The sequence below is a fragment of the Muntiacus reevesi genome, chromosome 22 (assembly GCF_963930625.1).
Source record: "Muntiacus reevesi chromosome 22, mMunRee1.1, whole genome shotgun sequence".
In the NCBI taxonomy this organism is placed as follows: Eukaryota; Metazoa; Chordata; class Mammalia; order Artiodactyla; family Cervidae; genus Muntiacus; species Muntiacus reevesi.
In genome coordinates this window covers 30,422,847-30,483,794 of record NC_089270.1, presented here as the reverse complement: position 1 = coordinate 30,483,794, position 60,948 = coordinate 30,422,847, and the positions used below count along the sequence as shown (strand labels likewise).

The 60,948-nt window shown below is 36.7% G+C and overlaps 1 protein-coding gene across 5 annotated transcripts; it reads right to left on the bottom strand.

The window, feature by feature from the left end:
• Positions 1 to 4,417: 4,417 nt before the first annotated feature.
• On the bottom strand, positions 4,418 to 56,675 carry LOC136152686 (UDP-glucuronosyltransferase 2A1). Of its 5 annotated transcripts, XM_065914036.1 has the most exons (7): positions 55,960 to 56,675; positions 43,039 to 43,670; positions 16,133 to 16,281; positions 13,238 to 13,369; positions 7,447 to 7,534; positions 6,826 to 7,045; positions 4,418 to 4,820 (listed from the first exon to the last, which is right to left on the bottom strand). In XM_065914036.1, the coding sequence occupies exons 1-7, from the start codon at positions 56,673 to 56,675 to the stop codon at positions 4,541 to 4,543; spliced, it is 2,217 nt and encodes a 738-aa protein (XP_065770108.1). In that variant the 3' UTR covers positions 4,418 to 4,540. The 5 variants fall into 5 exon arrangements, with proteins under 5 accessions (XP_065770108.1, XP_065770111.1, XP_065770109.1 ...); XM_065914039.1 differs by lacking the exon at positions 43,039 to 43,670 and having other exon boundaries at positions 55,958 to 56,675; XM_065914037.1 differs by lacking the exon at positions 13,238 to 13,369.
• Positions 56,676 to 60,948: the final 4,273 nt, after the last annotated feature.

Sequence of the window (60,948 nt, the reverse complement as noted above, 5' to 3'; positions counted from 1 at the left end):
GAAGAGTTGACTCATTGGAAAAGACCCTGATGCTAGGAGGGATTGGGGGCAGGAGGAGAAGGGGACGACAGAGGATGAGATGGCTGGATGGCATCACCGACTCAATGGACATGGGTTTGAGTAAACTCCAGGAGTTGGTGATGGACAGGGAGGCCTGGTGTGCTGTGATTCATGGGGTCGCAAAGAGTCGGACACGACTGAGCGACTGAACTGACTGACTGGCTGACTATGAGAGCCTCTCCCATTAGGAAGCTTGCTCAAGCCTCTTATCTTCATCCATCGGAGGACAGAGAGAATGGAAACCACAGAAATCTAATCAAAATGATCACGAAGGTCACAGCCATTGAAATTATAAGCCATGTTGAGTAGGGTCACCCAAGACAGATGGGTCATGGTGGACAGTTCTGGCAAAACGTCATCCGCTGGGGAAGGGAATAGCAAACTACTTCAGCATTCTTGCCTTGAAAATCCTATGAAATGGCAGTAAGATATGAAACTGAAAGATGAACTCCCAGTATTGGTAGGTGTCCAATATGTCACTGGAGAAGAGTGGAGAAATAGTCCCAGAAAGGATAAAAAGGCTGAGCCATAGCAGAAATAAAGCCCTGTTGTGGATATATTTGGTGGTGAAAGTATAATCCTATGCTGTACAAATAATAAACTTCTTGAATTATTTTCATATCCATGCTTTCTCAAAGATATGAGTCTTTCCTTTGTTCTTTGCCTGGAAAATTGCCATATCTTTCTGCATTTGTCTACTATGAACATGATTGTCCTTATTTATTTATCAGTAATGAAGATTATAGTATGTGACCATTAGAAGTCCTTATCAGACAGCAATTTTTCATAAAGAAAAATACAGTGTTTATCTTGTTAACTATTACATCCCCTAAAAGAGCACACTGAGTCTCCAAAATGTTTCCATATTTTCTCTAAAAATATTTGCTGAATAAATGAGTGAATGAAATAAACATCGAATTTCAAACTTATTTCTAGTAGTTGCTCATTAACATATATGTGCTGTGTTTAGTTGCTCAGTCATGTTCAACTCTTTGCAACCCCTGGTGGACTGTAGCCCACCACGCTCCTCTCTCCATGGGGATTTTCCAGGCAAGAAACTGGAGTGGGTTGCCACATCCTACTCCAGGGGATCTTCCCGACCCAGGAATTGAACCAGGGTTTCCTGCATAGCAGGTGGATTCTTTAACCAGCTGAGCTACAGAGAAGCTCTGTATTAGCATACATAATTTTGAATAAATATCAAGCAAACATGTAACTAAATATGTATAGTTTCCTGTTTTAAATTAATATATTTCCACAAAATTATATTAAATACATATGACCTTCTTACTCATTCTAATAAAGTGAACATGTCTGTATGAGAGGGTTGTAAGTAATAGAGAAATGTCCATAAATCACCAAACAAAACAGCTGAAGAAAACATATTCAATGAATTTTAGTACTCATAGAATTTTTCAGAGCTGTTCATTTTATTGAGCTGTTATTACTTCTGATGATTATTCAATTAATAATTTTTTAATTTTAAGTAAATGATTGTATCTGTAAAATTGAATGCATTGTTCTCTTTCTTGATAATTCATGTTTACTTTGAAATTAATGTATTTTAACAAGTTCCTGGGTTTTATACCATGTATCAATTAGAATGTTTATTTCATAATTGTTTATCCCTTCATTCTTGAAGCATCATCCTCTCCTGGTTTTCTAAGAAGGAACTCCCAGCTTTGTTCCTAATAACGAGTCATTCTTCCTTATTCTCACTTCAAAGCTTCCTCTGAATCTGCTCATAATGGTGATCCTGGACTGCTTTATTTTTCATTTATCTCCCCAGACCTAATATCCTCAATTTTATTTTCAAATTTTGTATCTCAGGATGCTCACATCTGTGTACTGTATTAATTGAATTCCTTTGCTATGTAGCTTCTAGCTGGATTTAGGCAATGGGGGAAGATAGTAATTATATTGCACCACCATTCTCTTCCTGGTTTGAGACCATGTCTTCAGCAATTGAGTTGTGCTTCCATTTTCTACATCTTTGACCATCTGTTTCTTCCTGCATAGTTTCAATTCTCACTAAAGATAGCAGTAACGTTCTAAGAGATTAGTGAGATTCTCAGGCAAAGGAAGAAACCTGTAGATAACTAAGGTCAGAAAGGGAGCTATCAGGCGAGCAGAATCTTTGGAGCTGAAGTTAGTCCGGTATGTAATGGGTGTCCAATCTCAGAAACAAAATGGGTACTTGCACTTAGATAGTGTTCACGGCCAGCTGGCCAGGAATGGCCAGCCCAGCTCTCATGAGATCTAAACTATTTGCTACATTCTAATTAGCAAAAATAAATTGAGCGTAGAGCAAACAAATACCTGTTCTCAAAACACGACTGTTAAAGTCAAAACATATCAGGATGACTCGCCTTTTTAGAAAGATAACAAATACATATTCAGCCTTCACAGAAAATCTGTAGAATTTATTTGCATTTTCAGTATTGTACATTTTCGAGTCTGTGTGCACGTGTGCTCACTCATATCCAACTCTTCACGACCTCATGGACTGTAACCCACCAGGCTCCTCTGTCCACGGGGTTTCCTACGCAAGAATGTTGGAGCAGGTTGCCATTTCCTACTCCAGGGGATCTTCTCGACCCAAGGATGGAACCGCGTCTCTTGTATCTCCTGCACCAGGCAGGCAGATTTTTACCACTATACCACCTGGGAGGCCCCATATTCAAGAGGAAATACTTACAATGTTCAGTGATATAATTATTTTTAAATTGGAAGTAATTTTCTATATATCATATTAAAATAAATAAGAGTTTTTAAAAGTTCAATAAGCCTGTGGAGGCCATTTATTTTTTTTTTTCAGTTATATGTCAAATATTGAAATTAAAACTTCAATTAAGCAAGTCATTAAGTTTATAATGGATAAGGTAAAATCTTTAATGCATTTGTTAAATTAATGCAAAGCTGAATCCAATATAACTATTCCTCTTTAGTGCTTTACATTGATACATATTACTACAGCATATGCTTGGGTGAGGGGCTTCCCTGGTGGCTCAGTGGTAAAGAATCTGCCTACAAGGCAGGAGACTTGGGTTCAATACTTGGGTCGGGAAGATGCCCTGGAGAAAGAAATTCCAACCCACTCCAGTATTCTTGCCTGGGAAATCCCATGGACAGAGGAACCTGGAAGGCCATGGTCCATCGGGTTGCAAAAGAGTTGGACATGACTTAGCAACAAATAACAACAACAATCCTTGGTTGAATAGGTTTGTTAACATCTCACATCCTTGGACAATTAATTGATGAATTTAAATTTATTGAAAATAGAGACTGAAAACTAGTATAATCATTGTTATCAGTTGAGTAAATATTTATTTTTTTACATAAAATGACACTTTTGATTATACTGGCTATAGATCATGACCATTAACAATTTTTAAATATAATGATTTGGACCTTAACTTTAAGATTATCCATTGTACTATAAATTACAATTTTCATAAAATTATTAAAATGTTTTCTATATTTCTTGCTATTTTTTCTAAAAATTATCTCTTCTTCCTTAACATACTGCTGACATTCTCTGCCCCTGAGAAAAAAATAACCAATGATTCAATAGATCTCTTGCTTGAAGGCAGTGCTCAGTCTTTTGCACAAAATGGTACACAAGAATATTTTCTGACTAAAGTCAGGAATGTAGGTATGATTATCTGTGTTTAGTGAAAATCTACAGGTTTTCACTGTCCTGGTGTGATATGCCATCACAGTTATTATCAATTCATGCTCTGACCTCAGTAACACTTACCAAGCAGAAGTCTTCTATGACAAATAAAATCATTACTCTTCTTGTAATAGACTAGTCTCCTATGATGGTTTTCTAATTTGTGTGTCCTAGCAAATATTGTGAATTTTATTCTCTGTGTTCTCTGCATCTATCAGCTTTGACTTACATTTTGTGTGTTCCTCAGGATTCAGTATATTGTCAGCATATAACTTAAAGTTAAAAATAAAAAATTGATATTATGAATGAAAGTGAAAGTGTTAGTCACTCAGTCATGTCCAGCTCTTTGCAACTCCATGGACTGTATCTGGCCCACCAGGCTCCTCTGTCTAAGGAATTCTCCAGGCAAGAATACTGGAGTGGGTTGCCATTCCCTTCTCCAGGGGATCTTCCCAGTCCAGGGATCTTCCCAGTCTAGGGATCAAACCCAGGTCTCCCGAACTGCAGGCAGATTCTTTACCTTCTGAGCCACCAGGGAAGCCTGATATTATGAATAGATAAACATAAAATTATTTGTGTACCTTTCTTAGGAATGTTTGAGGAAGAGAGTAAAGCCAGCTGGGAAAAGACAAAGAAAGAATGGAACATGCCCATGGTTAATGCTATTGTTGAATTCTAGAATTGATATCCATGTTAAGGTAGAGGGGAATGGAATTTTGGAAATAGGATGAAGATATGTTTAAGGTCATTGTAGCTAGAATGAACAGAATGACCCATGAAAGCCTTTAGCAAACTTAGAAAGATCTATTCTCTTTTTCTCTTCTTTCCTGTTTTACCAAATTTTCGACAAGAAAACAGACAACATTTTGTGACCAAGAATAGAGCAGTTGCCACACAGGCCAGCAGGAACCCGATCACGTCCAGAGAGTGGTATTGGTACCAGGTGAGGTCGTGGGCGGCTGGCCGCAGGTGTTTGGCTCCCTTGTGGCGCATGACGAACTCGATCCAGAAGACCGCTCGGTCTAGGGGCTTTACAGGCTGATCATGGTGAATCCTTTTTAACCTCATAGCGTTCTCTTTATAACTGGTAGGCAAAAACATAGAAATTATAGAGTTTTGTTTTCATTTAAGGTAAGTAGAGTAATATTTCATAGCTTTTCTCCTAAAGCTTTATTTCTACAGTCATGACTCTAATTTATACATCACCGTCTGTTAGGAGGACTCCTCCCTTCAGAGCTAAAAGAACTTTACACATACAATTTTCAATATTTAAAAAAATTAAATGTATCCTATACTTAACAGTATACATGTATACATAAGGTAGAAAGAATAATTAATTAAAAGTCTTACCCTGAAGATTCCTTTCCAAATACATTTCTCTCTCTTTTCCATGGAGGTAAAGACTGAATTCATGTTTATTATTGCCACATAGTAGTTTTACCCTGTCTGCATTTAGTTTGCATGCTTTTGAACTTTAAATAAGAAATATCATCTTATATGTATTTTTAAGAAGTTGCTTTTCTTGCTCAGTATCATATGTGAAATTTGTCAGTATTGATGGTTTATTTATGGTTTATTTTTTACTACTGTGTAGTATTGCATTAGATATATACACCATGATTTACTCAGCTCCCCTGTTGATAAACAGTGAGTTATTTCAGTTTCTTTTTCTATTATAGACCATGTTGCTATGTACATTTGTGGCATGTTTAAGCTCACATAGCAAAGTCAAGAGTTTCTTTAGAAGTGGAATTTCACATTGTTCATGACTTGGATGTCACTGTGTGTGACAGTAGCTCAGTCATGTCTGACTCTGCGACCCCATGGACTGTAGCCCACCAGGCTCCTCTGTCCATGGGATTCTCCAGGCCAAGAATACTGGAGTGAGTTGCCATTTCCTTCTCCAAGGCATCTTCCTGACCCAGGGATTGAACCCAGGTCCCCTGCATTGCAGGCAGATGCTTTACTGTCTAAGCTACTATTAGCTCATGCCAAATCATCTTCCAAGATTGTTACATCAATTTATACTTTTAAGAAAAGTTTCTGAGGATTTCAGTTGTTCCACATTCTGGTCAAAAGTTTTGCCAGATTTATTAATTTCTTTATTTTTTCCAATCTGATAAATATAAAATACTATCTCCTGGTTTTAATTTGACTATCTATTTATGCCTAAAGTTTTAATGAACAAATGATTATTACCAATTCATATTTCCTTTTCTGTAAAATTCTTGTTCAAACTTTTCCTTACTTTTATATTATATTTTTATTGTTTTCTGATTAGTTTTTAGGAGTAATTTTTAATAATCTATATAGTAATCTTCTGTTCATTATCTGAGTATTAAAAATCTTCCAGTTAAGGAAAAAGGTAAGTATAGGATGCATGTCACATGCTATATGAACAAAAGCCACAGGTATGTTAAAAAAAATGTTAATTCTTGCTGTGACATGAACTTTGCTGGTCAAATAGCATGTTAAGAGTTATGAGGAAGGGAGTGGAAGAAATACACTCTTTACAGAATGTGGTAAAACACAAACATATAAAAAAGATGAAATAAGTCAGTCATAAATGTATTGCTTCATTTTTCCAAGAAGGGATATTGGCCTTGTGTGAATTATAGTTTCCAAGTTACTCCAGATCAAGATTGTAAATAACTCTATACTGAGAGAAAATACCCACTAGGAAGTCCATAAGCAGATTGTCCAGTAAAAGATCTAAGAATTTATGTAATCACCAACATTACTTATTTTGAAAAAGCACTACAAGAATATTTGAAATCTTGGTTTGTTTTACAATTTCAGCCAATAGCTTCAGCAGTTTGGGAGAGGAAATAATAAAATGGTTCTCATATGATAATGTTGCAGTTGTTATTTACATTTGAAAATACACCAGTTTAAAATGCATGAAACATTGGACATTTTTGAGTATCACAGGTAAAATAATTTAAGATAAACCTTTAAAAGTGGTAGTACTGTGGGGCAACTAAGCCTGCAGACCACTGAGTCTGTGAGAGGCAGTGAAGACCCAGAACAGCCAAACACACACACACACACACACACACACAAAATAAAATAAAAGCAGTAGTACTCACGAAGGCTCATTAATGACTGTTCTCAAGGCATTGAGCAAATCTGCACTTGTCATTGTGTTTATATTCACTTCCACGGCCGCTCCTTTGGCCTTCATGTGAGCAATGTTGTCAGGCTGATCAGCAAACATTGGGACTCCCACCATAGGCACCCCATGATAGATAGCTTCATAGATCCCGTTGGTTCCACCATGAGTGATAAACGCTTTTGCTTTGGGATGACCTAGATTGGAGATTAGATGAGATGTGGGTAAGGATTTCATGATACATGAAACAGTAACAGAATTTCAGAAAGACATGGGGTAAAAACTCTTGGATAACTCAATGAAGAAGGCAATATTTTCTATGAAAGCTGAGAATATGGGTAGTTTCTACCTCAAAAATTGGCAAAATGAATCCCCTTTGCATTGTCTGGAAAGACTTATTGAAGAGGTAATAGCTGAACTAAAAATTGAAATTTGAAGAATGATGAGAGTCTTAAATGAAGATCCCCTTTTGAGAATCAGAGGAAGTATCAATCTATAAACTTAATGACCAAATCTTTAATTATATGTGCTTCAAAAGTGCAAGCAAAATGTGAAAATTTAAGTAGCTAACTTGTTTATTGAATTTCCTTGTTCTTACCAAGAAGATCATTCTGTGGTATCCAGTCATAGAGCCTAGTATTGGCTCCTAATGTGGCAGGCTTCTTTCCTTTGTATCTCCATAAAACCTGTGGAAGACAGTGCTTTAATTGTGAAGTAAAACAAACAAATCAGAAATATTAAGGCATTTTAAGGCTATAGAGTTATTTAGAAATCATATAGTCCATACCAATTTTTTGATTGTTTCTTTGTTTTGCTATTTGAAAGCCTGTGCTGAGGTGTTATATGAAATAAACAGAAATTTATAAAAGGTTCAAACAATGGACACGTTCATGTATATCTTTTATAGCAGTTAACTCTAACTTAAAAATCATAAACAAAAAATATTGTGAAGAAAGTTTTTGAAGAAAAAGTCTGTCCCAAAATCTGAAAACAGCAAATACCACTTGATGTTCTGAAAGGATAAATTAAAATTACAATTTGTAAGTTTTCTTTTTTTTAATTTAAGAAAACCAGATCATGTTTTAAGTAAATTTTTCTGATATTCAAGATATATCATATTTTAAATCTATAACCATTATTTTGTTTTCAAATATTTTATTGCTGACATGAATGCAAATTACTTTCTTGTGTGTAAAAATATAATTGAATAGAAAGGGTCACGGGCATAATGCTCCTCCATATTTCCTTGTATTTTAACGGGAATTGCTAAAGGAGAGAAAAGCACAGCTTGATTTCCTCCCCGATGAGCTCCAGGGCATGACAGTAATATTCCACAGCTTCAGATATTCCCTGCTTTCTTGGAATCAACTCTGTACCTCAGTTCTCAAATTGGGACAAGTGCAAACATTCTTCACTTTCATCATCTGCTTTAGTTATTTATGATTATGATAAAGGTTGCATGATAGTTGATCAAGAAGGATTTTATTCTAAGCAAAGTTGTAGCTGTCTGTGCCTGAGAGAGAGGCTGAAGATCCAGTGGAGTATCTGATGATGGAAACCAGCAGCTCTTTTCTAAAGACAGGATGCATGCATGAGCACTAAGTCACTTCTTTCTTGTCAAACTTTATGTGATCCTGTGGACCATAGCCTGTCAGGCTCCTCTGTCCATGGGATTCACCAGACAAGAATACTGGAGTGGGTTGCCACGACATCCTTCAGGGGATCTTCTCGACCCAGGAAGCAAACTTGCATCTCTTATGACTCCTGCCTTGGCAGGGGGGTTCTTTATCACTAGCACCACCTGAGATGCCCCCAGAGACAGGACATAGGTGATTTTTTTCAAGTAGCCTAAAAGGCTGACTCTTGTTCCCCAGGCTAAGGTTCCAAGGACATCCCAGGCAGGAAAGTGGACATAGATTGGCATCTCAGTGCTAATTAGCATCAGCACTGAGACATTGACTTATTGAGTGACCTAACATCCAGGCTGAAGGGGTGAAGGGTGCTCAAGTCCTTCTCCAAATTCTGAGTTCTGGGCATCTTGCTCTTCCCTCAGTGGGCGGCAGGTGGCACGAAAACCTGCCCGTTCTTCTGTGCATAGCTGTAAGCTAAGTTGCTTCAGTCGTGTCTGACTCTGTGTGACCCTATGGACTGTAGCCTGCCAGGCTCCTCTGTCCACGGGATTCCCCAGGCAAGAATATTGGAGTGTGTTGCTGTGTCCTCCTCCAGGAGACCTTCCGGACCCAAGGATCGAACCCGTGTCCGTCTCCTGCATTGGCACGTGGGTTCTTTACCACTAGCACCACCTGGTAAGAAGCATTTATGGGCAACTTCCCCACATACTTGGACTGCCCTGGTGGCTCAGAGGGTAAAGCGTCTGCCTGCAATGTGGGAGACCCGGGCTCGGGAAGATCCCCTAGAGAAAGGAATGGCAACCCTCTCCAGTATTCTTGCCTGGAGAATCCCATGGATGGAGGAGCCTGGTAGGTTACAGTCCACCGGGTTGCAAAGAGTAGGACACGACTGAGTGACTTCACTTTCCCCACATACTTTGTAGTCCACCTACTTTCTATGCTGGTTGAGAGGAGTGTATCAATACAAAAGAGGTAGTCTGATAACACTGAGATAAAGTAAAACTAATTGCCAGTTAGGATGGCCTCATGACAAGTAAATTTACGTAGCAATCATGTTTGTTTTAATGCATTTTAACCCTCATGTTCTTCCTAAACTAGTCTTGTTTATTTTCTATTTCTTCACCTGCAATCTCACTTCCAAAACCTCCTAATAAACTATTAGTGCAAGCCCTTTTAAAAAAGGTAAAGGCAAATTGTTAAAGGGAATTAGTCTTACTTTATCTCAATGTTTGCAAACTATCTCTTTTGTATTGATATGTTCCTTTCAACTATCACAGGAAGTCTACTTTTTGGATGATGATTTGTTGTCTACCTTCCCTCCCTTCCATCCTTCTTTCCTCTCCTTCTTTCTTTTTCTTCCCTTTTTTCTCTTTATTTCCCTCTCTGTCTTTCTTCCTCTCTCTCTCTCTCTTTCCTTTTCTCACTTTCTCTCTTTTTTGTTTCTGAGGGGAGATGAGATAGAAGATTTGTTTATACCCCAATATTTAATGAAGTATCTTGCTAGGATGCTAACCACTTGTTACATAATTATTTTTCTTTTGGGAACTCTGTATGAAAAAGTTCAGATTAAATGTTAATTGGTGGCAACCTCTTTAACAGAACAGTCTAAACTAAAAAATATAGAGTTTTAACAGGGCTAATTAGTACAATTACAGAGATTTATGTACTTTAACATAAAAATATAAAGAGATGATGCTTCATGAATGAGAGTATATAAAGAATAGAAATCTAGAAAAAACAAAATTAAGTTGGTTAAATGTCATAAGGCAGAAAATATATGCTGACAACAACATTAGGATTTTTAACTGTAGATAGGATTAACTGTAGATTTTTAACTGTAGATTAAGATTTTTAACATGTAGGATTTTCACTGTAGAAAATTCAATTTAGAAAGATTAGGCTTCTATTTCTAAACCAGTTACAGCTTGAGTTCTACTAAAGTCCAGAAATGTGAAGAATATTCTAGAATGTGATTCCTGCTACTCTCTGTGTAACCTCTCTTTTCCTGAACCTTGAAGGTGACATATCTGAAAACTTTAGGGAAGAGACAGTGCAAGTGGTAAGACTTCAAAAAGTATAATTTTACTAGAGGAAGTTGGAAAAGAGAATGAGGAGTTAGTGTTCAATGGAGATGGAGTTTCAGTTTAAGAAGGTGAAACATTCAGGAGATGGATGATGGCAACAGTTGCTTAACAATTGTTAGTGCCACTGAACTGTAGCTAAATGTGGTTAAAATAGTATGTTTTCTATTATGTGAACTTTACCACAATGAAAAAAGACATTTAAAACAGCAGATGTAAAGCATTTAGCATGGTGCAAGGCATATAGGTTATAAGAAGAGGTGGTAAGAATACACAGAAGAACTGTACAAAAAAGATCTTCACGACCCAGATAATCACGATGGTGTGATCACTCACCTAGAGCCAGACACCTGGAAATGTGAAGTTAAGCAGGCCTTATGAAGCATCATTACAAACAAAGCTAGAGGAGGTGATGGAATTCCAGTTGAGCTATTTCAAATCCTAAAAGATGATGCTGTGAAAGTGCTGCACTCAATATGCCAGCAAATTTGGAAAACTCAGCAGTGGCCACAGAAATGGAAAAGGTCAGTTTTCATTCTAATCCCCAAATAATGCAATGCCAAAGAATGCTCAAACTACTGCACAATTGCACTCATCTCACACACTAGTAAAGTAATGCTCAAAATTCTCTAAGCCAGGCTTCAGCACTACATGAACTGTGAACTTCCGTATGTTCAAGCTGGCTTTAGAAAAGGCAGATGAACTAGAGATCAAATATCCAACATCTGTTGGATTATCAAAACAGCAAGAGTGTTCCAGAAAAACATCTACTTCTGCTTTATTGACTCTACCAAAGTCTTTGACTGTGTGGATCACAACAAACTGAAAAATTCAGAAAGAGATGGGAATACCAGACCACTTGACCTGCCTCTTGAGAAATCTGTATGCAGATCAGGAAGCAGCAGTTAGAACGGGACATGGAACAACAGACTGGTTCCAAATAGGGAAAGGAGTATGTCAAGGTTGTATATTGTCACCCTACTTATTTAGCTTATATACAGAGTACATCTTGAGAAATGCTGGGCTGGATGAAGCACAGGCTAGAATCAAGATTGCCGGAGAAATATCAATAACCTCAGATATGCAGATGATACCACCCTTATGACAAAAGGCGAAGAAGAACTAAAGAGCCTCTTGATGAAAGTGAAAGAGGAGACTGAAGAAGTTGGCTTAAAACTCAACATTCAGAAAACTAAGATCATAGCATGGCGTCTGGTCCCATCTGTTCATGGCAAATAGATGGAATGGAATCAGTGACAGACTTTTATTTCTTTGGGCTCCAAAATCACTGCAGGTGGTGACTGTAGCCATGAAATTAGAAGACACTTGCTCCTTGGAAGAAAAGCTATGACCAATCTAGACACCATATTAAAAAACAGAGACATTACTTTGCCAACAAAGGTCTGTCTAGTCAAAGTTATGGTTTTCCCAGTAGTCGTGTATGGATGTGAGAGTTGGACCATAAAGAAAGCTAAGTGCTGAAGAATTGATGCTTTTGAACTGTGGTGATGGAAAAGACTCTTGAAAATCCCTTGGACTTGAAGGAGATCCAACCAGTCTATCTTAAAGGAAATCAGTCCTGAATATTCATTTGGAAGGACTGAAGCTAAAGCTGAAACTCCAATACTTGGACTCCTGATGCGAAGAGCTGACTCACTAGAAAAGACCCTGATGCTGGGAAAGATTGAAGGCAGGAGGAGAAGGGGATGACAGAGGATGAGTTGGTTCGATGGCACCACCCACTCAATGGACATTACTTTGAGTAAACTCTGGGAGTTGGCGATGGACAGGGAGGTCTGGCGTGCTGCAGACCATGGGGTCACAAGGAGTTGGACATGACTGAGCAACTGAACTGAACTAAAGGCAATAGGGTACATGTGCCAACTGACTGAGGTATAGTTGTCTAAATAAATGAGTGCATATCTAGAGAGTTTCATCTGTCTGGGCCACTCTCCCATTAGTATGTATGTTGATCTAGCCTTTTTATTTGGCTGTATGCTCCTTGAAGATGGGACTGCACTTTCTGGGTTTTTTCCCCATTACTAAGGTGACTTGGTTCTCAGATCTTTCAAGGAATCTTTCCTGTCCTTTTTGAAAGATCATGGTTGGGATGGTGTATTCATTTTTTTGGAGTAGACAGTATGGCCAGCAGAATAACAGAGAGGTTAAGGCTATGTTCCCTGGAGTTCAACAGACATAATACTACCATATACTAATTGTGTGGTCCTCAGCAGATTATTTCACCCCTATAAGCCTCAGTTTCCTGGGATATGTACATGACCAGTGGAAACCACTACCTCATAATGGGCAATCTAAGAATTAAATAAGATTATGTGTATAAAAGATGTGGCAGAGTATCTGGCATTTAATAAATGCTGGTAAATGCTAACTGATATGGAAAAATTACTAGAATCTTATCATTTCATCTCTATGTCATTGAAAATAAATGACTTCATAAAAAGATATATTTTTATAGTAATGTGAAGGTTCAGTAAGAAAGTGGTAAAGTGTATCCCAAATGCATTTGAATCTTTCAAGACATTTTTACTTAAAGGTGGTGCCAAATTTGTTCAATGAAGGATGAGTTACAATTTTTATCTGGAAAGAATACTAATAGCCACCCACTCTCTACAATTGCCAAGTGACTCTGCTCACCAGGATTGGAGTTTATACTAACCTTTTGTGGAATCTGGGCAAGAGCTGAGGCAATGCGATTGGCTTTTTCTTCTGTGAGATTTTTGACCATTGACCCCAGAGAAAATACCACAATACCATCTTCACCTGAACTTTGGACAAATTCTTCCATTTCCTGCAGGGATAAGATTATATTTTATTGCATTATTAATTCAATGGGCATGAGTTTGTGCAAACTCTGGGAGACAGTGAAGGACAGAGAAGCTGCAATCCATGGGATTGCAGAGTTAGATGTGACCGAACAACTAAACACATCAACAAAATTATATTTATTACATAAGTGCCAATCACTGGGGGGGAAAATGCTCTCTTACACTTCTAAATTAGAAGACTCAAGAGATGTGTGAGGGACATTGTTAGACTGATTCTGTCTTCTGCCATATAGAACCATCTAGTCTTGTTAGGAGGAAATGTATTTCTGAAATGATGGGCTAAATATACAGTGGGTAATTACACAATAAAAACATGAAACCAAACCATTATACAAAATGAATAGGTGATAAAAGGCAGATGTTTTCATGGTGTATGGAACTATTACTCCCAAAGTCTAATTTTATGAGCCAATAGACCTGTCTGCGAACTTGTAAAAATATTTTTTGGAAGAAAGCCCAAAGAAGGATTCTGAATTAGGCTTTTAAAAATTTTAGCATCCCAGTTTACAGTCAATACCTTTTGAATAACTTTATATAGCTTCCTGTTAGGTATTTAGGATATTTTGCTCTTGTTTATTATTTCCCTGTTTAATAGGACTAAAAGGATTTTAAACAATTGCTATACATAGTAATATATTTGAAAAACAGATAATGTAGTAAAAACCTGTTACAATCATCATAACACTTATGAGAAGTGTTTCTGTCTCACAAGAGTGTGACACTAACTACGTGCCCAAAATGTGAGTCTTAGAACAGAAGTAAATTATACATTTCTTTGCAAATAAACTTCTCTTGATGATCACTTGCATGTTAAGTTGCTCCAGTCATGTCCAACTCTTTGCAACCTCATGGACTGGAGCCCACCATGGTGCCATTTCATCCTCCAGGGAAACTTCCTGATCTGGGGATCAAACTCACATCTCTTACCCAGTCTCCTGCATTGGCAGGTGGGTACTTTACCTCTAGCGCTACCTGGGAAGTTATGCAAATTGGGGACAGCAAAGTCTGGGATTGAGGTCTTCCTCATTATCTATGTGAATGTCACCTTTTAGAGACGTGTCATCTCTTTGTAACTATTCGTTGTTATCCTGCAACCACTGGAGTTTCGCAGTTAAAGTCTAGTAAAATTATCAGGGAAAGGACAATGCCATAAATAAAAGCAGATCACTCTTTTTTAGCTCAATTAAAGTTAAGAGAATAGCTGATGTCCTAGGAATTGGTGTTTTATCTTTATGATTCATCTCCCTACATAGACAGTGATTAAATAAAAAAAAAATCACACACACACACACACATAGACATAGACACACATACCTGTGTATAAGAATTATACACTTATTTGTTTGATTTGGTTTCTTAGTTTAATTTCACTGCTTTTCTACTCTGTGTGTTAAGTGATTGGCATAATTCTTTCAGGAGAAAGATAAACCATGATTGGTGTTCATATTGCTGAAATATCTATATTAATAACTGAGTTTTGGAATGGAATACATTTCCCCTCTTATGAAACATGTCTGAGCTATTTTTCTGAAATCGTCTGCGTGTGAAAAGTGGGAGTGGAATGATAAACATAGTGATGTGGCAAGTGAGCCATGGAATATGTCATGCATCCTTCTGTACCTTTATTTATTTTAGATATTGGTTTCTTATCTCCAATAATAACACTCAGTGGAGCTTGTCTTTAGCTATAACCTATTGGCATGAAACGCATATTCACAATCCGGAAGTGAAATTTTAAACTTCAATATCCATCTTCCCCTAAAGCGAAATCAAGAACTTTTACGGGAACATCATTTAACCTGCCCTCTTGTACAAAGAGTATGCTCATTTACCTACAACACAAACAAATAAATATCTTTCTCTTCACTGCCTGTTGATGAATATAGTTAAGTAAAATATTCTTACTTTGTTTACCTACTATTCTTTTTATGCTTCTAAATATTGCTTTCTTCTGATATTTCTGGCAGTTCTTATTTATTCTTGATGACATTGGAATATGGGTGCATGATTTTCTTTTTTACTCCAAAAAATTCCTGATATCACAGTCATAAAGAGCCAATTCAGCATTTCAGTTTCTCAGTTATGATTTCTAATTTACATTAATGACTCCCAAATTTATTTCCAGCGCTCTCAGCTGAGACTGAAATCTTGTACTAACCAGATGATTTTTAGAAATCTTCACCTGAAAATTCCTTTGCCTTCTTAAAGTGAATTTGAAATTGAACATATCATTGTCATCTCAAAAAAGTTTTTTCAAGCAATTCTTTCCTGGCTCAGTAAAGTCTACTGCTCTCCAAGAAGCCCTGTCTGGTTCCGTGTCTCCCATCAACACTTAGCTTTTATGAAAGCATCTTTATCACTCAAATGACCATAGCAAATGTCCCTATTTATAACTGCATCATGCTTCTCAGGAAGACAGCTGCAGTCTCCTTAATGATAGCCAAGGTTCAAGCTTCCTGTTTTTCAATCCAATGTCTACACTATGGACACACTGATATTTTTAACATGCCACTTGGAAGATTTCATCCTTCTGATTAAATATTCAAGTCAGAAAAGATAACATTATTCATAAGAGACTTCTCCTATGATTTTTGGAAATAGATTTGAAGTAGAAAACTGAAACAATTCAGCAGCAAGCATATCTCTGTCATTGATACTGCAAGCTTTAAAAGAAAATCAGGATATTATATAAAGTATGAAAGAGCTTTCCACTGTATTAGACCTACCTTAGGTAATGGTTTGGCTGGTTTACAATGCAATCCTCCTACAAACTCAAAATTTGGTAAGTATGGACGAGGAAATTCAAAATCCCAGTATGTCCTGATGAGCCAAATCTCTGCTTTCCCCATGGTCTCACATAGTGTAGTGGGTCTTCCTGAAGAAAATGAAGGAAATAGACTTGAACTTATTAGCATACATATTTGCTGGGAAAAAATTGCACCGCTGATTTTCTGATGTTCTATGAAGGAACTCTTGATTACTTATCACATTTAGATGTTAAAAGGAAGTGAAATTTAAAGTATTAATGAAAGATGGAGAAAGAGAAGGAAGGAAGAAAGGAAAGAAGATAGAAAGGTAGAGAGGAAGGATGGGAAGTGGGAGGGAGGGAGAAAAAATGTTTAGGTAGGAAAAGAACAGTAGTATGTAAAATATAGTAAACTCAATAAAATCAAATAAAAATACAATTCTTTGGCAATAATAAGTTCTTTCAGGAAATAAATTCAATCAAATAATTTAACCACAACTCCAAGTACTGGATTTCATACTCATGATTTCTCTCCAATTAAATGGCCCTTGGCAGATTGCTACTGCTGCTGCTGCTAAGTCACTTCAGTCGTGTCTGACTCTATGAGACTCCTTTGATGGCAGCCCACCAGGCTCCCCAGTCCCTGGGATTTTCCAGGCAAGAGTACTGGAGTGGGGTGCCATTGCCTTCTCCGCATGGCAGATTAGCTGCATCGTATTAACACAAAGGACCTCCCTGATGACTTAACAGTAAAGAATCCACTGGCAATAGTAGAGATGTGGGGTTTGATCCCTGAGTCTGGAAGATCCCCTGGAGAAGGAAATGGCAACCCATTGCAAAATTCTTGCCTGGGAAATCCCATGGACAGAGAAGTCTGGGAGGCTACAGTCCATGGGGTCACAAGAGTCAGACATGACTTAGCAACTAAACCACCACAAACACCAAATCAGCTCTCAGGGGTTTTCTAATTTCCAATCAGAACTATCTTTCTACCTTTCAGCTTGTTACAGTTTCGGGTTCACTCACCTTGTTGAAGAATGCCACCAGTATCAATTTACCTTGTCTTGCTGAATCAAATCTCATCCCTTCATTGATTTGCTATTATTTTCTCCATAGGAAATCCCTGAGTAACTTAAACCTAATACAACCCCCTTTGGAATGCAGATTACACATGCATGGATTACTAGTATCACACATTTGAGTGTCACCTTGAAATGATGTTTTATGAAAAGGTTAGATTCTATATATTCATTTTAGGAGATTTGTAAAGAACAAGTATTTGCAAATTACTCAGTCAATCATTTGTATACACAAAAAATATGTGTTGCATCTAAGTAAAGAAAAATTCAGATGAGAATGTTCCTTTCTTAAAGATTCTATTCAGAAATGGTGCTTTTATGTACTCCAGGTTGAACATCCTTTTTGAAGAATTGTTACTATTTTGTAGTGTTTGGATATACGTCAGGAGTTTTATGTGCGTGTGTGTGCTCACCTGCTCAATTGAAGTTATATAGGCAATGATTTAACTTGATAATAAAAAAGCCATTTCCAAGGACACTTAGCTTGAAATTGCCAAAGACTGGATGAGAACAAAACACCACAGTTTTCCCACAAACATGCTTATGTTTTTTAGATGTGTTGCTCCATGTGTGTGACATCATGTCTTGATTACTAAGTCTTTAAGAGAAATCATAGTGCAAAATATTTTTGAAAGACATAGCTTAAAGTATTTTAGTACACCAATGTATACTTAGTACTTAAGTAAAGTACTTAGTACTTAGTAAAGTACTTAGTACTTTAGCATACTTAGTATACTAAAATTCTTTATTTGAAGCAGTTATGCACTGTATGAAATACATATCAACACAAGAACAAAATTGTGCTAAAGTATGAAAAAGTTGTAAATTTCTTAAGACATTCTAAATGTTAGGCTGAGAACCTGTAAAACAAAAATATGGAATTAAACTTTACCATCAGTCTTTTTTTCTGTTATTATTTTGTTACACAAAATGAGTTATAACCACAATAGAAAATTTACAAATAATTGATCAATGACCACTAAATTTGAATTACCATGGAAATATTGTTGCTGTTTGAATCTATTATTTTAATTCTTCATGATGAGTCTACTGAGACACCTTTTAATTTCAGAGAATTCTTAGAGGGAGCCTAAGTGTATGACAAAATGCTACATTGTAGATGAGACAGATTGAGGTAGTCAGCAGAGGACAGGTACCAATCTCTCAGTGGTAATTCATGCAAGCTGTAGATATTAATCCAGAGACAACCTTACTAGACTTTCTAGACTATTTATTTCTTTTAAAGACATGCTAGAAAACTAACATATATGATTTCTGTATCACAGTCTATGAATTAATATTTTATTTTTTTAGAGCAATTTTGGATGATAGAAAAATTGAGGGAAAAGTGGATATATTTCCCACATATACTTGTCTTCACACTTGCATAGACTATCCCATTATCAACATCTCCAACAGAATGGTACATTTGTTACAGTTGATGAACTCACACTGAAACATTATAATCACCCAAAGTTCACGGTTTACCTAATAATTAACACCGAGTATAAATTGAGTGATCTTAGACAAATAATAAAGACGTGTATCAATCATTATGGTATCACACAGAGTATTTTCACTGTTCCCAAATTCTTTTGTGCTCTGCGTTTTAATCCCCCACTTTCATCCCACACTCTGACAACCATTGGTCTTTTTGTTGTCTCCATAGTTTTGCCTTTACAGAATGTCAGAGTTTGAATCATTCCATACATAGACTTCTCAGCCCGGAATTTTTCCTTAATAATATGCACTAACGGTGCTCCCATGGTTTGATGTTTTTCTGGGACTTGATAACTCATTTTTTAGAGCTGAATAATATTCCTTCTTTAGATCTGCCACTGTTTATTCATTTACTACTTGGTTTATTCCAAGTTTGGGCAGTTATGAATGAAATTTCTATAAATATCTATAAACATGCACATTTTGTGTAAACATAAGTTCTCAATTCCTTTGAGTAAATACGAAGAAGTGTGATAGTATGTAAGAATTGGTTTACTTTTATAAGAAACCACTAAGTGTTTCCAAAGTGACTGCACCATTTTATTTCCCACTAGCTATAGCTTCTGTTTTACAACTTCTGAGCTTTTGGAGTTGTCAGTGATCTGCATTTTAGTCATTTTAATAGATGTGCAATAGTTATTTCATTATTATCATTATAATCTGCATCTCTTTCCAAAAAAATTACATGGAGCATTTTTTATATACTTATTTGTCAAATATCTATCTTCTTGTGCAGTTCATTATTATCTTTGTCCCACTATTTAATCAGGTGTCATTATTTCTTCTTGGGGTGTTGTAAGTGTTTTTAAAAACATTTTGGTTCCTTATCAGACATGTCTGATGCAAGCATTGTCTCCTATTCAGTGCCTTTGCATTTCTTTCTCTTGACATTGTCTTTCACAGAGCAGAAATTTCTCTTTTTTTTTTTTTTTTTTTTTTGAATGTGATAGAAATTATCCCCTCAGCTTCTGTCCTCTAGAAATGACTATAAAGTATGTCAGTATAATTTTATCTTTGAATTCATTTCTGCTACAATGTTTTCACCTCTTCTTGTTTGCTTTTTCTCAGGACTTGCATCTCTCTGTTTATTCAGAACATCTGTTCTTGCATACTGTCTACTTTATCCATTAGATCCCTTAGCATATTAATCAATGTTGATTTCAAACCTTGTTTTGATAATTACAGCATTCTTGCCATCTCTGGTTCTGACGATTGCTCTGTCTACTCAAAGTGTGTTTTTGCCTTTTGATGTGCCTTGTAATTTTCACTTGATAGCAAGACATGATATAACTGGGTGAAAGAGACTATTCTAAACAGGCATTTGAAAGGCAGTGGTGAGTTGGGGAGAGAAGCATTCTATGGTCCTAAGATTAGTCTCAGTATTTTACTGGCTCTAAGCCTCTGTATTCTTCAAAACTATCTCTCAGGTTTTTCTCCCACCTTATATAGGGCAGGATGGTCTGGAGTTGGGTATATCCCTTTTCTATTCAGTAGTTTAGAGGGGCTTAGAGTCAGGTATTCTTCTTGCCTCCGGTCAGTTAGGCTCTGATAATCCCTAGCACACTGTGCACCAGTTAACTAGTTTACCCTGAGGACAGACTTGTTAGGATGAACAGAGGGCTCTGATTTCTTTCAAAATGATTCTTTTCCTCTTCCCCTAACTGGAAGCAAGGGCTATTTCTTTGATTTTTATTATGAAAAACTGGTTGAGCTCCTGGAAAGAAATCTCACAATATTGTGGGGACTCCCCTCTGATCAGGTCGTTAATATCTTTTTTGTATAGTTCTTCTGTGATCCAGATAACCATGATGGTGTGATCACTCACCTATAGCCAAACATCCTGGAGTGTGATGACAAGGGGGCCACAGGAAGCATCACTGTGAACAGAGCTAGTAGAGGTATTGGAATTCCATTTGAGCTATTTAAAATCCTAAAAGGTGAAGCTGTGAGAGTGCCGCACTCAATAGGCCAGCAAATATGGAAAACTCAGCAGTGGCCGCAGGACTGGAAAAGGTCAGTTTTCATTCCAATTCCAAAGAAAGACAATGTCAAGAAACGTTCAAACTACTGCACAACTGCACTCATCACACACACTAGCAAATTCTCCAACTTAGGCTTCAACAGTATATGAACCTAGAACTTCCAGATGTTCAAGCTAGATTTAGAAAAGGCAGAGGAATCAGAGACAAAATTGCCAACATCTGTTGAATCATTGAAAAAGCAAGAGAATTTTAACAAAAAAAGTCTACTTTTGCTTTATTGACTACACTAAAGTCTTTGACTATGTGGACCACAACAAACTGGAAAATTCTTTAAGAGATGGGAATACCTGACCACCTCCTGAGAAATCTGCATGCAGGCAAGAAGCAACAGTTAGAACTGGACATGGAACAACAAACTGGTTCCACATCCAGAAAGGAGTACATTAAGGCTGTATATTGTCACCCTGCTTATTTAACTTCTATGCAGAGTATATCAAGCTAAATGCAGGACTGGATGAAGCACAAGCTGGAATCAAGATTGCCAGGAGAAATATCAATAACTTCAGAGATGCAGATTGCACTAACCTTATGGCAGAAAGTGAAGAGGAACTAAAAAGCCTCTTGATAAAAGTGAAAGAGGAGAGTGAAAAAGCTGGTTTAAAACTCAACATTCAAGAAACCAAGATCATGGCATCTGATCCCATCACTATTTCCCCAGCAAATAGTTGGAGAAACAATGGAAACAGTGACAGACTTTATTTTCTTGGGTTCCAAAATCACTACAGATGGTGACTCCAGCCATGAAATTAAAAGATGCTTGCTCCTTGGAAGAAAAGCTATGACCAACCTAGAAAACATATTAAAAGACAGAGACATTACTTTGGCAATAAAGGTCTGTCTAGTCAAAGCTATGCTTTTCCAGTAGTCATGTATGGATGTGAGAGTTGTACCATAAAGAAAGATGAGCACCAAAGAATTGATGCTTTTGAACTGTGGTTTGGAGAAGACTCTTGAGAGTCCCTTGGACAGCAAGGACAGCAAGCCAGTCAATCCTAGAGAAAATCAGTTCTTTATATTCATTTGGAAGGACTGATGCTGAAGCTGAAACTCCAATACTTTGGCCACCTGATGCGAAGAACTGATTCATTGGAAAAGACCCTGATGCTGGGAAAGATTGAAGGCAGGAGGAGAAGGGAATGCCAGAGGGTGAGATGGTTGGATGGTGTCACCGACTCAATGAACATGAGTTTGAGCAAGCTCTGGGAGTTTGTGATGGACAGGTAAGACTGGCATACTGCAATTCATGGGGTCACAAACAGTTGGACATGACTGCATGACTGAATTGAACTGAACCCTATGACTTGTTCCCACTGGATTTTTAAGCTTTCAGGTTTGTCCACAATAAATCTCCAGCAACTCATTAATTACAGTTCAGGTGTTCCTACTCAGGGTCTAGTTCCTGTGGTGATCTCCAATTCTGAGTCTCTGCTCTTGAATGTCTCTTTAGACAACCTGAAACTCTGTTTACTTCAGGAGAATATACAGTTTTGTTATTAGAATGAATGTGAGAGTTTGATTATTTCAATAATATAAAAAAGATGAAATGGCAGCTACAATTTCTGTGTATGAATTGAGTATAACTAAATTGTGTATTTCAACTTATAATTTTGAATAATTTTAAAAGAGATTCATAAAATATGCAGATTAGAATTATAAAGTCTTGCTGAAACCCTTTATGGAAAATAAATAAAGCTGTTATGCTCATTGATAGGAAAATAAAAATTCAGAAAGTTGTTCATTGTCTCCAAATTTATCTACAGATTCCTTGTGCATGCTTCCATGCTCAGTCACTTCAGTCATGAAATGAATCTATGGACTGTAGCCAGCCAGGCCCTTTTGTCCATGGGATTCTCCAGGCAAGAATACTGGAGTGAGTTGCCATGCCCTCCTCCAAGGAATCTTCCCGACTCAGAGATAGAACCCCTGTCTCCTGCATCTCCTGCATTTCAGAAGGATTCTTTACCCACTGATTCACTGTGATTCCTTGTATTTCTCACTAAATCTCAAAATCCCAAGATTCATGAAACTTAACATTTTTTTTTTTTTTTTAGAATTTCACATTTAATTTTAGAAATCTATTTAGAAGAGCAAAGGGCTAAGAATAATCAAGGTATTCCAGAAGAGCTACTAGGAGAGAGGCTGTTATCCTTCCAGATATTTTGAACAGGATGACCAAATAAGATATCCATCATGTACCCCCACCCGCCCCTAACAACAATGATTTGGCATTTATTCACAGACATATGTGTCTTGTGGGAGCCCTGAGATTCAGACAGGAGATTGTGAAATCTGGGTACAGTCCAAGACAGACAATGATCTTTTGAGAAGGGAGGCTTGCAACCAGATGACTGATCCAGAGAGTGGGTTCCAGGCTGCAGACATGGCAACAAGTTCTGTACCGCTGAGAACTCAGCTGTAGTATGTTTCTCTCTGGCTCTGTTACTAAGATATGCCAAGGAAACCAAGAGGAGCCATGCCCACTTGACCACTCCATGTTGAGTGATAAACATCCAGACTTCTGTCCCAGCTATAGACCTTGAAGTGGCCCACAGCTGGCTCAAACCCTGTGGGATCCCCAGAGGCAAGTTGGACAAACTTGGTCAGGCTGTGGATTCTGAGAAGGCCCTGTAACTGGGCTGTTTCCTGTCCAAGCCACAGTCCTCAAGTAGCCCAGCTGGCAGAGCAACCAGGCAGGAAGCACTCTTGTCTGCACCTCAGGATCCTGAAAGTTTCCTCTGCTGAACTCCAGTCTCCTCATGACCTGTCTGCCAACAGCCCTGAGGGTTCAGGGACACAGAGGGAATCACTCTAATCTGCAACCTAGAGATTCTGTAAAGATTCCAGACTTGATTTCAGACCTTTCTAGCCACCATCTGAGAGCTGTCACAGTAACATGCAGACTAAGCAATAGACACTCAAAAGCGGTGTCCCCAGAGATGCTGAAGAGTTCCCTACTTAGCTGCAACCCCATCACAGCTACAGTCCATTTGCAGACCTGCTGCTCAGGGATCCAGTAGGAGACAGTTCTGTCTGTGTTCTCAGAGGTCCTGAAAAGGCCCTAAACTCAGTTCCAGCCCCTTCTAACTACAGTTCATATGTCTACTTTTGGATGGGTGGATAGAGAGAATGTGGTATATACATACAATGGAATATTACTCAGCAATGAAAAAGCGTGAAATGCTGCCATTTGTGACAAAATGAATGAAACTTATGCTAAGTGAAATATGTCAGACAGAGAAAAACAAATAATGTATGATGTCACTGAAATGTGGAGTCATTTTTTTTTTTTTTTTGAAATGTGGACTCTTAAAAAAAAAAAGCCACCTCAAAGAGGAGAGGAGATTGGTGGTTTTCAAAAACAGGTAGGGATGAGGCAATTTAGGGAGATGTTGATCAGAGGGTACAAACTTTCAGTTATGTGGTGAATAAGTTCTGGGGATCTAATATTCAGTATGGTGACTAATAGTATGGTTAACAATACAATATTATATATTCAAAAGTTCCTAAGAGAGTAGATATTAAATGTTCTTACCACAAAAGTAAGTAAATATGTGAGGTTATTATTATGGTGAAAATTTTTCTACACTTCTCTGTATAGCAAGTTGTCATGCTGTGCACTTTAAACTTTGACAATGTTATATGTCAATTATCTCTTTTTTTTTTTTTGGCCATGCCGTATATCAGGTGGGAACTGAATTCATCAACCAGAGAAGGAACCCATACCCCCCTGCAGTGGAAGCATAGAGTCTTAATCACAGGACCCCCAGGGAAGTCCAGTTATGTCTTAATAAAGCTAGAAACAAGAACAAATATAGAAGAAATCAAATATCATAATGAATCAAAGAAAAACCACTTAAGTAGTGAAATTCTTAATGATACAGGAAGCATTGCAGATAAGTAGGAAAAAGAAAAAGCTTTGAATAAATTATAATGGTACAACTCTGTATCCCTGGGCAATAGTAGGAAGAAAAAAGAGAGAGAAGAGGGGTAGAGAAGGAAGGAGATGAGAAGGAGGAAGAAGGGAGAGCAAAAGAAGAAAGGTAAAAAGAAGAGAAACAGCCTAACATACAAAATACAGAAAAATAAATTACTAAGTAGATTAAAATCTTCAAAAGCTAAACCATGATTTCTCTGAGGACCATATAAAAGGAAATCTTCATGCTTTTAGAGTAAGAAAGGATTTGTTCAAGTGTTTAAAAAAAAAAAATGGCTAATTATTTTATTTCATTAAGTTTAAAACCCAAAGGTCTTCATATGATATTTAAGAGAACGAGAAGCACATCATAAACTACCAAAGTCTCTACAGTACAAGAAATTAACAAAGGCTTGTCTAGACTATAAAAAGAATTTACTGAAACAACAATGAAGACACAAGAAACCCTTTAGAAAAAAATGGACTAACAACAAGAGAAGGATGTCCATGGAAAAGAAACAAAAATAGCCCATAAAATATGAAAAGTTACTCAAGCCAGTAATAATGAAGGACATCTAAATGAAACCTAAGATAGTATTTCAGATCTATCACTTTGACAAAGCTCAGAAAAATCATTTCTTTGGGGGATTATAAAATTACAACATGTTGACAGTTGCTGAACTTTGTAAACCTGATAAATATCATTGCACATATGTGAATTTTATGGTATGTCAATTAGTCCTCGTTGATTAATAAAACTCATTCAACAATATGCTGTCTAAAGATGTACGATGAGAAATAAAATACTGTGCTGGTTAAGACAAAAATTTTTATAGTCTTGGTTAAAGTATGATTTTTTGACAAAAGTATGAAACTACCTAGTAGGGGAAAATACAGATAAAGATTTAAACATAGATATATGGTGTCTATCATGTTGGCATGTTTGCTTCTACCACAGAGGGCATACACAAGAATGTTCATAATAGCAGTATTATATAATAAATTATAAATAGTTGTGTGCGTGCTAAATCTCTTCAGTTGTGTCTAACTCTGCAAACCTATGGATTATAGCCGCCAAGCTCCTCTGTCATGGGATCCTCCAGGCAAGAAAACTGCAGTGAGTTGCTATGCTCTCCTCCAGGGGATCTTCCCAACCCCAGGATTGAATGTCTCCTATGTCTCCTGCTTGGCAGGCGGATTCTAAACACTAGCGCCACCTGGGAAGCCCAAGTAGCTAGTTGTTGATACACAAAATATCAGGTATACAACAGAATACTATCTATAGAACTTTAAAAAAAAGAAAACACATGATTGCATCCTAAAAATTATTTTGCATAAATAACACTTCTATGTTTGTATGTATAATATTAGAAAATTAAATTTTAGAGTATTAAAGAAATCATATATAATGATAGATGTAAAGTTTCCAAGAAAATATTCACCAAAGTCAGGCTTGTGGTTTCTACTGACAGAAGAGCATTTCTAAAGACTGTAACGATCTATTTCTTAACTTGCTTTATAAGGCATACAGAAGTTTATTTTATTATTTCTCTCAACTATATACTTACATCTCTTCAGTTTTTATTGGTATGATATTTTCTAAAATATGAAATTACATGTATAATATTTTAAAATATATAAAATATTTATATCTGTTGATTTATATTGATAAATTTCTGAGTCGACTGAGGGACTTGAAAAGATGTCTGTAATGCCCATCATAGAAAATTAAGGATTTAGATATCCTAAAATGCCAGACCAATTAGAGATCAATAGGATAAAGAGTCCAAAGAAAATGGAATAATTGCTGGCTACCTAAGAAAAGATCTGAGGATAAGAGCTAAATCATTCAAAAATTTTAGAGGGCACTGTAGTAGAAATGTAGGTACAAATTTTGGGGAAATGCTTCTTTCTTTTTTTTGGTAACAACAGATCTGGAACAATCTAAGTATAGCTTTCACTCTAGACAAATTAAATGATTTGTTACATACATTCATATGAATATTACTAAATCAATTTAAAGAATAATGTAGGTTTTAATATATTGTGAGGAAAGATGTCAAATCTATATTAAGTGAAAATAGGTAAAGATGAATATCACTGTTCCTACTGGTAAAAAAAAAAAAAAAATATATATATATATATATATACACACACACATATATACATAGGCAAGGCAAGTGTTAGTTGCTCAGTTGTATCTGATTCTTTGCGATCCCATGGACTATAGCTCTCCAGGCTCCTCTGTCAATGGAATTCTCTGGACAAGAATACTGAAGTGGGTAGCCATTTCCTTCTGCAGGGGATCTTCCCAACTCAGGGATCAAACCCAGGTCTCTTGCATTGCAGGCAGATTTTTGACCATCTGTGCCACCAGGGAAGCCCATATATACATGTACATATATATATATATATATATATACACACACACACACATACATACATACACATACACACACACACCCATACACATAAATTTATGTTTAATAGTTAGACAATATCTTAATGTAAAGGCAAAAGAGTGGTTATGTAGGAAAAACATAAATCAATTATCATTCATTATATATATAATTTTGTTCCATTCAAAATTTTAGCAATTTGTACTAGCTATTTTTTCATTACATCAAGAATTAAATTATACTCATAGTGTCTTCAGAATTGCTTAATAAAGATGAAAGAGTAGAGCAATGAAAATCTCGTTTACCTACAGTAAATGAGAAACCTGTTAAGGGTGGTAAAGTTAAAAATTGGCCATTGATCCTAAGGACTACATATTTTGTATAACATGTACCCATACAGAATCCTTTACCTTTTCTATAGTTGTGCATAATACAACAAATGTCTCAGAAAGTTATCAGTTAGAACTAGGACTGCATCTCTAGTTATCAGAATATATTTCTAGTTCTGTGTTTTTCATTTGTTTCTGAAAGAAGAATTGAGGCCAAGGTACTGGTCTTATTTATCTCAAATCCATAGAGCCTAACACTTTGCCTACACCGAGAAAGCACTTGTGTGTGCCTGCTCAATCACTTCGGAGAAGGCAATGGCACCCCACTCCAGTACTCTTGCCTGGAAAATCCCACAGACAGAGGAACCTGTCCCCCTGTCAGTCCATGGGGTCGCCAAGAGTCGGACATGACTGAATGACTTCACTTTCACTTTTCACTTTCATGCATTGGAGAAGGAAATGGCAACCCGCTCCAGTGTTCTTGCCTGGAGAATCCCAGGGATGGGGGAGCCTGGTGGGTTGCCGTCTATGGGGTCGCACAGAGTCGGACACAGCTGAAGCAACTTAGCTTCAGCAGCAGCAGCTCAATCCCTTCACTCCTATCCAACTCTGTAACTCTATGGACTGTAGCCCACCAGGCTCCTCTGTCCTTGGGATTTCCCAGAAAAGAACACTTTTTGGGTTGGCATGCCCTCCTCCAGGGGATCTTCCTCACCCAGGGATCAAACCCGTGTCTCCTGCATTGCTGGTGGATTCTTTACTACTGAGCAACCAGGGAAACCCTCAGGAATGTTTATTGGTTGCTATGTTATTTATTGCTAAATCAACACAGTGTAAATTCAAAGTCATGTGTAAAGCTAAGGATTTTTAAAGTGCCTTTTTTTAAAAAATCTTAGTTCTGTATAACAATGTGTCTATAAAAACCAGTGTTATGGACTGAGCTGTGTTCCTCTTTTATTAAAACACTGAAGTCTGACAGTATTTGAAGGTAGATCTTTTAAAGGCAATTAATGTAAATGAGATCATAAGAGTGGGCCCTAATCCAGTATGACAGATCACCTTATAAGAAGAATAAGAGACCCTAGGATATATATATGGGCTTCCCAAATGGCGCGAGTGGAAAAGAACCTGCCTGCCAATGCAGGAGACATGAGACACAAGTTCAATCTGGTCAGGAAGACCCCCTGGAGAAGGACCTGGCAACCCACTTCAGTATTCTTGCCTGGGAATCTCATGGGCAAAGGAGCCTGATGAGCTACAGTCCATAAGGTTACCAGGAGTAGGACGCGACCGAAGGGACTCAGCAGGCACGCAGGATGTGCATACACAGAGCAAAGACCATGAGAGGTCATAGCCAGAAAGCGGGCATCCGCAAGCTGTTCAGATAGGCCTTAAGCAAAACCAGCCCTGACAAAACTCTGGTCTTGGACTTCTAGCTTGCCAAACTGAGAGAAAATAAATTTCTGGTTTTAATGCCACCCAATCTTTTAAATTTAGTTATAACAGCCCTAGCAAACTACTACATTAAGGAAGTTAAATTAGTCAAGAATTCTAATACCCAGTATGATCTTTGTTAGTTCCTGTTTCTTCACGACTCTCAAATTGTATTTGGAGTGGTAATAAATGCTGGGGAGAGTGTGGGGAGATGGGTACACTCCTACACTGTTGGTGGGAATGTAAGTTGATACAGTCACTATAGAAAACAGTCGGAAATTTCCTCTAAAACGTAAAATTAAAATTACCATAGGATTCAACAATCCCATCCATGGACATATGGAAAAAAACTATAATTAAAAAAGATACATGCACCCCTATGTTCTTAGCAACAATATTCATAGTTGTCAAAACATGGAAACAGCCTAAATGCCCATCAACAGATGAATAGATCAAGAAGCTATAACACACACACATATATATATAAAACACGTATATAACACATATATAACACATACATATATCAGAATGCTACTCAGTCATAGAAGAAAATGAAATAATTCCATTTGCAGCAACATGGAAGCAACTAGAGATTATCATTGTCAAGAAGCAACGGTTAGAACTGGACATGGAACAATGGACTGGTTCCAAATCAGGAAAGGAGTATGTCAAGTCTGTATATTGTCACCTTGTTTATTTAATTTCTATGCAGAGTACATCATGCGAAATGCCTGGCTGGATGAAGCACAAGCTGGAATCAAGATTGCTAGGAGAAATATCAATAACCTCAGATATGCAGATGACACCACCCTTATAGCAGAAAGTGAAGAGGAACTGAAGAGCCTCTTGATGAAAGTGAGAGAGGAGAGTGAAAAAACTGGCTTAAAACTCAACATTCAAAAAATGAAAATCATGGCATCCGGTTCCATCACTTCATGGCAAAGAGATGGGGAAACCATGGAAACAGTGACTGATTTTATTTTCTTGGGTTCCAAAGTCACTGCAGATGGTGACTGAAGCCTTGAAATCTGGAGAAATTTGATGTTGGAGAAGACTCTTGCAAGTCTCATGGACAGTAAGGAGATCAAACCAGGACTGATGCTGAGGTTGAAGCGTCAATACTTTGGCCACCTGATGTGAAGAACTGACCCATTGGAAAAGACCGTGAAGCTGGGAACGATTGAAGGTAGGAGGAGAAGGGGACGACAGAAGATGAGAAGCTGGGATGGCATTTCCAGCTAGATGGACATGGGTTTGAGCAGGCTCTGGGAGTTGGTTATGGACAGGGGAACCTGGTGTACTGCAGTCCATGGGGTCACAGAATCAGACACAACTGAGCAACTGAACTGAACTGATACATATGTGTAACTCAATCACTATGTTATATTGCAGAAATTATTGCATTTTAAATCAACTATACTTCAATTAAAAACAAAACAGTGTATGGAGTGAAAGCCAGCTTCAGTGATGCAATCAGATAAGAGCTAGACATTTGAAAATTGCAAAGCAAAACCATTTTTAATTAGAAAAAGCAGGAGATTAAAAATAGAATGTACATAACTAGTAAAGTGAAAAATATACTGTTTTTAACATCTTGAGTTAAAAACTCTTTCAAGTTTCTGCTTAATTTTTCAGTTTTCTATATTATACTCCGCCAAAACTAGGAAACTTCTCAGTATGACCCATTATGATGAAGCAGTTCTCATAGGACTTACTGAAGTTTCATCCAAAATATATGAGAGATAGGAATACATGGTACTTTGATCCAAAAGAAGGATGGTTTAAATTTTAAATCTATATTCCATGATTTTCAAAATTTGTAGAGCAAAATTCAGACAAAATAAGTTATATACCAAATTTAATACCACTGTTAACATGGGTCAGGTTCCAGACTATTACTAAAATCAGGCAAGGAGACTATCTTCCTCTTTTAACAAACATTACACTCACTTAACCAGTAAAAGTGGTTAAAAAAAAAAGTCTCCTCTATGAAAACTCAGTATATTAGACTTATTTGTGATGTCCTGCATCTGACAAAAATACATATTCCATTGGATTGACATTTATTAGCATGTTTTATATTTCATTTTGTTTTGGGAACAATCTTTTAAGTATTGAAGTATCCTAATAAATAGAGGACTATAAAGAAGGAGGAACCATGGCGAGAAATTTCTTGCCTCCCTTCCCCAATTAGTTATCGAACCACAGTTCCTTGATATCAATTGTGGAGCTTTTGTGAAAGTGAAAGTTTTAAAAATAGATTCCCTCCCTCTTCCTAGACTTTTCTGAAACCTCCTCAGCATCTTCTGATAATTATTTGAGAATGAAAAGCAGAGCCTCTTACCTAATACTTCACTGTAAAACTGGTCCCAAAGCTGAGGGTCATATTGTTGGAGCCAGAAGTCAAAGAAAATGGTAAACATTAGATTTTTTACCCTTTGCAGAAAGGTCATTCTGTCTGGTAATCCTGTCATGACAACAGGCACGTAGGAAGGTGGAGATGGAAGCTGCCCACAGTATTTCTCCATTGTACTACCCAGGGAGAGCCTTAATGTATACACAAAAGGAATTCCCAGAATCTCAGCAATCAGCTCACCACAGGGCGTCACAGGGTCTATAACCATAACTTTATAGTTGGCGTCCTGGAGTTTCTTCATGATTGTCTGGTTGTAGACAACACTCTCACAGAGAAGTTTTAAATCTGCACTTATCTGAAGGAAAAAATCTTGAAGTTTCTTTGCTGATTGCCAGGGTGACAATGTTGGCATGACGTTAACAGATAGATCTAAAAATTCGTTTAGACTTTTTTCAGCCATCTCTTTGTCCTGCGGCACTGAGAACATCTCGAAGTTCAGTGTGGAAGGCTTGTTGTTGTCAATGATAAAATTTTGTGACGACACCAACACAGTCACTTCATGGCCTCTTTCCGTGAGTTTCTCCAGAATAACCTTTAGATTGAGCCAGTGACTCATGTCGCAGGGCCACACCAGGACCTTCTCACAGAATCCACAGCCCGTGTAACACAGCTGCAGCAGCAGAATTGCTGGAACCCATCTCTTGGACATCATGATAGCAGCTCCCTCACACACTGCTCTGCAAATGCTGAATGCTTGTTGGGCACAAAATTGAAGTGGCAATTTAGACATCAATCGAGTTAAAAATTAATTTCTGGAGTTAGGAAACTTACATGCAGAGAACTTTGCCAGTTGTTAACTGGGCATGATATTTGTTCAGGAGAAGATAGGAAATATTTATATATTTTTGAGGAAATGATTGCAACCTTCTAGGAGTTTTAAAAGTAGATTAAAATAGAAAAAAATAATGTTTTATTGGCATTTTAAAAATATGATAGAACCCATTTAAATATATCTAGCAAATAATATGGTGCATCTCATGGAACATGATGATTAATAATTTGGGGAAACATGAAAATATATGTCTTCTCATAAAGCTGGTCACATGCTAGCATGTAGATAAAACATAGACATTGCCTAATATAGGAGGAATATGAAAATACTAAATGTTGTACAAAGATACAGGATTTCAGGGTCTCAGAATATGCTGTCACTCTAATGTGAAGAAATCAGACAAAGCTTCAACACAGAGGGGACATTTCAGTTAAACTCAGAAGGAAAGAATACAGGAGAAGGATTTTAAAGTTGAATAGAAGAAAGGGATAAAAAGATGAATGATATGTAAGTCATGGTCATTTAAGTATACAGTTGTTAGTTCAGTATGTATGGAGTAGAGGCTAACACAGAACTGTGCAGAAAAGGGAAATATTAGTTAAATAGGACACTTTGGAGAGCCTTAAATGCTGTACTCTGGATTCAGTTTTAATCTTCATAAAAAGATGTGTACTCACATTTTCAGATCAGGTACAGAAAATGATCATATAAGTCCTTTAATAAACCTAAACTGGCATCTGAATATTATTTGAGTTGCAATGAAAAAGAGCATACATAACTAGTTAAAATTAAATTTTGCAGGATTTGATCAGAGTATCAGGGAGAATATAATATTGGTTTGTGAATAGAGGTTCTAGAATGAGAGTCATGACTGCTGAGAAGTGAGGGGTGCTCAGTCATTAATAAGGGAGTGCTTGGTTTAGACTCTGAGCAATCAGAGAGTGCTAAGAACTCTAGAAAAATCACGAAACTCTAAAGGAGTAGTAGTTAACGGAAAAATTTTTTGACCGACCATGTGTCATTAATGATTGAACATGTGTGTGAATCTCAAGAGAGGGGAAATATTTAGGAGCACAGATTTTGTGTCCCATCATCGACCTGCATTTCAGTCCAATTCCAATTTCTTTTCAAAATGTTTGATATTTCATGTCTTCAACAAGCAACTTTTCACACTTACTTTACACTGGATTCTATACCATGCACAGGGTATAAAGAAACAAGTAAGATACACTTCTAATTCAAAATGATCTTATAGATTATTGCAGAAAATAAATTATCACAATAATTAATACTTCTCCCTTATACTTCTACAAATATAAGGGAGATGGATCATAGAAGGTATAGATGAAATGAGGAAGGGCAAAGCTCATGAAGGAGGTTGCTTGGTGGGGGAAGATAATGATGAAATTGTTAAGTTAGCTAAGTCTTTAAGTCTACTTAGTAGGTTGAAAAGTATTACTTAAAAGTGAAAAAGAATGTTAATGTATCTGTGTTCTAAGAATTGTGACATAGCTATACCAAGGGTTATGTTCAGTTACAAAATAATATTCATTTCAATAATTTGAAAGAGATATATTGAAATTTCAATTTCCCTTGAGAGCTTCTCTGTTTTGCCAAAACAAAAACCCAGAGTAAGTTTGCTTAAAGATGCAAAGAATAATCTAGGATTAAGGATTGAGAGTTGTGTTGTGTTGCATAATTAGGCTTTGCATAAACTCTGCTAATGACTGGTAAAAAGCATAATCCAAAAGAGAATCAGAAAATAGAAAGTTACAACAGAACCATAAATTCACTAAGAGAAAACAGATAATGTTATAATCTTAGAGGATAAACGTCATTTTACACAGGATAAATAGCCCCAAAGTGATTAAACAAAGATTGATAAACGTATCTAATCACCACGATGATTAGTTCATATGTTGTAAAAATGTTTAAATGAAGTCAAACAGAGAGCAGAGATATATAGTACAGGTTAGAAATTGACCTCAGTATACATGTTATTGGGCTTCCTTGGTAGCTCAGCTGGTAAAAAATCTGCCTGCAATACAGGAGACCTGGGCTCAATCCTTGGGTTTGATCCCTGGGTTGGAAAGATCCCCTGGAGGAAGGCATGACAACCCACTCCAGTATTCTTGCTTGAATAGAGAAATATCTCTAAGTTGTTTTGTTATATGAGAAAACTAAGGGAGAGCTCAGATTTTGAAGAATGATTCATTTTCATAAATGTAAAAGTATAGACATATTCACTTATATCCGACTGAAACATTTAAAATTCTGAATAAAATATAAAATTGCCCCACAAAAATTCACTTCTGATTTTCAAGAAAGTAAAAAGTCAGCAGACAGAATCCCTAAACAAAGTCAAGGCAGGAATTCTGATGTTCAATCTTGTTGTTTCTTTGTAGAACACACCATAGGTGCCAAGAGTGGAGAGAAGGAAAGTCTGAAGCCTTGCCAAGATCCTACACCCTGTGTATGTTCATGTAATGCTAGATTCTCAAGATATGGCCTCCCTTTTACAAACAAATTCACTTACACAGAAGTTTACAGCAAGGATAATTGCTAGTTTTGACTTGCTGGTGTGTAGATGAAAAAGATCTTTTAGAAGTCTTAACTGTCAATCTTCATATGGATTTCCAGCTCAAACTAGAAAAGCCTCTTTGAAGAAACTTTGAACTCAACTTCAAAGGTTTCCACTGATAAAATGTGAAGGTAAATAAGCACCTCCTTGTTAAAAGAAAACAAGGCTTCAGGACTGAGAACCAGCAAAAGCAGCAGAAGCCAGAAATATGAATTCAATGATTTAAAATATTATTGTATGAAATGAAAAATAAAATTATTTTTACAATAAATTTAAGGGTATGAAAGCAAAGTCTGAAAATATTGGTAAGAAACAAGAGATTAAAAAGAATAATTGTGAAAATTTGCCAAAGAAACAAAGTGAATTTCTGGAATTTAAGAATTCAATAAATCAGATTTAAGTTAGTGAATAGAGTGAAGAGTAGATTAAGCACAGCTGTACAAATAAACAGTGACCCAAAAGAGAAATCAAAAGATGTTATGCAGAATTAAGTTTTGAATAAAAAATGGAAACGATGATAGAATGCTAAAGATGCATGAAGAATAGACTAAGGCCTTTGAATCGAGTTATTGGTTTTGTCTACTCAGGGCTTCCTCTTTCAAGTCTTTTTTTTACTCTTTAGAGCTTGTGCATTTTTCATGCAGCCAGACTGCACAACTAAAGCCCTAAATTTCTGTTCTTTTACCCAAATCTTCCGACTACTTTAAATTTTTAAAGTAGTCGGAAGATTTGGGTTTAAAGTAGTCATTTTAAACATAAGCAATTCTAAATTAAGTCGAGATTTCTGTATAGCCTTCAGGATTATTACTATACTTTGCTAAGAGTGATTTTCTATTTCCATTACTCCTTCTGAATTATTCATTGGAATTTTATTGGAAAGGATTATAAAAATATGTGCCAACATATGATTAGTATGATTTGCAGTCTCACAGTATCTTCCTTCAAGATGCTTGCTCATCACAAAGGGGAAAATAGGGAGCATCCTGGCAGATGCACTTGTAACTAAGTGATCAAAATATGGTCACTAGTAATAAACTGTCTATATGATGTACCTCTGATGCATCTCACTGTGAAGGACACAAGGGTACTTCTATAGTATTCTTAGCCCGAACACATCATCTCTCCCTAATCACAAGAAAATACCAGAAAAAAAGTTGAGGGATATTCTAAAAATTAACTGTTTTCTTTAGAAAAACAGAGAGAGCCTGTGGGAACTGTCAGAAACTGAAGAGTAGGGAGACTGGACAAGTACATGCAAGAAGGAAACCTGGATTGTTTACCGAAAAGAAAAAAGGATATCAGCAGGATAATTGATAATTTTTCATAAGAATTTCTAGTTTTGATAATTTTACCATGTTTATATAAAATATTGATCTTAAAAACCCAGTCAATTAAAAAATCAATGATTCCTTCTATATTTATTAATTAGAATTTAAATAATTTCCTACTATTCACTTATTTATACTTATATTGCTGTAACTCAAAAATGTATTTTTATACATTTAATTATAATCATTATTTATTTTATTGCTCAAATTGTCACAGATATTGGAAAATTTTTCATACATTAGTTTCTACATCCTGATATGTCCCCATCATTTTCAATTACTTGTTACTTTTTGAAACCACAAAATGTTTCAGGATCATCTACTATTTTCACTGACCCAACCATAGAACTGACCATTTCTTCAAAGAATGCTGGTTCATTTTATTAGAGAATGGCACTTAAAAATCAAGATGAGTATATTAGACGTGTTCATTGTTACTTGTGTTTTAGCCATATATAGGTAGATATAGTTCAACTTTAAACAACAATATCAGCAACATCAATGTCAACTTAGAAACACACATATATAATACTGACAATTTTAGAATTAGCAATAAGAAAAATAGCTAAAACATTATGGATAATTCAATAAAACACTGTAATTCATGATTGCAGTGCAAATTTCTGTGTAAAATATTTTTTTATCTTTTAATAAAATAAAAAATAAAATAAAATTCTAAATTATAAAATTTTTTGGTATCCATTTATTGAATAGAGTATCCTTTCTTCATTGTATGTTCCTTGTTACTCTGTCATAAAATAATTCTCCACATATTTGTGGGTTTATTTCTGGCCTCTCAATTCTGTTTCATTGATTTATGTGTCTATTTTCCAGCCAATTCTGTGCTGTCTTGATTACTATAGCTTTGTAATACAGTTTGGAATCAGGGAGCATTGTACCTCCACTTGAGTTCTTCAGCTCACGATTTTCTGTTTGAATCTCTTTAGAGCTTAAATATCCCTGGTAAATTATTCTTTCCATTAATTAATTCATTAATCTTGTTCCTGAACTCAATGAATTGCCTGAGTTTTCTTGTCATTTTTGGGTTTCTTCATGATAGCTATTTTGAATTCTCTGTCAGATTATGATATTCTGTGATTTTAAGTTTGGTTTTTGGAGAATTTTCATATTCTTTTTGTGGAACAGTATTACTGTGGATCTTCATGAAGCTTGAGTTGTTCCTCTGCTGGCACATTTGAAGCAGTGAATGCCTTTCTTCTTTAAGTAATGTTTTCTTTTTTTTCTTGGCTGGTAAAGAATCCCCCAGCAACGCAGGAGACCCCCGTTTATGACCTCTGGGTGGGGAAGATCCCTTGGAGAAGGGATAGGCTGCCCACTCCAGTCTCCTTGGGCTTCCCTTGTGGCTCAGCTGGTAAAGAATTCTCTTGCAATGTGGGAGACCTGAGTTTGATCCCTGGATTGGGAAGATCCCCTGGAGAAGCCCATGGCAACCCACTCCAGTGCTCTTGTCTGGAGAATCCCAAGGACAGAGGAGCCTGGGGAGCTGCAGTCCATGAGGCCGCAGAGTCTGACACCAGCGAATAACTGAGCAGGAGCAGGATTCAATTAGCTGCCTTTCTATTGTCTTCCAGTAGGTGGCGCCATAGCACAAGTTTTTGCTTTTTGCTTACATGCGCTCTTTCTAGTTCTATTTGAGAGTAGGCACTTTCCACCCTCCACTAGCTGTCAGAGGTGTTCGCTGATGCTGGCGTGCGACTGCTTTGGAGTCCTCGGCGCCCTGCTACCACTGGTGTCCCTGGTGTCGCTGCCTGAGGCTCCAGGAGAGTGCGTGCTTCTGTTGGGTCTGTCATCTCCTGAGTCACATACAGGCTTGGTCTCTGGTCTCCACGGGGGTGATGGAATTTTGGGAAGGTAGGGATCACAAGTTCCTCTGCTGTGAGTGTTTGGTCCTTATCAGTGGAGCCGGAGATCAAACATTATTCTGTCTCATCGACCCCTTACTCGTTTACTATGAATGCTGATGACAACTGACGCAAGCCTCTCCAACCACTATATGGGGATGACTGACAATGCAGAAAGAGAAACAGGGCCACAGAGGAAATACATAAGAAGAATGAGCTAAGTGGTAGGAGTTATTTAGTCTGATAAGGACTGGAGAGCAGCTATGTTGGAAAAGGATCTTAGAGGTTGATTGATGTGTTGGTCCCAAAGGTATATACATTTGATATGCAAATCACTGTGTGCTTTATGTACTTTAAACAGATGCATGCAAATTATTTATTAATAAAAGATAATAATGAGACAGCACTGCACTTCATTATGGTTACAATTAAAGGAAAAGAATGAAGAGAAATGCCAAGTGAAAATGGAGAACAATTGGAATACTAGTAAATGGCTGATGAGACTATTAATTGGTACAAGAACTTGAAAATTAGCAGTATTTTCTAAAGCTAAACAGATTCATACCCTATGACTTGGCAATTCCTTTCTTATATATACATCTTGTAGAACAACATACTTGTATTCACCAAAAGACATGTACAAGAATGTTCGTATCAGTGTTTACCATACATAGCCCAAACCAAGACCGCCAACATGACCACTGGCGGTAGAATGGATAAGTAAAATTTACATTAATTCAAAAGATTCTGTATAGTTTTGAGAACAAACACACTACATCTACATGTGACAACTTGGACAAATATAAAAAGCACGATATTAAACAAAAGGAGCAAAATACAAAAGGGCCATAATGTGTGATTCATTTATACAGTTTAAAATTGGTCAAATTTAATCTGTGGTGTTAGAAGTCAAAGAAGTTGTTATCTTCAGATGGGTGTAGTCAGGACTGATATGAGGAAGGTTAGGGAATTACAGGTGTATTAATGTTTTGCTTCTTGGTTTGGGTTCTGGTTGCATGGGTTTATACTGCGAAATTGCAATGAGCTGTACAATTTATGACTTAGATTTTACTTGCAAGAAAGGTTACACAGAATCTTAAAAAGCTCACAGCACTAACCATAGGAAAGCCATGTGTGAGAAGGAATTAAAAGCCTATGTGGGGGCAGATTAACAAAGATCCACATTTTCCAGGGAAAAGAGATGTTGGTGATAGTGATTAGAATGGGGGTGGGATACACAAAAACAAACAAACAAAAAACCTCAGGCCTCGGGTGGAGAGGGAGGTGGGAGGGGGGGTTGGGATGGGGAATACATGTAAATCCATGGCTGATTCATGTCAATGTATGACAAAACCACTACAATATTGTAAAGTAATTAGCCTCCAACTAATAAAAATAAATGGAAAAAAAAAAAAAGGCAGCCAGAAATCAAAAGCAAAAAATGTACTGAGTAATTTAGTACAGCTTCAGGCAAGTTTGCTAGAGGGAAAATATTATGAGGCCCATTTATTTTATGGTTTTTTTTAATGGTCTGGAAAAAGATAGGGTTAGTTATAGGGAATACATCTAAAATTTAGCAGCAGGGAAAGAGGGACCAACATGGAACCTACATGGTACTTACAGGTAAAAGCAGGTGTCAGCCGCAACTTGGCAGTTGCCATGGACGCTTGCCATCTACCTCTACAAGGATTCATGTCCTGCTGAAGCTGCTGATCTCCAACACCCCCTGAAGGAGTTCAAGGTGGAGAATAGAGATGAGGTGCTCTATGCTCCAGGATACTGGCAGGACACGTCCTCAGAGTTAGGTTTTCTCAGGAGTTGATTTTATAAGCCCAATTCTTGTATTTCCTTCTACCTAGAAAAGCACTAAAATCCTCCCTAGTGGTGATAATTGCTTCTCATGACTAGCAGAAGCTTCATGAGACCAGCAGAAACTTTCTACCAAAAATATGCACTTGATTGCATGTCCTCCCCCTTTACCAAAATCACATATATACTGATCTTCCCCCCTTACCTCTTTGGAACAGTTTCTCAGAGCTACCTGAGGGGCTGTCTCCTAGGCTGCAGGCCTCATATTGCCCCCAATGAAACTTAACTTGCAACTCTCACATTGGGCTTTTTTTTTCTTTTTGTCAGCACAGGCTATACTGGCTGAGTGGTACATAGATTAGTACTGGTCTTTCCTCTCTTCTGTCTGCAGAGTGCTGGGAAAAATAGAGACAGACCAGGAAACCAAAAGACAGAGGCGAAATGGGACCATTCAGTTTCCTTATCAATTTAACTATTTTCATTACAACATTCAAGTCCTTGGCCTTCCTGTGACTATAGCAAAGGCTAGTACCTAGTCCTGCCCGCTTGAGAACTACCTATGGGCTGCATGTATAGCAAATCTCTCTGAAGTTGGGAGAAAAATCAGACTCAGTGTAGTTTGAAGATACCTTGCAGAACAATTGGCCAGGACAAGATTTATTTATAGATTCACTCCTGAATATAAAAAATGATCAGCCTATATTCCCAGATAGGCCTGTCCTATTTGGAGTTAGAAACATATTTAAAATAAAATTGATGATCATTTTAATTTACTTCATTCACAAAAGATATCCTCACTGACAAATAAAGCAGAGTTTTTAACCAGTGCAATTAGATATTTCCTTGATGAATGGGTGTTAGTCGCTCAGTCAAGTCTGACTCTGTGATACCAAGGACTATAGCCCACCAGGCTCCTCTGTCCATGGGATTCTGCAGGCAAGAATACTGGAGTGGGTAGCCAATTCCTTTCTCTGGGGGGATCTTCCTGATCCAGGGATCAAACCCAGGTCTCATGCACTGCAGGCAGATTCTTTACCATCTGAGCCACCAGGGAAGCCCATTTACTTACTCTTATCTCTTTCAAAGTAGATATTTGAGGGGTTTTGCTATTGCTTGTTTGTTTTGTACATTTTATTTTTCTAGCTTTTCCCGCAGACCTGAAGAACGGACATTGAAATGGACACTTCGCAGCACATGACGTTATGAAACCTCTTGTGTTGAAAGAAAATAATATCAAATGTATAAACTGATCTGTTTCAGGATCAGGTTACAGTTCACAGGTGTCTCTAATACTCGATGAATGTAATTGCAAACAGAGGACAAACTGGATCTTACCAGTTCTTCTTGAAAATATACTTCTATTTGAAATAAAATATTCAAGGTAGTTATTGTTGTCCAAGTACATTGAGTAACATGAGGAGCATAAAGGATTTAAGTAAATAAGATATTCCATTTCTTAAATACGTCTGCAGCTAGATTATTGCCCTGTGAAAATGAGAAGTTGGGAACATTCTGTATCCCAACGCCTTTACACATGTTATATAATCTGTCACGACACCATTTGAGAAAGGAGATTTTGTATGGCGCAGAGGCGTTTATTTTCTACAAATCCTTACTATGTTCTATTTACATAGTCCCATGATAGTATAATCAGGACATTGTCATTGCACAGTTCTGCGTAGTTTGTTATAAATAATATTCAACATAAATGTAGTCCTTCGTAATTGATATTGCATTGCTGCTATTGTTCAGATGCTGTCATGTCTGACTCCTTGTGACCCCATGGACTGCAGCACACCTGGCCTCCCTATCCTTCTGTATCTCCTGGAGGTTGCTCAAACTCATGTCCATTGGGTCAGTGATGCCATCCAACCACTTCATCCTCTGCTGCCCCCTTCTCCTCATGCCCTCAATCTTTCTAGAGTAAAAGAATAATATCTTGCATATTACCTTTGTAAGAAAGTACCATTGGTATCATCACTTAATTGCTGTTAATTAGTATCCCAGCTACTACTAACAAATCTAGAGGAGAAAAGCATTCAGAAAAGAATAAAATAGAAAAAGAAAGAAAGGAAGACTCATGAAGATCAGAAAAAGAAGTAATACAAACAATAAACCATAACTGGCCTTGACAGTTTGCTTTATTTTGTTTGATTTTCATAAAGAATCAGTAAGGCAATAAACCCTGAAGCTTGCCAAAGATCCCTGAGCAATTAAGCTGGAGGCAATGCTGGTCCAAGCACCCAGGGGAGCCTCAGGATGGAGACATAGTGAGAGGCAGAGAAGAGTACAAATTCAAGTTTCCAGCGTCTAATCCTAGGACTTTTAAAACTTCCTAAGACAAAGGAAAAATGGAGAATGAAGAAGGGAAAGTAAATTGGGTATCACTTCAAAAATATTTTTAGTAGTGTCATAATTTATCCATAAAAAGCAGAGACATTACTGTGAACAAAGGTCCATCTAGTCAAGGTTATGGTTTTTCCAGTAGTCATGTATGGACCTGAGAATTGGACTCTAAAGAAAGCTGAGTCCTGAAGAATTGATGCTTTTGAACTGTGGTGTTGGAGAAGACTCTTGAGAGTCCCTTGGACTGTGATGAGATCTAACTAATCAATTCTAATGGAAATCAGCCCTGGGTATTCAATGGAAGGACTGATGCTAAAGCTGAAACTCCAATACTTTGGCCACCTGATGTGAAGAACTGACTCATTGGAAAAGACCCTGATGCTGGGAAAGATTGAAGGCAGGAAAGAAGGGGATGACATAGGATGAGATGGTTGGATGGCATCACTGACTCAATGGGCATGAGTTTGAGTAAGCTCCAGGAGTTGGTGATGGACAGGGAGGCCTGGTGTGCTGTGATTCATGGGGTCACAAAGAGTCGGACATGACTGAGCAAATGAACTGAACTGAATTTATCCTGGTGAATGTATTTATATTTTCATTTATATTTCAAGATGTTTCATTTATATTTGAAGGTTGCTTTGCACATTGAAAAGCTATTACCTAAACAGGCACAAGATTATTTGCTTGAGACAACATCATGCATATTAATACCACCATTCCATTGTTTAGGAATTTTCCAAAAATAACATTCAATTGTGTACACATATATAATATATAATAAGCAGTGGTAAAGAACCCACCTGACAGTGTAGGGGACATAAGAGACAAGGGTTTGATCCCTGGGAGGGGAAATGGCAATACACTCCAGTATTCTTGCCTGGAGAATCCCATGGACAGAGGAGCCTGGAGGGCTACAGTCCATGGGGCAACAAAGAGTCAGATATGACCGAAGTGACTTAGCCCACACATATTTACTTCAGCTTGGCACTTGCAGTGGTATGGAAACCTTTTGCTGTATCAACAATAAGAATAATAAGATATCTGGAACCATTAGTAAGAGAACATTTTAGACTTACCTAGGACTTTGCTGTAGTATGAATTCCACTCACCCCAGTAGGACTGAAATATATAGTCTTGCAGGGGATAAGATAAGGTATTTTTAAGCCTTTCACCGAAGGTCATCTGGTCCGTGAGCTCGGAAAGGGCTGCAGGTACATAGGACACAGGTGCTGGAATTTTTCCGCAGTGTCTCTCCACTGTTGATGCTGGGGAGAACCTCAGGGTGTACATAAATGGAATTCCTAATTTCAGAGCAACCAGATCTCCGCAGATAGTTACTGGGTCGGCCAGCAACACATCAAAACGACTTTTCCGAAGTCTTGCCATTAACTTGGGGTTGTTTAATACTCCATCACAGATTTGTATATTAATTCGGAAGAAAGTATCTAGGAGTTTTCCTAGTTCTTTGTAGAAAGCCCAGAGTGTGAGAGGAGTCGGTCTGTGGTCTATCCACAGCATTATCATATGTTCGATTAAGGAATCTATATTGCTTTTCTTGTAGGAAACAGGTATCACCTCAAAATTCACAGGAGAGTCAGAATTGGAGTTGATGAATAGAGTCGCTGATGAGGCCAGTACAGTCACGTTGTGATTTCTTTGATTCAACTCTTCTAAAATCATCTTAATATTTAACCAATGGCTACCATCCGTTGGCCAAATTAGCACATTCCCACTTAGAACAATTTCAATCAGAGTCAAATTAAAAATCAGGTGATGGTAAAACTTCTTAGGTATGGTGACATCCATTATGGAAACCATCTTACTGTAGATCTTTTAAGATGAAAAGAAGCTTTCAGCGTATAAAGTATTTAGGTAGATTATTTTTTTCAAATAAAATAATATTTAATGTGACAGCTACATTCTTTAATAACTCAACTGATCTATAGATTAAAAGGAAAACAATATAACTCAAGTTCTTAAATGTATTAATATGATTATTCCAACAAAAGAAATGAAATCTGGTGCTATTTTAAAGAAAGAGAAGCAGACAGGTTATAAGCCTGACACCTGTGTTTGCTGAAGTAGTAACTGTGATTTATAAAATGCATATTCAGATTAGTATATCTTTCCCCAAATTAGATGAAAAATAACAGGTCTCACTGCTACGGCCACTTTGTCAAGAGTTACAGTTCTTTCAAGTTGGATGTCTTTAACTATAGGACATTTTTACATGCATTGTCTGATTCAATCCTTTACATAGCTTGCTTGGCAGAAGTGATTCACTCCATTTCATGGATAATGAAACTAATGTTGAATTGCATAATCCAAAACATATTTGACAGAATAGTACAACTGGGATGATAATCATGATAATTGTTTCACTCATTTCTGACTTCTTGCAATGTTATGCCTCATCTTTGTAAGGTTTAGGAACTTGGGCAATGCCCAGTGATGGACATTATTATCATTTCCCCATGGCTCATTTTAGCAAAAAATTAAAAAAAAGGTTTACTTAGAGGAGGTTTGCTAAAACACCTCAAGAAGTTGTTAGATTAATTGAGTAGTAAATTACTACATATTTGATAGAGGACCTTTTTCTTCTGTAATAGAGCAAATTAATCACTGTCTCTTTGTTACAGGGAATTTTTTATTTTCTTGCCTATGATGTATTTACACACTATCAAGGAAATAGGGACCAGCACCCTAAGGAACCACATACTTTTTACTCAGAGCTGTTTAGTGGCTTAACTTAGGTGGACACTAGACTTCTTCAGTCCCACATTCAGAAACTGTCCTTTAATAAAGTTTGTGACCCTGGTGAATTACCAAAACCCTCTCAGCTTTAGAGATGATGCTAATTTGCTATATTACATTGTAAATTAGCAATAATATCTGCAAAACTGCTTTGCAAACTGCTTGGCTCAGAGCAAGAGTTTAGTGATGCTGGCAGTCTAATAAGTTTGCTGAAAGATTGACCAGTAAATCAGTGGGCTAGCCACAGAATTACTGGCCAGACATGGACGTAATGATATCTATTAGTTGAGGTTCTTAGTGAATACCAAATCAACCAAGGTCAACTATTAATATACAATGGTGCTGTTTTAAAAGTTAAAATATTTAAAGGCTGCCATTAAAAAGAGAAAATAAGAACAAATAAAGTGATTAAAAGAATAGAAGGTGGGAATTGAGAATGGAAATTAATTGCTGAATTTTATCTTCATAATCTACTGCCCCTGAATTGTGTCATTTCAGGCCCCTGAAGAACAAAAGGACCAGGAAAGCAGAGAAAGGGAAAGAGGGCACAGAGAAGTGATACTTTTAGAATGATTGTGTCCTTTCAAGAGCAAGCCGCAGTTTGATTATAGTGGCAACAATTTTAAAATTAATTAGATTTTGAAGAAAAATAGCAAGAGAAGAGTATGGGTAACCTTGAGGTCCATTAAAATAGGTCTAGTGGAGAGAATTTGAAATATCTTCATAAAGAAATCTGTTGCTATTATGATCTTCTTATAGAAAGGAGACAAAACACATATAAAGGATAACTGAAAGTTTATATGTTAAATACTGAGCATATAAAGAATATAAACTGAAAGTCTATATGTGAAATACTGAGATTTGCCCAATTATCAAAGTCCATGTAAGTATAATATAATAAGTAATTAGAGATTACTGTCAATAACTATGATAACACTTATCAAAATATACCCAAGAATCAAATGCAAGTAGGCAGCCCTAAATTACCCTGAATTAAAAAAAAGAAAATTAAAGAGCTCATGGAGTCAGCTTTCCACTGTTAAGTGATCTCTTCAGGACAATAATATAATTAGCTATTTTAATAAAGATAATAAGAGATACCAAAATTGATTAGTAAGTGATATATATACAGAGAAAGATTTTAAATTATTCTTGAATATTGAAATAATCTCATTATAATCAATAGAGGTGACTGTTCTTTTTATTCTATGGTTTCCTATATGTCTAAATAATTCATGATTTGCAAATTCAAAAATTATGAAGAGATTAAAAAATAAATTATGTTTGGGAACATATGAAGGTATAAGCTGATTTAAATTTCCATCAGTGAAAAAATAACAAGCCAAATGTGCATAATTTCATGAAAAAATAAAGTTTTGTAACTTAAAACAATCACACATTTGTTTGTTTTATTAGTTCACTAATAGCTCTTCTGAATAAGGTTTCAGTAATAACATTGTGGAATTGTCATTCTGGAGACAGCATACATCCAGTTGGCCCAGTTCCATCAGTTTGTATGTAAGAAAACAGGTCAAGAGAGGTTTCAATAATCTGAAAGCCATAATGCTGGAAATACATAAGTATTTTGGTTTTCCATCCAATGTTTTTTCTTCTATATTCTACTTTCTAAATGAAATGGTTGAGATATATTTTATAATGGTAAAAATTAGAAAATGCTGTATTTCACAATTGTGAATATTTGATAATGGCATCTTAAATGTGACTAAAGAGCTCAGAAATTAATTTTAAAAGTATATGCCTGTGAAATATAAGTACCACAACTGAAAACTAGATCAGTCATAGAACATTTGTACCAATTACAATACTGTTATTGCACTTGGAATTTTAGGGGAGGAAAAACACTTTCCCTTTTACCTTTTCTAGGTTCTTCTGACTCATCTAAGAATTAAATCAACATGAGACAGATGAACAGGTGAAAAACCAAATTTAATGACATACAGGGTCTCCATAAGAGTAAGAGGTGCAAGAACAAGCTAGGTAATTGACGCTTGCATGCCACCTAATGGCTCAGACAATAAAGAATCTGCCTGCAATGCAGGAGACCCAGGTTCAATCCCTGGGTCAGGAGGATCCCCTGGAGAAGGAAATGGCCACCCACTCCAGCACTCTTGCCTGGATAATCCCATGGACAGAGGACCCTGGTAGGCTGCAGTCCGTGTGGACACAAAGAGTCCAACAGGACTGACTGAGTGACTAACTTTCACTTCCACTTTCATGCCACCTGAGAGAAAGAGGAGGCAGGGGCTTGGGGCTTTAAAGGGGAGGAAGAGGATTCACATGGAGATGCAAAATCAAGTATTTTGTAAAGCAATGTTTGCTATGCCATAGAGACAATGGAACACAGAGTGGATTCTGGTCTCCAGACCCTGGTGAGTTCCTACCACAGAAGCCCATGTTCTCTGCAGATCAGTCTGGTGGAAGGGCTCTTCCGGGACTGAGTACCTTATCTAAATTATCTTAAGCCGTTAAAGGGGAGGTTAAAAAAAAAGACTTCCTGAGTCTTTGTCTCTTATAAAAACATTCAGCCCCAGATAATCCTCAAGCCAAAGAGGCACTTTGGGGCCTGGCAGGTTTTATTCCCCTTCAGAATCAATTGCACCCACATAAGTCTGCAAACTAGTCCTAAGACTGTTTTAGGAACAGGAGTAATCACCTCTTCAGTAACTTCAGAGTTTTTAGCCTTTCATCAGTGCTTCAATTGTATTTGAGTTCTTTGATTAGCATTTAGTTAATTCATTTGGCATTTTAAACTTACATGCACTTTCTTTTCTTCCCTTTGTTGTACCCTGTATAAACCTCTTTTAAAGCTCTCTATGAAGAAATGCCAGCACTGGGTTTGGCATTAAATACTTCACCACTTCCTTGCTTATAACCTCAGGTAAGTTACTCAGGGTCATCACAAAATAAGGCGAAATGAAAGTGCCTATTTTTTATAGTTATGAGTACTGAGTGAAGTAATTGTTGTTTAGTCACTAAGTCATGTCCAACTCTTTTGAGACCCCATGAACTGTAGCCCACCAGGCTCCTCTGCCCATGAAATTCTCCAGGCAAGAAAACTGGAGTGAGTTGCTGTTTCCTCCTCCAGGGGATCCTCCTCACCCAGGGGTTAAACCTGTATCTCCTGCATTAGCAGGCTGATTCTTTACCGCTGAACCACCGGGAAGCCCTGAGTTAAGAAATGCATGTAAATTATTCAGAATAAGAATAGCATTTGTGCTTAATAAATGTTAGCTATATTGATATTGTAGGAAGAGAATCTGATTTTAAAGTGATCAATTTAACCAGATCTCATCAACTAGGCTTACCTCCTCTCTCTACTCCTCAGACAATGGCTGCCTGGGGCACCTGAACTTTAATGCAGATGTTCCCAAACACCGACAAATTCCTCCACAAGTGTTAGTCATGCTCAGGGTCCAGGTGCCTTGCACATGATCTAACACTAGCAGTATTCAGTTCCAAATTTCAAAAATGATTGAAGAAATACAAAGATATAAGGCTCAAGATTATACCCATAAAGATTATAACCTTCATTCCCTTACATTGAGTAGGAGCAAAACACAATGAAAGTTCTTCCTGGGAATTGTGGAAGTCCTGCAACAAATTCCATCTTGGATCTCTCACCTATGGTTATCATCTGGCTTATGGGCAACTGTGGAAAAGGGAATGTTACTAGCGGTGATTTGAAAACTTCAATGCAGTCAAGGTCAATTGAAATTTAAGCTAGAAGAAGGAAGGAAGGAGAGAGGGAACCAAAGGAAAAACTAAGAAGAGAAAAACAGAAATAAAAATCCAATCAAAATGTAATACTCTTCAGGGAAAAGACCCCAATACATTTTTTTCTACTTTAAAATGACTACTGGAAATCAATCACTATGCAGATAATACACACTCAGATTTGTCTCATTTCTAGCACTTTATTTTACATTAATTACCTATGCTTAGTGAGTCCCCTGTTCATGTGAAGATCTGAATAATATGGTCACACTTTTTTTTTTGAAGGTCAGCTGTTTTTTCTATTGAACTTAATATATTTGCATGACTGTCTATTGTTATTATAGATGGCATTCGTATTTAAAGGTTACTCACCTAATTATTTATCTATAAAATGTATTGTTTATTTATATAAATCTAATATATAAAGATCACAGAAAAAACTGTTTGCTTTTATAGTGGCCACAGTTTTACTCTGTAATAGGTAGTAATAGTAATAGGTAATATTTATGGATAATAGTAAGCATTTTTGCTGGATTAAAAAAGCTGCATTATTATTTCCCTAAATGTTTCCCCAGTTTTTGTGGTAGCTTTTCTGTTGTTAATATAAACAAAAATAAAATTTACCTGGATCAACTTTAAACAAATATATCTGAAATCTGCAGAAGCTTTTTCTCACTTTCAGTTAAAGTGGAGCTTTCTTAGGACCAAAAAGCTATACTCAGGCAGATTGCCCCATGCAATGGAATCACTTGGAGACCTATGCCTGAAGGAATAGCAAGCTGCCTCATGATAATATGGCCAAATTAAACTCCATCTGGCAAATTAAAATAGGAGAGAAATGGAATAGCAGATTTCAAAACTAAGTACATTGAAAGGAAGAACAGTATCCAAGAAAGTTTCATCTTAAAAGAATCTTAAAAATTTATAATTTATTTTAAAGGAGAGAAAAATCCTTCTAAATGCTTTGGTGTTAGAAACACTTGTTTGAAAATTTTCTCAACCTAAGAGATATATTATTTGATTTTAACATGTTCACTATTTCTAAGCTTCAATATTCTCATTTGCAATCATAGATTTTTCTTCAAAGTTCATTAAGGATTAAGGTATCTATTAAATGTGAAGTACTCATCAAACTGTACAGTGACACAGAAGAGATCAACAAATATTACATAGTATTACTATCATAATATTCATGAGTTTGAACCAAATATCCAATGTCTGAAATAAAAGAGGTAATTTCCACATAATATCCAATTTCTAGCAATTAGAAGAGATTAAGGACTCACTCTCAAGTTCTTAGAGCTTTCCACTGCAGAAAATAATCTTACATTTTTTTACTCCATTTATTCACTCCTCTATTTACTTACTCAGGTGTGAAAATTTGAGACCTGAGTGGATATGTATTTTTCACAATGATTTTGATTAGCACATTTAAGCTAAAGTAAAAGATAAATTCAAATTATAAGTTGGAAATAAGTTCTTTATACATCAGTTCTGTTCACAATCCTCATTTATCACTCTGAATGTACAAAGTCCAGCACAAAAACAAATTACTTTGTTGTGTTAGTACTTTTCTTTCTTACCTGACCTTTTGAATATGACCGTTCAAGTCCCCAGACTTAAGAATATTGTGTTTTAGTAAAACGAACTTTAAATAGTGATTCTAAGTCGGAAAAGTGTAATTTGATTAGAAACATGATATTATCAAAATTAGAGGGTAAGAACCTTCTCAGAAATCTTCATTACATTCCCATGAATAAATTGTTAAGAAAGATTATTCTATTGTCTTAAGACAGGGAAAACAGTGTGGTTTTATTACCAGTATTAACTTACAATATAATGAAACATGATTTTGAGATTCCTAGCATGGGGAAGGTTTATAAGGGATAATTTCACCAACACAAAGAACATCATAATCCTGATCATTATTTTCCCAAGCTCGGCAATGAGTAGTTGATAAAAAACATAAATGATTAGATAAGAATGCAGACATGTATCATGACAAAGGAGCTCTAGATGTGCATTCCTCTAGTTCATTAGCTGAGATGCTGCACATGCTGATTTCACTGTTAGTTTACTGCATGCATGAGGAGGCTAAAGAGTTTTCAAACTTCTTGACAGTTTTCAGACATCTTTGTTGCCTCATAATATTGTCATTCCTTTATCCTCTTCCTTAAATTTTAAGGTCCAGTTTTAGCCCTAGGATGTTGACCATCTCTTTATCTTCATTGAGTAGTTCATGATCATCACAGTAGCTGTGCTTGCTCTCTCTAAACATCAGAATGGGTAGATTTTTATTTAGATTCCAGGAGAGAAATATCTGTCTTCTTTTCAATTTATGGGCAACTATTTAACATACCCAGAAGAGATGATGAGCCAATTATAACTGACATCCCTCTTAACACTTCTCATCCATAAACCCACTCATATATGGTCAATTAAGTTATAGAAAGGAGCCAAGAATATACAGTGGAGAAGATAGTCCCTTCAATAAATGGTGTTGGAAAAACTGCACAGCCACATGTAAAAGAATGAAATTGGATCCTTATCTTACATCATGTACAGAAATTAACTCAAAATGGGTTAAAGACTTTTATAGTTTGAACTGAAACCACAGAACTCCTGGAGGAAAACATAGACACTAATCTTGGTATAGATCTTGGGGGTGCTTTTCTGAATTTGTTACCAAAAGCAAAGGCAATAAAAGCAAAACTAAACATATAGGACTACATCAAACTAGAAAGCTTCTGCACAAAAAAGTAAAGTGTCAACAGCATAAAAAGGCAACCTATCAATTGGGAGAAAATATTTGCAAATCATATATCTGACAAGGGGCTAATATCCAAAGTATATAAAAACTTATACAACTTAGTAACAAAAATACATACAATGTGACTGAAAATGGTAAAAGGACCTGAACTGACATTTTCCCAAAGACACACAGATGGCCAACAGAAACACAAAAAGGTGTTCAAAACCACTAATCATCAAGGAAATGAAAAGCAAAACCATGATGAGCTATTACCTTAAGGATGACTATTATCAAAAAATAAAAAAATAAATGTTGGTGAGAATGTGAAGTAAGGGAACCCTTGTGCAATGTTGGTAGGAATGTAAATTGACACATTTCACTGTATAAAACAGTATGGAGGCTCCTGAAACAACTGAAGATAGAACTACCATATGATACAACAATTCCACTTCTGGATATTTATCGAAGGAAATGAAGACTCAGTTCAGTTCAGTCGCTAAGTCGTGTCCAACTCTTTGCAACCCCATGAACTGCAGCACTCTGGCCTCCCTGTCCATCACCAACTCCCGGAGTTTACCCAAACTCATGTCCATTGAGTCGGTGATGCCATCCAACCATCTCATCCTGTGTCGACCCCTTCTCCTCCCACCCTCAGTCTTCCCCAGCATCAGGATCTTTTCCATTGAGTCAGCTCTTCGCATCAGATGGCCAAAGTATTGGAGTTTGAGCTTCAACATCAGTCCTTCCAATGAACACCCAGGACTGATCTCCTTCAGGATGGACTGGTTGGATCTCCTTGCAGTCCAGGGGACTCTCAAGAGTCTTCTCCAACACCACAGTTCAAAAGCATCAATTCTTCAGCACTCAGCTCTCTTTATAGTCCAACTCTCACATCCATACATGACTACTGGAAAAACCAAAGCCTTGACTAGATGGACATTTGTTGACAAAATAATGTCTCTGCTTTTTCATATGTTGTCTAGGTTGGTCGTAACTTTCTTTCCAAGGAGTAAGCGTCTTTTAATTTCATGGCTGCAGTCATCATCTGCAGTGATTTTGGAGCCCAGAAAAATAAAGTCAGTCACTGTTTCCCCATCTATTTGCCATGAAGTGACAGGACCAGATGCCATTATCTTAGTTTTCTGAATGTTGAGTTTTAAGCCAACTTTTTCACTCTCCTCTTTCATTTTCATCAAAAGGCTCTTTAGTTCTTCACTTTCTGCCATAAGGGTTATGTCATTTGCATATCTGAGGTTATTGATATTTCTCCCAGCAATCTTGATTGCAGCTTGTGCTTCTTCCAGCCCAGCATTTCTCATGATGTGCTCTGCATATAATTTAAATAAGCAGGGTGACAATACACAGCCTTGACATAACTCCTTTCCTGATTTGGAACCAGTTGTTGTTCCGTGTCCAGTTCTAACTGTTGCTTCCTGACCTGCATACAGGTTTCTCAAGAGACAGGTCAGGTGGTCTGGTATTCCCATCTCTTTCAGAATTTTCCATAATTTATTGTGATCCACATAGTCAAAGGATTTGGCATAGTCAATAAAGCAGAAGTCAATGTTTTCGATGTTTTTCTGGAACTCTCTTGCTTTTTCGATGATCCAGCAGATGTTGCCAATTTGATCTCTGGTTCCTCTGCCTTTTCTAAATCCACCTTGAACATCTGGAAGTTCACAGTTCACTTATTGCTGAAGCCTGGCTTGGGGAATTTTGAGCATTACACATGCTAGCATTACTAGCGTGTGAGATGATTGCAATTGTGCGGGTGTTTGAGCCTTCTTTGGCATTGCCTTTCTTTGGGATTGGAATGAAAACTGACCTTTTCCAGTCCTGTGACCACTGCTGAGTTTTCCAAGTTTGCTGGCATATTGAGTGCAGCACTTTCACAGCATCATCTTTTAGGATTTGAAGCAGCTCACCTGGAATTCCATCACCTCCACTAACTTTGTTCATACTGATGCTTCCTAAGGCCCACTTGACTTCACATTCCAGGATATCTGGCTCTACGTGAGTGACCACAGCGTCGTGATTATCTGGGTCATGAAGATCTTTTTTGTAGAGTTTTTCTGTGTATTCTTGCCACCTTTTCGTAATATCTTCTGCTTCTGTTAGGTCTACACCATTTTTGTCCTTTATTGAGGCCGTCTTTGCATGAAATGTTCCCTTGATATCTCTAATTTTCTTGAAGAGATCTCTAGTCTTTCCCATTCTATTGTTTTCCTCTATTTCTAAATTCAAAAAATATCTATGACCCATGTTAATTGCAGCATCATCTACAATAGCTACATGTAATATCACATTTTTATTTATTCATTGATGTTGTTTTCATGTCTTGGCTACACACACACACACACACACACACACACACACATTATTTAGGAATAGCAAAGGAAAAAATCCCAAATGACAACATGGATGGACCTTGGACCTTTAGAACATTGTGCTAAGTGAAATGTCAGACAGAAAAAGACAGATTCCATACAATCTTTTTATGGTTATATCCTAAAACAAATAAAACCTTAACTTGTAGATACTGTAGAACACATTGGTGGCTGCCAGAGATGAGAGGAGAGGGTAGATCAGAGGGTAGAAATTTCCAGTTTAAAATATTTAGATAAGTCCTGAGGATATAACACACAGAATGGTGACTATGCTGCTACTGTTGCTGCTAAGTCGCGTCAGTCGTGTCCAACTCTGTGCGACCCCATAGATGACAGCCCACCAGGCTCCTCCGTCCCTGGGATTCTCCAGGAAAGAGTACTGGAGTGGGTTGCTACTGCCTTCTCTGCATGGTGACTATCATTGATAATAATAAACTGTATTGTATATTTGAAATTTGCTGAAAGAGTTGATTTTTAAATTACTAATTCAAGGAGAAAACATTATGTGCTAGGTGATGTTAACCAGACTCATTGTGGTGGTCATTTGACAATATATACAAATATCAAACCATTATGCTGTATATCTGAAAGCAATATGTTACATGTCAATTATATCAGGCTTCCCAGGTCACTCAGTAGTTAAGAATCCAGCTGCCCCTGCAGGAGACGTCAGAGACTCAGGCTTGAATCCTGGCTCAGAAAGATCCCCAGAGAAGGAAACGGCAGCCCATTCCAGTGTTCTTGCCTGGAGAACCCCATGGACAGAGGAGCCTGGCGGGCTACAGTGTACGGGATCACAAAGAGTTGACACCACTAAGCATGTGCGCATGTCAATTAATATCTGAAGAAAAAACCACATTAATCTCTTCCTCATCCTTACTAATACTCCACACTAATCAATTATCACTTCATTAATTTTACCTAATAAGGAGGTAATACAAATTGATTGGTCACTAGCTCCTAGACACTATCTTAAAATCCTTTTATACATTAACTCAGTTCTTTCAGTAGCCCTCTTATCTGGATTAATAACTGCAGGTACAAGGAAGCTTAATTACACCTCCACGGCCACACACTCCTGATTGAAAACTGGTTATCATGAACCTGTTCTCCTAAATGCATTATCTGCATTGTTTTTCTCTCTTTATAAGCTACTTCACTCATGCATGCTCTTATCACATTTTTCCAGGAGTGATGCAATGGCCTACGTCTAACAACCTTCCATTCGAGGTCCACAACTACCTAAATATTTTACATAAAATACAGTCCAATCATAACGCATTTCTTTAAACTTTCCCATGATTTATTAGCTAAAACCCAAAATTTTTAGCATGACATACTAGAGGCTTTGTAAATACCTATTGAATTAATTCATTCTTGCTGTCCTGACATCTCCAAAGTTATTCCTCATGCTTCCTGATTTTTACACTTTGACCTTAATGAATACTGAGAACTGAACCATCAGCAATATCCAGCACACATATATTATTTTAAGACTCCACAATATTGGGCACATTGCTTCCTTCCCTACATTTAGTTTTCAGGAAATTCCTGAAACTTCCTTCTGAGATGGAACCTCAATTCTGAAGGTTTTAGAATACCACTCTCTTATCACATACATCCCGCTTGTCTCCTTTATATTTTTGCCATCAGACATGGGAGAACCTGAAGAAACTTCTTTGGCCAATATAATACTATCTCTGTCCTTTATACATATTTCCATTACTCATATCATCTATATTGTAAATATTCATTTTTATGTCTGGTTTCTCTGCTTGACCGTGTAATCCTTGAAGCCAGGAACTTGACTTCAGCCCTTGTTGTAACCTCTCTATCTAGAGAGTGTCTAGTACACAGTAGTAAGTCTATGTGCAACAATCAAACAATTTCATAAACATATAATGTTTTTCAACACACATGCACAAATGTTTATACTGGTAATGGGCTTGTAGAAAACTTAATTTCTTCCAGGTTTTTCCACATCCCACTAGAGTTTCTAGGCAAATTCTGTTTTCAATACAATATCTAAGTTAGAATTTAGTCCTATTTTTAAACAAAATGTTTAAAAATTTAAACAATTAGACAATTTAAACAATTTAGACAAATTAAACAATTAGACAATTTAAACAAAATTTTCACAAAATGTTATCCATAAAAGAACTTATTTGGTATCTTCAAGTCCATAAAATTAGAAAACAGCACACTAGCTCCAAAGCATAGTGCTTCTTATCTTTGCTTTTGATAGCGAATGATAGTAATAGATAGCAATCAATATGTAGTGTTGGAGAAGAATAGCCATAGGGAAACAGAGAAGAAGTGATACAAAGCTCTGTCTGTTCAAACTTAAATAATAAAAATGCAACATACCCAAAGCGTTACTATAGTAGGAATCCCACGGTTGCCACAGAGTATTAAACATGTAGTCCTGTAGATGGTAGGAAATGAAATTTCTTACTCTGTCAGTGAAAGACATCTGGTCGGTGAGTTCTGATAAAATAGCAGGAACATAGGAAGGAGGGTATGGTACCTTCCCACAGTGTTTTTCCACTGTTGAGGCTGGAGAAAACCTCAAGGAGTAGATAAATGGTATTCCCAATTTTAAAGCTATTATATCACCACAAGGAAAGACTGGATCTGACACCAAGACCTCGAATTTGCTCTTCTTCAGCTTTTCCATTAGCTTTTCATTTTTGAGAACACCATCACAGATTTCTCTGGACACCATGTGGAAGTCCTTGATGACTTTGGCCATCTCTTGATAGAATCTCCAGATGGTTAAAGGAGACGGTCTGTGTTCCATCCAGGTCAAAACAAAGTCCTTGATCACTCCTTCTATTCTTTCTTTGCCAAAGGGTACCTCGTATATTTCAAATATCAGAGATGGGTTGGTGGTCGGTGTGATGAAAAGTGCACCAGAAGCAACTAGAACGGTCACATTATGCCCTTTTTTAATCAGCTCATCTATAATTATCTTAACATTTAGCCAATGACTACCTTCCATTGGCCAAATCAGAACATTCCCACCAAAAGTGGTTCCTAGGAGACTTATCTGAAGAGACAACAGTAGAATGATCTTGTTCAACATGCTGTTGCTTGATGTAGAAGATTCGATGAGGTGTGACACAAACAAATTTCTCTGCAAAAAGAAAAGACAAATTACTTTTCATTTTTGATTCAAAACTTCTCTATAAAAAATGACATTAGTTGCGGTAGCTCTATAATCATAATTTTATGGCAATTACAGATTTATTGTGTCATTTCTCAGCCTGTTGCTTTAGCTTTGGTTATGAATCTTGCTGTCTTATGCTTTTCTTGAACTTGATCCTTCAACCCTTCCTTTGCATCTTATAATTGTTAAATTATTACTATTAAGCTGCTTAAAACTACTGTGTATTTCAACTCTCCACTCAGACCTAGGTACCAAAACTCCAGATAGAGCCAGAACTTACTCAAAAATGTAGAGTTGCTAATGCTGTAGGTTTGCTAATATTTAATGTATATCTTATAATGTCACTAGCAACAATTAAGCCTGTTAAGAAATTTTTAATTGCTAATAGATAATGTTAGTCACTCAGTCATGTCTGGCTCTTTTCAACCCCCTAGTTTATAGTCTGCCAGGCTTGTCCATGGAATTCTCCAGGCAAGAATACTTCAGCTAGTCGCCATTCCCTTCTCCAGGGGTTCCTACTGACACAGGGATCAAACTTAGGTCTCCTGCATGGTGGGCAGATTCTTTACCATTTGAGTCAGAAGGAAAGCCCCATTAATAGATAAAATTATTGCAAGGAATACTTACAAAATTGAAAGTACAAACAAATATAAGTGACTGTAATGTTAACTGGTACTTTACTAATATGTTTAGGAAAATATTTTATGTTAATGAATCACTGACAAAAAGTTACTAAATAAACTACTTACAAGTAATAGATACAAGAGACAGTGGACAATTTTACATGTGAATTGGAACTATTTCAAGAGAATTGCTAATTCAAGCATGCATCTGTTGAAAGTGCTGCTCAAAAGTTAGCTAAGTCTTTGTGAATAAGTACTTTACAATTAGACTCCGATTTTTAAAGTTGCTAGTATTTAAGTGCTCCACTATGTGTCATATATTATGCAAAGTGCCTTACATGTATTAACCTCATTTATTTTTCACCAGAAGAAAAAAAGATCCAGTGAGGTAGGTGCTATAATTTCTTCCCAAATAAGAAGGAATCATTTCTCAGAGAAGTTGAGTACCTTGATAAATTCATAAAACAAAATAAAGGAACTGGTAATAATAGTCTTAAGGCTCTTTGCCCCCAGAACCTACTGTATTAAACACCAGGATAGATAACTTCATGAAAGTATATCATGTATTCTTAACAACTATAAGGCACCTATATATATATATATATATATATATATATATATATACGAACCATAAACTGTGCCAAACTTGTTGACACAGTATATTAATAAAATGTGCAATATAAATTTGTGTAACTCACACAGTATAATGAAGAATCAAGTCATCCCAGTAAAATGATCCCTATGAAAGCTGTGCATATGTATATGTTTGTGAATAAGTAAAAGTGACTCATTTGGTTTTAATAAATCTATCAAAATTAGAAATCCTATATTTTTTAGTGATGCTGCTTCTGAGCTCCACATCACCAAAGATAATCTGAACTGAAACAGCAACTACTTTATTAAAACAGTTGCTGTATTTTACAAAATAATATTCAAAGCTTAGTAGAGTGATAAGACAGTTTATGGAATGGATTTCAGTTCAAGATTCTGTGCAGTAGGATTTTATAGTATGTACAAATTATTTGGCTGCTGAAGGCCCCGTGGTCCATGGTCACTTGCCAGGAGATGTTAAAATAGTTGATCCATTAGGATGAACAACTGGTCACAATGTATTGCTATTTTGTTCATTTTATTTACTAGCAGGGAATCAAATCCAGTTTTAGACAACTAAGATATTGTCTTTATTCAGGTTATATGTGTTTATTAGGTACCTACTAAGTATAGAACTCCCTACTAGGCAAAAGATGAATTGAAGAGATACTTACAGTCTTACATTCATCTTACAGTCTCTCAGAGGAACATGAAAAAATTGTGTACATAAATGTAACAAAAAGCAGCATAGTATATTAAAGTTGTGTCACTTCAATCTTGTCTGACTCTATGTTACTCTATAGACTGTAGCCCACCAGGCTCCTCTGACTGTGGAATTCTGCAGGCAAGAATACTGGAGTGGGTTTCCATGCCCTCCTCCAGGGGATCTTTCTGATCCATGGATCGAATCCACATCTCTTATGTCTCCTCCATTGGCAGGCAGGTTCTTTACCAGGACTGCCACCTGGGAAGCCCATATTAAAGTCAACATGATGCTATTAAAAAAAATTTGTTTTTAGAATCAGTTAAGCCAAAAGCGGGGTTTCCCATTGGTGCTAGTGGTAGAGAAACCACTGCCAGTGCAGGGGATGCAAGAGACTTGGGTTTGATCCCTGGGTCGGGAAGATCACCTGGAGGAGAAAATGGCAAGCCATTTCAGTATTCCTGCCTGGAAAAACTCCATGGACAGAGGAGCCTGGCAGACTGTAGTCTACAGGGTCCCAAAGAATCAGACACCGCTGAGCACACACACACCACACACACACACACACACACACACACACGCACAGAGGCCAAAAAATCCTAGCTTAACATTATGCTGCTTAGTATTTGTGAAACTTAGATTTTTTATCTAGAAAATGAAAATTGAAAACAACTTAAGATATTTTTGTGTGTGTAAAATCATACAATAAAATAGATAATAAAATATTTTAATATATAATAAATGAATAGCTATACAATAGATACTATAAATTATGCAATTATAAATACAATGTATAAGATAAATATATCTTTAAATAAATAAAATGATGCTGACTAAGCAGCAAGCCTAGTGCCTGGAGAGAAAGACATGTTTAAAATCTATTAGCTTTCTCTTTGAATTCCTTTTCTTAATTGGGGAAAATGCTGAGTATCTTCAGGTGAAATGATGCAGGTCATCAGATAAATATTTCAGAGCTATACAGAGTAGAGACTGTTTTGAGACGGGGTGATACAGATAGGGAAGTCTTTATGAGAAATGAGATATATGACTCTCATCTTGGAGTTAGAAGTATCTGGATATTAGAGATGAGCAATGTACACAAAAGAAACCACTCATGTCATAAACTTTTTGGCTTTAAAAAAATCTTAGTAATGTGACAAGTTATTAAGAAATTTGTCAAACTATTGAAGTTAAATTTTAGATTTATGTTCTTGAGCTAATAGAAAATAAGTGAAGAAACTATATTGATCATAGAAATTTAAAGAGGTTGTAAAAATATTTTTTTTTTCCAATGAGAGGATCTGAAAATGTGATTTTAATTACTCTGACCTTAACAGCATTGAAAAGCTGATACACTCTTTCCAGAACATTTTTGAGTGAATACAGCTAAACTATAGTTAATATATTTGTCAAATCAATTGAATTCAAAGAAACAGCTAACAAATATAAACAAAGGTTAGCATATACAAGTGTTTTTATCATGTTGCTTTTCAGTCACCCATTAGTGTCCAACTGTTTGCAACTCCATGCACTAAATCATGCCAGGCCTTCCTTTCCCTCATCAACTCCCAAAATTTGCCCAAGTTCATGTTCATTGCATTGGTGATGCCATCCAGCCATCTCATCCTCTGATGCCCCCATAAATGATGATAATAAAATATGTGTTTTACCTAATTGCATAAAAGAAGTAAGCATAGTATTTAAAATACCAAAATTGGTTATTTTTTACACAACAGGATTTTCTTAAAGAAACTTTAAATTTTCTTTTTTTAATAAATAAATTTGACTTTGTGTACTTATTTGAAATTTGTGTGCACTTTCCTCATGCCTCAAACGGTAAAGAATTTGACTGCAAAGCTGTAGATCCGGGTTTGATTTCTGAGTAAGGAAGAACTACTAACCACTCCAATATTCTTGATTGGAGAATCCCATGGACAGAGAAGCCTGGAAGGCCACAGTCCATGGGGTCACAAAGAGTCAGACACCACTGAGTTCTAACCACTTTTACCTCATTTGAGATTTATTTGAGATATGTGTATATTTTTTGATATAAAAAATTCACTGCACAATATTAAAAAGATAAAATACCCACCAAGGATAACAACCTAATTTTATTCATGTTTTACCTTAGAGAACAAAGTAGCCACTTGTGCGAATCACATTTGCTTTCAACATACATTAGTATAAATCTTATTTGTTCCTTTTGTGTTGGCTAAGGAGGAAGAAATAAACTCTCCACTTGGAGTGAAGCTCTAAAAAGGCACTTGAACTC

What these genes read in the sequence shown, in the direction of transcription:
- LOC136152686 (XM_065914036.1), bottom strand. Translation starts at nt 56,675, where the DNA reads ATGTTGAACAAGATCATTCTACTGTTGTCTCTTCAGATAAGTCTCCTA. An exon ending in TCCTACTATAGTAACGCTTT is followed by an intron (nt 43,671 to 55,959) that starts GGGTATGTTGCA and finishes AATTTGGCCAAC; the next exon opens with GGATGGTAGCCATTGGTTAA. An exon ending in ATACTACAGCAAAGTCCTAG is followed by an intron (nt 16,282 to 43,038) that starts GTAAGTCTAAAA and finishes CATTTTCTTCAG; the next exon opens with GAAGACCCACTACACTATGT.